Source organism: Schistocerca gregaria, chromosome 2 (genome assembly GCF_023897955.1).
Source record: "Schistocerca gregaria isolate iqSchGreg1 chromosome 2, iqSchGreg1.2, whole genome shotgun sequence".
NCBI lineage: Eukaryota > Metazoa > Arthropoda > Insecta > Orthoptera > Acrididae > Schistocerca > Schistocerca gregaria.
This window is the reverse complement of record NC_064921.1, coordinates 58746871-58818959: the sequence shown is the minus strand read 5'-3', so window position 1 is coordinate 58818959 and position 72089 is coordinate 58746871. Positions and strand designations below refer to the sequence as shown.

At 43.2% G+C, this 72089-nt stretch overlaps 1 protein-coding gene across 1 annotated transcript; it reads right to left on the bottom strand.

The window, feature by feature from the left end:
* Positions 1 to 36545: 36545 nt before the first annotated feature.
* LOC126335620 (hemolymph lipopolysaccharide-binding protein-like) lies at positions 36546 to 66555 on the bottom strand. The gene is made up of 5 exons (XM_049999074.1): positions 66444 to 66555; positions 57503 to 57636; positions 57291 to 57411; positions 42344 to 42640; positions 36546 to 36807 (listed from the first exon to the last, which is right to left on the bottom strand). Exons 1-5 carry the CDS (start codon positions 66454 to 66456, stop codon positions 36650 to 36652), a joined length of 723 nt encoding a protein of 240 aa, XP_049855031.1. The 5' UTR covers positions 66457 to 66555; the 3' UTR covers positions 36546 to 36649.
* Positions 66556 to 72089: the final 5534 nt, after the last annotated feature.

The window sequence follows — 72089 nt, the reverse complement described above, 5'->3', positions numbered from 1 at the left end:
CGGGAGTGGAATAGTAGAGAGATAGTATGATTGTGGTTCGATGAACCCTCTGCCAAGCACTTAAATGTGAATTGCAGAGTAGTCATGTAGATGTAGATGTAGATGTAGATGTAGATGTATATGTAATTCAGTGAACTGATGGAGGAACGCTCTGAAAAATCTTACAGAGGGATGTACATATTTCTTTGGAGCCTTTTCTTCCAATGTCTTTATGAGCTATATACACATCTGCAATACTTTTTGAATCTCATGAGTACAAAATATATGAGTTTTCAACTGCCCCATATAAAATGTATCATGGTCAGCAATATGTGGAACACGGACATATTGCATTGTAGTGAATACTAATAGAAAATACATGGAGCTCGTCTGTCATTTTAGCTTCTTCTTTAAACTAAGAAAAAAATTAGCTCTGCAGTGGCACATGACTTGGCAACACATTTAAGGTCAGGGCTTCACTTTCTCATTTTCATTTCTTCACATATACAACAGCGGTCTAATTCAGAGGATCCGAAATAAAAACTAAATTTTTCTTGAAAAATATTGCACAAAGTGACATTTACCTGACGATGTTTCTCCTTAAACAACTTATATATTGCTAGAAAGTTAAGCCTGGCATCTAAATACTTCAAATGCTTGCCAGTATAACTTCATTTTAGTGGAAAACTTTCGATGTGTTGCCCGATAGATTCTCTTGTTTCTGCTGGAGAGGCTTTCGTGACTTGCTTAAGAGCTTCAGTCGCTGAGTGAAGGCCTTGTACCGTGATTTCTGTAGCATCTTTCCTACTGTAACCAAGCACCTGAGTGACTGCCGCCTAACTTGATTTTGGAATCATCATAAGACCCTCTTAGCATCTGTCTTCAGTGAAGGTTTATTACACTTGTGATGCGTACAGAATATAAATAGTGCATTATCTACATCTTCTTTTCTCATTGAAATTTTTCTCAGAGACATTTACGAAATTATGTAGTCCTTTCGAAAATTCAATCTGGCAGAAAGCTGCCAAAACAAACCTTATCATGTCCTTCCTGCGCGGTGAATCTGTTTGCATATGACATTTGCTTGAATTTCTTTCAATTCACCATTGTCTTTTTAATAGCTGGGAAAGTTAGAGAATGTAGCACAAGGGTCCAAACAGTAGCACAAAAACAAGGTACATTTCATTATTTCAATACACACTGAAATTTTCCATGAATGCTTGACATAAATGTGCGGCTCACATCTTACAGCCCTGTTCCTGAAGCTCCGTTTGTGCCTCATTGACGTCACATCGTCAGCCGATAGTGGCACAGACCGCCTACTGCCCAACCTTATTTCGTTTACAGAGCTTGATTTTATGTATTATGAAACAAAACGCGACGTCAGCTGGACATAGTTTCACCAAAAACAAGCTGTTGGACATTGTTGACTCAAGTTTTAGTATTCTACATTACTGAAGGCTTCTTACCTTGTGTTCGCAGCTAATGATGACAGTTGCTTTTACTCATTGTAAAACTGCCCTCACCTTTCAAGGGTCGATTTGGTTGGTAACTGGCAACCGGTGTGGTTCTGACTATAATCTGAAAGAAAATCTTCAAATGTCATTCATTTTTTATTGCATCCCCCAAAATTGATTTCAATATTAGGATGGACTGTTATTACGGGAACCTTGTCAATTAACTGGGAACTTGTAGAGAAGGATGATGCCCGCGCTGTAAGTTATATACCGTTCCAGTTAATCCATCGCCATTTGGCCACAGAACTGACTGTCTACCGAATAAATTGCGAAGGAGAAGCCATTCATTGTCCACCTACGGCTACCAAAAGAGGATGCGGTTTTCGTCTGCACATGAGAAGCCAAGGTCACTGCATCACCCTCTCTCCAATCACTCACAAAAATCCATAAATTAATCGCACAGCATTTCAGTAGCATCCGTTTATTTGCCCTGTTTCTTGGCAAATAATACTCTTCGAGTCACTTCACTGTTACTTTTTCACTCAAACCAACGGCTTTTCCTGTGTAGCCAGCCGCGGTGGTCTCGCGGTTCCAGGCGCGCAGTCCGGAACCGTGCGACTGCTACGGTCGCAGGTTCGAATCCTGCCTCGGGCATGGATGTGTGTGATGTCCTTAGGTTAGTTAGGTTTAAGTAGTTCTAAGTTCTAGGGGACTAATGACCACAGCAGTTGAGTCCCATAGTGCTCCGAGCCATTTGAACCTCTTTTTTTTTTTTCTTGAGTAGCTCCGCTCTGGAATGTTTGGTCGAGCGTGCGTCTGTTGGCTCCCACCTCCCAAACCGGGGCCCCGTTCGCCATCGTGTTGTCTCGATCGTAGACACGTTTCTTTCCTCTCTCGTGGCGTAGAAGCTTTTCACTGATTCCCCTCCCTAAGCCAGTTTCCAACAGATAATTTTGGACCGGGATGCTATTGTCAGAACATTTATATATCGTCACGTTACATCTAAGATCATTTCAAAAATCCTTTCTTTACACACCATTACGAATGTATATGAATTTAAATCTACGGTGTTGTCACGGCGGACGCTTCGACCAATCAGTTACCCCCGCGACCTGAAGCTTTGGCTTTGGCCTACGCCTTAAAGTCCACATATGTCCGCGGAAAAGTTGTGTAAGATTTATGGCGTATCACTACACATTATTCGGCCTCAATGCCACCTCGCCTTTGAGAATGACTACCAGCCAGATAACCATTACAAAGTCACGCCCCACATACTCCACTGGTAGCCCACGTATATTTAAAAAGGCCAAAATTCACGGCTCCACATCTGTTCCTGCTTACACCTCCGCCAAGCAATCATCACACGTCTTCGGCCGGGAATCTATTTACCTGGAGTATAACTGAGCCCCGATGACCAGAGAAGATGTGTCTGGAGACTTCCAGACAGTGGTGGGATACCAACCTGACTGTCGCCGCCACACGGCCAGACAACCAAGACTGTTGGTCTGGGGTCCTATTGCTCTGGTTGTCATCTGCAGCGTCCTTACAGCACAGCGGTGCGACGACGATATTCAGCGCCCCATTTTGTTGCCCTTAATGACAAGCCATCCTGCACTTACATTTCAACAAGAGGATGCCTGCCCGCACACTGCGAGAGTTCCTACTGCTTGTCTTCGTGCTTCTAAAACTCTACCTTATCCAGCGAGGTCGCCGGATCTCTCCCTAAATGGAAACTTTTGGAGCATACCAGGCAGTAGCCTCCAACCAGTTTGGGAGTTTTACGTCCTGACATGCCAATTGCACAGAATTTGGCACGATAGTCCTCTGGAGGACAGCCAAAAACTCTATCAGTTAGTGCCAAGCTGAATAACTGCTTGCACTTAACGCGTCATTTACTTTCTCGTTCTCCTTAATAAATCGTCCAGTTTTTCTCAAATTGTAATCATTTGTTTGTAAATGTAAATCACATCTTCCGATTTCCGTTACCCGTGGCACTGAATCGTTCTTTCGCTTAGTGTATTTGCAGATGAGACTAACATGTAAATTTTAACTACACTCCTGGAAATTGAAATAAGAACACCGTGAATTCATTGTCCCAGGAAGGGGAAACTTTATTGACACATTCCTGGGGTCAGATACATCACATGATCACACTGACAGAACCACAGGCACATAGACACATAGACACAGGCAACAGAGCATGCACAATGTCGGCACTAGTACAGTGTATATCCACCTTTCGCAGCAAATGCAGGCTGCTATTCTCCCATGGGGACGATCGTAGAGATGCTGGATGTAGTCCTGTGGAACGGCTTGCCATGCCATTTCCACTTGGCGCCTCGGTTGGACCAGCGTTCGTGCTGGACGTGAAGACCGCGTGAGACGACGCTTCATCCAGTCCCAAACATGCTCAATGGGGGACAGATCCGGAGATCTTGCTGGCCAGGGTAGTTGACTTACACCTTCTAGAGCACGTTGGGTGGCACGGGATACATGCGCACGTGCATTGTCCTGTTGGAACACAAGTTCCCTTGCCGGTCTAGGAATGGTAGAACGATGGGTTCGATGACGGTTTGGATGTTCCGTGCACTATTCAGTGTCCCCTCGACGATAACCAGAGGTGTACGGCCAGTGTAGGAGATCGCTCCCCACACCATGATGCCGGGTGTTGGCCCTGTGTGCCTCGGTCGTATGCAGTCCTGATTGTGGCGCTCACCTGCACGGTGCCAAACACGCATACGACCATCATTGGCACCAAGGCAGAAGCGACTCTCATCGCTGAAGACGACACGTCTCCATTCGTCCCTCCATTCACGCCTGTCGCGACACCACTGGAGGCGGGCTGCACGATGTTGGGGCGTGAGCGGAAGACGGCCTAACGGTGTGCGGGACCGTAGCCCAGCTTCATGGAGACGGTTGCGAATGGTCCTCGCCGATACCCCAGGAGGAACAGTGACCCTAATTTGCTGGGAAGTGGCGGTGCGGTCCCCTACGGCACTGCGTAGGATCCTACGGTCTTGGCGTGCATCCGTGCGTCGCTGCGGTCCGGTCCCAGGTCGACGGGCACGTGCACCTTCCGTCGACCACTGGCGACAACATTGATGTACTGTGGAGACCTCAGGCCCCACGTGTTGAGCAATTCGGCGGTACGTCCACCCGGCCTCCCGCATGCCCACTATACGCCCTCGCTCAAAGTCCGTCAACTGCACATACGGTGCACGTCCACGCTGTCGCGGCATGCTACCAGTGTTAAAGACTGCGATGGAGCTCCGTATGCCACGGCAAACTGGCTGACACTGACGGCGGCGGAGCACAAATGCTGCGCAGCTAGCGCCATTCGACGGCCAACACCGCGGTTCCTGGTGTGTCCGCTGTGCCGTGCGTGTGATCATTGCTTGTACAGCCCTCTCGCAGTGTCCGGAGCAAGTATGGTGGGTCTGACACACCGGTGTCAATGTGTTCTTTTTTCCATTTCCAGGAGTGTAGATCACACAGTGCCGCGCCTTAGCACGCCGCTTTCGGGATTCATGCAGGCGCGCCAACCGCAGATCGAATCCGCCCAGTGACGAGGTGCGGTTTACTTGCCAGCTTGGACGTTGTTTTTAGGTGGTTTGCCACATCTGATTAGGTAAATACCGGGCAGGTACCCACGTCCCGCTTCCATCATACAATTCAAAGAAATTTATAAAACGTTCTCATACTTTCATGGGAATAACACTACAAGTATCAGTTGGGATACACAAATTCTGTCCCGGGAAATAAAGGGATGGCTACTGAATATGTATTTGGCCACCTTCTAACGTTAACATTGCCAAATCCGGTAAAAACCCCTTGTAGATCCTGAATTAAGGGTATATAAAATGAAGAAAACAGAGGATGAATCATGTGATTACCTATATCGTTGAAGTTCTAAATAGTGAGTAGTGATCAGAGTGGAAAAATATATAGCTGTGTTTTAAAATATTTGGTTCTGGATCTCTCACAAAGTAGAAATTTAGTGATTCAAGGTAATAATGTAAAAAGAATGAATGATATTAACTCCGATTATCCGAAAATAAGTGTAAAGTATATTAACGTGGAAAACTTTTAATTTCAAATTGAACTGATAGCGCAAAACACAATGATTCACAGAGTTTAGTGGAGCATCAAATCAAATATCATTGTTGGTAGTTACGAATAGAATTAATATTGCGATGGTTTGTGGAGAAGACTGCTTAGAAAATACTTTCCTTTCACACCTGTTTATCAAATGAGGCGTACTTTTAAGGAATTAGCGATAAACATTAAAAGGAAAAATACCACACTAAGTTATGTTGAAAATGGGACAGCACACAGCCAATTCATAATTCGGATCTGATCGAATGGGTTCCGCTGCACCACAGAGTTACACTTCTCAAAGCTCATCCTTACCTTTCCAGACAATCGCTCCTCCGAAGGTGAGGTGGAGTGCATGCAGTTGAAATTTCAGCAGCAAGTGTTTAAAGCAGTGACATCGCACCTCCACAGCACTCACGCGCTCCCTGACCTCATGAAGGACCGCAGTATTACCATGCAGAGTTCGTCCATGGGAGAGAACGCCAACGTTCTTCCATCTGTTGGCACCACAATCTCAGGAACCCAGAACCAGTCACTTAGGTCTTTATACAACGCGATGTGGCGATATGGGTACACTTCCATACAGCACAAGACATGTGGACTTCAGTTAGACTAGTCCACACCTACAGACCAAACGTTAAAGGGGTTGGAGTGCACTCATACAAAACCAGCTCCGTGCACACTTACCAACGGCACTACCGACACCAGCACCAGTGGTACACCAAAAACCAAAACACCTGTCAAACAATTATTAAATAGTTCTCTGCAAATGGATTCTACCTTGGTTTTAAAAGACTCACTTCATCGCCAGCCGTCTTTGCCGAGAGGTTCTAGGCGCTTCAATCCGAAACCGTGCTTCTGCTACGGTCTCAGGTTCGAATCCTGCCTCGGGCATGTATGTGTGTGATGTCCTTAGGTTAGTTCGGATTAAGTAGTTCTAAGTCTAGGGGACTGATAACCTCAGATGTTAAGCCCCACAGTGCTTAGTGCCATTTGAACCATTTGAACACATTACATCCAGTTCTGTATCACAAATACAATTATACCAACATTTGATGTAGCAAACGAGCAGGAGTCAGTGGGAAAGAATGCTCAAAATTTTTGGGTGTGGATACTGATGAAAAGTGGAACTGGAAGAAACACTTCACTAAGCTTCTCAAACAGTCAAATTATAATTGCTAATCTTTGGAAAAAACATATCGTACTTGCGGGCTCCCAAACACATAATAATGATGTGGTGGTGGGCCTCAACTACTTACCCTCAGACTCAGAGTTGAAATATAAAAATTTTTGGCTGTTTTCATTGTCTAGAGGCGGGTCTACCTAGTTGCCACATTACAAGCCAAATACCGCTGAGTCTATAGTATAGAATATGAATATACACACGAATCGAATGGTCGAAGGTTCCTATCACTCGGCAATTGCGAATTTTTAATGCACCAAAGTAATTTATAAATGAAAGATGGCAATTAAATAAATTCTGCAGGTACTATTTTAACGATTTTAAATGATGATTACGATAGCAGAAGTACCTTTAAGAATGCCCTTTATTACTGTAAAACGCTTATTGGTGTCCATGGTCCAGCAATTAAATAAAATATAAGTTGAATAACAGGGAAACAATAGATTCCTACTTCAAGTAATTTGTTATGAGCAACAACATAGCTCGCCAGATATTCACTTCTAAACGCATACTACGTCTCCGCTGCAGAAGCCACGGAAATCTCACAAGTGCACAAGTCGGCACTACGAAATATTAACATCTTCCCGATCACACGCAACCTCCTCCACTCACCAAGTCTTTCCCGAAACTGTATATTGCTGCCCCAGGCCCAGCCTTCCCCGCGATCGTTTGTCCGTCTCCAGCGTCCTCTCTCGTACTCCTCCACTTCCGTACAGTGTGCCGATCAGCGAGCGCTGTGATTGGCTAAAGCGCTCGCACCATGTCTTCAAGCTAACGCACAATCACAAACATCTTGAAACACATTCGAAGTACTGGATTTACATTTAAATAATTTGAGATTAAATAAATATTCCTGGACCATAAACACGCTCTAACACACATTATTAAATATATAAACAAATCAAATAAACATATATCAAAGGAATAGAACAGAAGTAGCTTAATGTCTCTGTGCTTTCTGAAACACAGTAAATAATTGACCAATTTCATCATAAGTAGTATATATCGGATGTAAACAAAGAAACAGATGAATAAATATGTTTGTAAGCATGCTGCTACCGTTTTCTCGTGTAACTGTGGAGTACTTATGGCCTGACGTGATTGATAGTAATGGGTCACTTGGACCTCCAGTAACTCGTAATATTCAAGCTACATGCCTGTACTTTATGCCAATTTAGGTTTACACTAATAGCTTTCTAAAGACATGCCGATCGACAAAATCCGATGAACCGTTTAGATTTTGTAAATTCGTTCCTAGGTGTTAGTTGTACAATTTACAGTAGATACTAAACTTTAAACTAATAAAGATATTTAAAATCTGATTACACCATCAGAATCGCCGTGCAAATAATGATAATGTACATGTTTCTTTTTAAGGTATCATCATTCTTCTGGCTGTTATTAGTTTCTACGTGAGCTGTGAAATGACTGCCATTATGGTTTCACAAAGTCCGCCACCTTTGGCACTCCTGGCATACACATCTCCTTCATCGACACAAAGCACTGTCCTCGTCACAGCGTTAACATGGAATTCTCAGCAACACGCTCTGCCAGCAAACATGTGGTCGAGCTATTGTGTGGCACGACGTGGTTGCTAACGAGCCACGAGCGTCCTGTGCGGCCGCCTCAGCTCCGGACATAGAATATTTCCAGGGCGCCACAACTCTCCCATTACCTGACAAACTCCTGACATGTTTCGCATGTTTCCACTCAGTCATGTTGTACTGCATAATTTTCTCGGTTAACTCATCACTTATAAGGAAACTGTTGATTGTACAATGGCGAGCAGTAAGATTGATATGTGGTGTTCAGACACGGACGTCATGTAAGTACCTCTTCAAGAAGCTAGGCATTTAACTCCTCCTACACAATTCACATTTTCAGTCATGAAATTCGTCGTAAACGATCCATCACATTCTGAGAAGAACATACCCACATAACTAGAGGGAAAAATCATCTTAATTACCCACTACTTAAGCTGTCAGTGTCACAGAGAAGAGTTCCATACGCAGCGATAAAAATTTTTAATCATTCGTCCAATAACATAAAATGTCCGACAAGTAACGAAGCAAGTTTCAAATCTATTCTAAAATCATTTCTCCTGGACAACTCCTTCTACTCCACTGAGGAATTGCTGCTTAAAAACTGATAGCTAGTAAAGAAAAATATACTTGTTTTAAGTATAGTTACATGAGTAGGTATAAAACAATAATGTCTTCATTCATGTTAACTTTAATCTTGTATGCGTAACATGTAAACTGACTCGTTCCACATCATAAAACAACCTTTCGAATGATCTATGGAACATGTAACCAACCCACTAACTAACCAGTGCATCTCCCACAACTGCAGAGATACAATCCGCGCCCGAGAAAATTGTGGGAACACCAGCAGACACTGAGATGGAGATGTCCACACTGCCTATGCAGTCACGTCAAATAACGCCAACATTACCAAGAGCCAGCATGAGGATGTCTATTCCAAGCTCCACAAACCAATGGGCCAATACGTCAGACACTGTATCAGTCCACCTGTGAAAACATCTTTCCAGTGGTCCGGCCATATGAACTCAATTGAAGGGATGTGATTTCCCAATCCGGCGACTTTGTAAGCCACTTGGAAAATACGAAGATGGACTTCGGCTGCTAGATGGAGCATCCCTAGCCCTCAAGAGCGTCCGTCACAAGTCGCGGTGCCAGTGACCAACCAGCGTTCGCAATGACTACAAGTGCAACCGCCTCGTGATACAAAGGCCACTCGTGAAGTCGTTTTGCTATCGTCTCGCTTTACTGGTAGCGTACTTGGTCTCTGTTTCACTATGTCTCCAGCCTCCTCTCTAGTCGTTGGAATATATCAGTACGGGCGTCTCCACTTGCCTGTTTCCTCGTTGTTCTGTTTTGTCTTTTCACTTTTCGGAATCAACTGTCTGGAGGAGCTCGTCACTATATCCTCATCGAGCTCTCGTATCACTAATCTGATATGCTATCTTATGTCAGTCACAATAGTTTCCATCACAGGTTCCTCAAAGCATCGACTGCGTATAATCTGGGTTATATTACAATGTCCCTTACTTCTAAGCTATTGCTACTCTTTCATGTGCTGAGACACTTACAACTGCTGTCTATTGCCCCTAATATCTTGTCTCCGCTACATTGCGGATTTCAAGAGTGTATTCCAGTCAACATTACCAAAAGCTTTCACTAAATCTGCAAATGCTATAAATGTCGTCGAAGATAAGTCTTAGGGTCGTCATTACCTCGCCTGTTTCTACTTTTCTTTGAAACCCACACTGTTCTTCCCTGAGATCGGCTTCTACCACTTCTTTCTATCCTTCTGTAAGAAATTCGAGACATTATTTTGCAATTATGATTAATTAGACTGATTTTCGCTAATTTCGTGGCTGTCATCATATGCCTTCTTTGAAATAGGAATAATTACATTCTTCTTGAAGTCTGAGAATATATCACTTGTCTCATATATCTCGTTTACCAGGCCGTGTACCAGGTGGAATAGCACACTCAAGGTATGTTCTCCAAGAATCTTAATAATTCCGACGGAATGTCATCTACACCAGGGGCCTTGTTTCGACTTAAACCTGTAACTGCTTTATCAGATTCTTTTAGCAATATCGTATCTCCCATCTCATCCTCACCTATTACCTCTTCCCTTTCCCTAACATTGTCTTCACATTTCTTTCCTTTGTATAGCCCTTCCATGAACGCATTTCACATTTCAGACCTCTCTTCGTAGTTTAGTACTGTCGTGCCATCTCAGCTCTTGATACTCACAATCCTATTTTTCTGGTGTTCAAATATTTCTTTACATTTCATTTAGGTTGCAGAATATTTTTCATACTAACGCAAGCGTCAACAGCTTTCCACTTATGCTCCAGACGTTTCTGCTTTGCGATTTAATACTTTAAATCAATCTTATTTTTCAGACGTCTGCATTTCCTTTTGCACATTCATTTGCCACACCTTTACGTTTTACCCTTTGGTCAATTAAACTCAATAATTCGTGTGCAATGCAAGAACTTTTACAAGGCTTTCTGTTTTTATTTGTTTCGTCCTCTGGTGCCTTCCTTATTTAATATTTCAAAGCTATCAATTCGTGTGCTATTATATTTCTTTCCCTTATTTCATTGAAACTTTGCATCTCTGTGAAATTTCAATAAACTCTGAATCTTTCAGTACTACTTTGACTTATGTCCTTAATTTCTTATATTTCCGCATTTTCTTCAGTTGTAATTTGCAGTTCATGACCAGTAAATTGTGGTGAGTCCACATCTGCATCTGCAATTATTTTGCTGTATAAAACATGGTTTCTAAATTTGTATCTTACTATTATGTGATTAATGTGAAACATTCAAATGTTTACAGTTCCTTCATGAGGTAACATTCTTATAGTGCACTTATAGCAAGGGGTCTCGATAATTAAATTGTAGTGTCTGCAAAATTATTTTTATTTCAATTGAGTGCTGTTGGTAGATCCTGCATTAGAATGTCAGACAATTACTGAAAAATGTTGACAAGCTCTCCGGAAGCTAAAGCTTGAGGTTAACAACCAATACACTACATAATGCCCACGTATCTGCCAGGTCGTCCATTGGTGGCAGAAATTTGGATCATTGTGTGCTGAATATGTGGTGAAGATCAAACGCCAAGGTAGACAACGTTGACCCTAAGAGGGAAAGAAAAAGAGGGAGGCAAATTTATGTTTACCGTTGCGTCAACAACGATATCATTGGAGATAGAGCACAGTTTATTTCACAAAGGAACAAGCACGATAACTGCCTTAAGAGTTTAGCGAATCCACATAAAATCCAAAACAAGGTGGACAGACGGGAATTTGAGCCCTACTCTTTTCAAACACTGCTCCACTGTGCAAGATCCCCTCGCTTGTAAACTGATACTCAGTTTAGCCGCGAGTCCGTAGAGGGTGGTATATGTAACGTACAGTGTACCTTGTCAGCATTTCCACCCGGAATTTGCGAGTGTAAGTCGGACCTTCCTTGATCCGCCTCGGTGGGTCGTGTCGTCGGATTTCCTCCTACCAGTGCTCGGTGTAGCTCTCATAAATGTCGTCCCGTGCAGATTTTTCATTGGTGCATTGGATGTCTCTGTCGGTGGAAGATAATTATCTGAAATTGCTGTCGATCAACTTTGGGGTATGTGTTTACTCGAAATTAACATTTAGAATGACGTGATATCACTTTTATTCCTATTAGATCAATAATGAAACACTCATGTCACAAACTACCCGTAACCGAGAGCATGGCTACCATGGAACAAGACAGGAAGAGCTCTTAACGCAGACTGCCGACTTTGGCGCGTAGTCCGTATCTCTTACTAGTTTCGTCTCAGTTTGTGGATTTCCGATCAAGTTCGTACTTACTAAGATATGCATTTGTTAATGAACAGGTGTGAATTTTAACGAGGCAAAATTATGATATTTAGTTTTAAACATCAAGAGGTTCCTCCTAGTATTCCTGTTGTCATAAATAACTCTAATTATTAAATATAAATAAACAAAATTGGTGACTTTGGCGCCAAGATGGCGGTACCTCCCGTCATGTATATTTCCCAGGCTGACGCTTGTTGCTACGGTCCAGCGCCGAGCCCCACCCCACTACGCGCGACATATGGTCGCTTCGTCACCTAGCCAGCCGGCGTGGGAAATGCTCTCCGATTCATGGCCGGCTACGGACTACAGCACTCCCTAACTTTCGTGAATACATCAATAACAGACAATAATTTATTAAAACTGGTAAAAATGTCTTCCTCACGTAAGAGGCACCTTACAACTGGCACAGCTGCATCTGCACTGGGGGTTCACTATAATTATGCTTTTGGTTCCAATAGCACGAATTCTGCTCGTATTGATATGCATGCGGCAGCGTGTGCTACATAATACGTAACAAAACGCCGCACATGAAAATGGGATTTTACGTGTCTCATGTCTGGATTCCTAAGGATGTTAGAAAGACAGGGTCAAGTGTTTTGTCTAGCCCTTCGGCTGGGTACCATTTGTATACCAAACACAATGGTTGTCACCGAGCGAGGTGGTGCAGTGGTTAGCACACTGGACTCGCATTCGGGAGGACGACGGTTCAGTCCCGTCTCCAGCCATAGTGATTTAGGTTTTCCGTGATTTCCCTAAATCGTTTCAGGCAAATGCCCGGATGGTTCCTTTGCAAGGGCACATCCGCTTTCCTTCCAAATCCTTCCCTAACCCGAGCTTGCGCTCCGTCTCTAATGACCTCGCTGTCGACGGGACGTTAAACACTAACAACCACCACCACCACAAGGGTTGTCTTAGTGTAGCTATCCTACAGTATAGTGAAAAATTTTGAATAGTACACACCTCCTTCAATTTACAAATACGTAGGATATCGGTTGGTTCTTTTTGCATAACGTTTGGTCTATGCTGTGCTTTTAGGGGCTTCTGTTGGCGCCATTTACTTTATGGACGGTTCCTTAGAAGAACCCAAAAAAATATGGTTTTCCGTTACCAAAACCGGGTCAAGGATTACAACACGGCAAGGCAGAGCAAATAGCTTAATTTTTTTACCGTATGTTCCTAATATCTAGTTTTCAAACACTCTTGAAATTTTTCTTGATATCATTATCCGTTTCTGAGATGCAGAGGTTGAAAATTACCCTACTTTTAAAACACGCGTGTAATATCGGGTATGAGGAGAAAACATAGTTTCTGGAGTGTCGCAGCATGAAAAAATATGCTGTAAAGTATCTCCGTTATCCTTAGAAGTGTATTCGTAGCTTCATGTTATAGTACTAAAGCACATGCAGAATTTTTGTAGACATAAAATTCTTTTTGAAGTGTGAAATTAGTTTTGTGTTACTTCAGTTTCACGTAAGTAAACCTTAAAAATTTTACTGACTCATGAATTTCTTTTCATATGAGTCAAATGCCTTGCTGTAGAAGGGAAAAGAAAGAAAACAATGGAGAAATGCTCGTGCTGGAGCACAAAGAGGCTAATCAGCTCATACTAAGACAAAGAGCCGACAGTGGAAGTGGGACGTAGACGAAAAGTTATAAATACTGGAAAATGATAGACAGTGGGTGTGGTAAGGAAAGACTGAAGGAGAGAATGACAATGTGAGAAAAAGAGGGACGCAGTGGCAGTGGAATGTAGGTGACTGTTACAAAGCAGTGCTAGGCGAGTAGCGAAGGAGAGGGTGCCAGAGAAAGAGGAATAAAGAGAAAGACGAAGTGGAGGCAGGTGAAAATCGGTGATAATGCGAGACAAAGAGTTTGACAACGAGAATGAGGAAGAGAGACGGTGCAGTTAGAAGAGACAGCAGCAGTAGGAAGGAAAGTATATTACCAGTAAGAGAGAGAGAAAATGACAGAGTGATGCGAACTACAGCTGTGATACAGAAGACAACGACAGAGAGACACAAGTAATGAGGATGAGTTGGGCTGAATGAGTGAGTGAGAATGGGCAAGTATGAATGGGAGGGTATGAGGGACTTTTAGCAATGGAATAGTGGATGTGAGCGTTACCGTTTTGGGAGCTTGTTCGAGTGATAGGTGGATTACGAATGCGTTCACATGTCGTGAATTTTGAGAAAAATATTAAAGGCACTGAGGAAAGTGGAGTAATGCAGATGGTGCCCCACTTTTCAGTGTGTTTTTTTTTTTTTTTTGGAACAGGAACACGTTATCCTTTTCGTGCTTGGATAGCAGCATTTTCCATTGTTAGTGTTTTGTTTACCTGCAATCGACGGGGGACTTCTTTTGTTTCAGTCTTCGCTTGAAGAAACGTAAGTACGTCGCGTTTACAACTCATGTTTCGTTACCTTGGCACTTCTTTTCGAGATGTACAAAACTGAAGTTGTTAGAAACCACTGTAACTTTCTCTCCAGGGCACTCCAGATATGAAAGACATTGGCGTTGTTTGTTATTCGACATTCTTCTGGAATAAAAAGGACTAATTTTAAGAGTGCTACTCGGCAACTGGCATGCATAAAGACGATGGAATAAGATCGATACGAATGGATTTCTGCGGTGAGTTTTGCGAATGTTACGCAAACCGTATTCGGCACTTGTGGTCCACCTCACCGCTGCCTGGAGCCGCGCCGCGCGCTGGTCATTAGAGTAATGCGCAGTTCTTGTTTGCGCGGCCGATCTAATTAGGCAGAGTGATTTCTGCGCAAGCGGTCACGCGATGCGGCCTCGCGGTGGTTAGCGGCCCGCGAGGGCGGGGCTGGCCGGGCGGCAGGCTCACCCCCACACCCCCACACCACCTCATAGCCCCTACCTTACTCTACCCTACCCTACCCTAGCCTCTCCGCCGGGCGTACCGCTAGGACTGTCTGCAATGCGCGAGGCACTCGACGTACGAGAATTTCTGCCGTACTGCATAACGTACCTGTAGAGTGTAGCAAAATGGACCTTATAACTCTAAAAACGCATATTGATTTATTCTATTAAATTACACACATAGTTTTCGCCTCACTTCAAAGCATAATACATCAAGATTTTCTTATTCCTAACTACGTTCTACGTGACTTCCGTTGGTTACGAGGCACACATCCCATATGAAGACGACTTCTCACCAGACTCGCTGCACCATGTCAGGCTTGTCTCTTTCAGTTGCCATATTCCAGCTCTGAGCTATTCTAGAGAGGCCAGAAAGAGTGGAACAAACGTGATTTCCTTGACGAATCCCCAAAATAAAAAGTCAAGAGGCTCGAAGTCCGATGAGTGTGAGGGCGATGCAGCTAGTGCATCTCGGTCCATCAACCTATCTGGAAATTATTAGGAAACACTGGATGTCAGAGATGCAACTGTTTTCTTAAAACACACCAAACAGTAATATGTAAACGCCCGGCTGTCGGAAGCACGTGGGTCAGTTTTGTAGTGCTGTTCAGAAAGCTCCGTCTTACTTGCTCTCAGACGTCGTCAGACACACGGAGACTACCTGAGAATTTGCTATGTCTTAAAATGGTTCAAGTGGCTGTGAGCACTATGGGACTCAACTTCTGAGGTCATCAGTCCCCTAGAACATAAAACTACTTAAACCTAACTAACGTAAGGACATCACACACATCCAAGCCCGAGGCAGGATTCGAAACTGCGACCGTAGCGGTCGCGCGGTTCCAGACAGTAGCGCCTAGAACCGCTCGGCCACCGGGCCAGCTGCTATGTCTTACCAAAAGTCCAGTTTTAATAAAACACCTATAAAACTCATAAATAGTACGCCTCCTTGGGGAATCACTATGTGAAAATTACGTTGCGTAATTGTCGCCAACTTCGAAGACTGAAGTCAAAACACAGAGCGAGCATTATAGAGACCGGAAACGCAGCCATCTGTTTTGCTCCAACTATTGATAGCGCTCACGGTGGTGCTATTCTGTACAAGCACCCTACGTGAGTCAAACTTGATCTGCTTTTCTTAGAAATATGTCTGCAAGTCGTATGAAAAAGCTGGTAAGAATATTCAAAATTGAAATATTATTTTTGATACTTCATCGAAGGTTTGGAATAAATTTTCCCCTTCCTTCTTTGTTCCCTAAAAATCTGTAGGTCGTAAGTGGTGTACCTACGTATTTCCTTTTAAACGCGATTCTTCACTGATTTTGTACTTTGCTAACAAGATTTTTCAGAAATAACAGTTATGCATTCAAAGATTTCTAATAATTTTTCCACGTTACTATACAGTGTTTTGGATAGTGATTTATACTAAGGATGATTGTTCTTAGTTCAAACTAAATTCATTTTTTTATCTCAAAAAGTAGAAATCTGTAACCCTAAACAGTAGAAATCTATGAAAGAAGCAGGAAAGCTGTTTCCTGCTTGACAATTGCTGCAGAAAGAGTGACACTTGCTAAGGAGCGACCGTCAGTTGCTACGGAATAACCGACAATTGCTAAGGAGCATCCGACCAATGACACTGAAAGAACACGTAAATGCCGAGATGTGTTAGCGAAAGCTGTCACACGAACGCAGTGTATAAGTTCGACCTCTCAGACAGTAAGATCCTGGACTAAGGATCCTGCAGAACCGATTAGCACGACGTTGCGAGTGATACGGAAACATGTCTGTAAGACATCATTTGAGTCGTTACGATCTTGGACGAGCAGTTGGATGGATAGAAGCCGATAAAAGGGTCTCTACTCTGTTCACAGCAATGGGTGTTTCCGAAAGTGTCACCTCGCGATTAACCGTAAGAGGATCGGTACGTAGTCCTAGTGGCGAAAAACAAGAGTGTTTTCTCGCACTTGCTTCCGGGCACATCGCTGTAGGCCTTACAGCCATTACTGGTACAAGTGTCTCTGCCAGAATCATATCGCGGCAGGAAGTCAGGCTGGTTTCTGCGCCCCGAGGCCTGTTAAATGCACCCTACTGCAACCACGCCATTGTCGAGCAACAGTTCGTTGGTGTAGGGAGCATGCTAGTTGGGGTCAGCTACAGTGGTCCACAGTGATGTTCTCCGACAAATCCAGCTACACTGTGGCAAGTGATCCTGGCCTCTAGTTAGTGTGGAGGGAAAGGGGAACACGTTACACATCACAGAATGTTTATGAACGTTATTGGCACGGTCTAGGCGCTATGGCGTGGGCACTCATTATGCACAATGGCCCAACACCCGTGCATATCTTAGCGCACAGTGCTATTGTAAGAAGATTATTCAGGATCATATCTGTTTAGGACAGTGGTAGGGCCTGACTTTCTATTTATGGACGACAATGCCCACACAAACACGACCGTTGAGGTATCGGACGCAATGGAAAGTGAAGACACTGAAAGTATGGAATAGTCTACCTCTATAGTGTATAGACCTTATAGAGGTCATCCGGGATCCTCTTGGTAGACGTGTTTTTCTACGAACACCCTCTCCCCGAACCGCGCAGGAACCGAAAAGGGCTTTGAGATGGGAGTGGGGTAATGTCCCCAAGGATTCCTCAACAGTTTGATAGCCAGTATGAACAATAGGTGTGAAATATGTATTAGAGCCCGAAGAGGCATATTCCTTACTGAGGGTCCGATAGCAACCTTTACGTTGGAAGTCTGACCTGTGTCAAACATGAAAGTTATTTTTATCCGTTATTCTGCATTTCCATATGGTGAAATCTGTACCATGTTTCCATATAATAGAACCACTCCCCCTCTATTATGTCTGTACTGTGTTTCATACCTGTGATTATCGATCGACGAAATTTTATTTTTACGGTAGCATATAGAAGTGTACAGTATTCTTGTAATTGTATCGATACTGAAGTAAATGACGACAAGTAAGGTACAAGGGGATGCCCCTGAAGCCTTTTTCTGACGAGTAGGTTCTTTCACAGGCGTACCTGTTCGCCAAAGATACCGGCCGGAAGAAAAGGAGTGAGCTCCGCTGAGAGTGGTGCCCTAAGTTCACATGACACAAGTCGCTGATATAACACGAATGGTTTGAGACACCAGTAAACAGTGCCACATGAAGAGCACTCCAGTAAGTAGTATGCATAGCGTGAAGATGTGGCTTTGGCCTCATTCTCCAGCTCGATCCTACCACTGGACTGTCTCCACACTTGTGCTGCAGTCAGCACACGCTGCTGACGCCACGATCACGAATGAAACACTTCCGGCTGCAAGTGGTACGTATTTTATATTTAGCAAGTGAAATTACGATGTAGTAAGAATTCACTTTTCCTTCTATTAACTTGCATGTAATTTTTTGTGCACCTTCTAGAGGTAATTATTTAGGATCTGACCGTCCTGGACAGCTAGACTGCCACCTTGGCTTGGGCAGACATTGTGATACGAAGTCATTAATGGGCGCCTGGAACACCCCACCGCCTCTCTTAACAGCCGGCCGCAGTGGTCTCGCGGTTCTAGGCGCGCAGTCGGGAACCGTGCGACTGCTACGGTCGCAGGTTCGAATCCTGCCTCGGGCATGTATGTGTGTGATGTCCTTAGGTTAGTTAGGTTTAAGTAGTTCTAAGTTCTAGGGGACTAATGACCACAGCAGTTGAGTCCCATAGTGCTCAGAGCCATTTGAACCATTTGAACCTCTCTTAAGTTTTTGTTGTTGTGTTCTACAGTCCAAATACATGTCCGATGGAGCCATCCACACCAGTATGCGCATTGCAGATCTCTTTACCTCTTAATAACAACTGCAACCTATATTGATTTGAGCCTGACCACTGTATTCATGCCTATGCTTCATCTACAGTTTCCATCCTCCATCTCTGCCCCCCCTTCCACCCCCACCTACGGCACTTCTCTCCATTACTCTACTACCAAGCTGACCACCCGTTGAAGACGAAGAATATGTACTAACAAAAGATCTATTTTTCAGTCAAGATGTACTGCTACAAATTTATTTATTCCCCATTTAGATTTACTACTTTACTATTAGATATTCGATCTAGCATCGAATTTTCAGCAGTCTTCTATAGCCCCACAACTTCTGTTCTCTTCTTGTCTGAACTGATTATCTTCCACATTTCACCTTAGAACAAGGCTGCTCTGTAGACAAATACCTTCAAAAAAGACTTTCTGACACTTAAAGTTACATTATATCTTATCAAATTTATGTTTATCAGAAATACTTCTCTTTTGGAATAGCCAGTCTGTATTTGATACCCTCTCTACTTTACCGCCCGATAGCAAACATGCACTACTTATAGTGTTTCATTTCCTAGATTAACCATCTCAACATCGCCTAATTTGACTCTACAGCCCTTGTTTTACTTTTGTTGGTATTCGTCTTATCATCTGTTTCCTGCATTTTGTTGGTAGAATACTTCGAAGATGCAATACTTATGGTAGAGACACTGCCTACACTAACCTCGTGGGTCCTCTTTTGGAGTATTGCTTCACGGTATGGCTTCGGTATAAAACTGAGGACAACGGAAAAGGCCAAAGAGGGGCAGCTCCTTTCGTATTGTCGCAAAATATGGGATAAAATGCTCGACTTGGAGTGGCAATCATTACAACAAAGACATTTCTTCTTGTGACGAGAGATTTTCACAAAATTTCAGTCACCAACATTTTCCTCAGAATACGAAAATATTTTTTTGGAGCCAGCCTACATGGGGAGAAATCGTCGCCGTAGTAAAATAAGAAAAATCGGAGCTCGCACGGGAAGATTTAAGGGCTCGATTTTCTCGTGCGCTTTTCGAGAGTAGAACGGAGGAGAAATGCTCCGAGTGGTTCGACGAAACCTCAGCCAAGCATTTAATTGTGAATTGCCGATTAGTAAAGTAGATGTAGACTACAAACATTCCTTTTAACTGCCGTTCCAATCTCTTACCATCTCTGACAGAATTCTCATGTCATCGCGAAATCTGATAGTTTTTATTTCTTCTCCCTGAATTTTAATCGGCTTTCCACATTTTTCTTGGTTTCCACCACTGCCTGTTCAATATGCAGACAGGTTAACACAAGAGATGTGGTACATCATTCTCAACCACTGCTTCCCTTTCATACCATGCGATTCATATAACTACGGTCTGGTTTCTGTACAAGTTGTAAGTAGCCTTTGACACACAGTATTATATCCCTTTTACTTGCTAAATTTCAGAGAATGTAGGCTAGCTAATATTGTCACTAGCCTTCTCTAAACATGAAAATGCAATAAACGTAGGTTTGCCTTTCCTCAACTGCATTCTAAGATAAATATTGTCACGTGTGTGTCTACACTTCTCCGGAACCCAGGCCGATCCTCTAATACGTCGGAATCCACCAGCTTTTTCCAATATTTTGTAAATAACATATTTTGCAAACTGACTTATTAAACTAATGGTTCTATGTAATTCAAATTATTACATTCTTTTTCAAGTCAGAGGATATTCCTTCTGTCTGATATGATTTCCAAGCTGAGTTGTCATACTGATTCCCTCAGAGAAAGCAGTGTATACCATTAATCGATCTTTTTCGTTTTTGCAATTATTACGTATGTTGTATAATTGCCTCGCTTGTCGATTCCGTGAAACATTCGTGTTCGAAGATACTTTGATGCTTACTTTCACACAGAACACATTAACAGTGTATACAAATTCCTACATTTATGACCTGATTAGTCTGCTTTTCTCCCTTTTTTTTTTTTTTTAGCTGTTTACACCTTACGAACCTGTAACAGCTTGCAATTATGAAATTATTTTAAGAACGTCACACACGCTGCTGACTTTCTCTTGTTCTAATCTTCACTCAAAAGTCTTACTTGTAGGAGCTGTAGAGTGATGTCTCATACGAAAAGAAGATGTCGACGAGAAACGGTACCAAGTAGGACGGAAACTGTACAATTTCCACTCCAGTGCTTACACCGATGAGCCGCTGCCCACCTCAAGATTCAGTGCCGCCTCACGGCGCTGCCGACACCTGACCCGCCAGCTAAGGCTAACAGGCGGAACAGGAACTAACGACGAATCACTCTTGCGGTGATACGTCTCAACGCATCTCGGAAATAACGAAGCTGGTTGCCTGTTCGTGTGTTCCTCTCCTAAAGATCTACGGAAACTGGTTGATGGAGGGACACCATGTGTAGACGACAAGGTGCTGGACGACCACCCCTCATTGTGCAACGCGGAGTGCGGAGACGAGCCCGCTGTGTAAAGCGGGACAGGCGGCCATTTGTCGCGGATCTGGCGGCACAGTGCAATGTTGGTGCAGGCACAAGTGTTTTGGAGTACACTACCCAGCGGATGTTGTGGGACATGGGGCTCCGCAGTAGACAGCCATACGAGTTCCCAAGATGACTGAACGACATTGTCAGTTCTGATTGTAGGAGAGATGGGATCATCGAGGTTGTACCGTGGATCAATCGAAGCGCGTCACCTGATCGGGTGAATCACTTTTCTCGTCGCTGGTCGAACCCATATACGTCGTTATCCAGCCAACCGGCTGTTCTATAGACAAACCACGCCGCGGGCACAATGGGGAACATTCAGTTGGGCTTCAGGGTACATGTGGTAGTAATCCAAGGGACCATTACAGCTGTGGACTACGACAACGTGATCGCTGACAAATTGTATCTCACGAGTCTATCGACGCTTGTAATTCGAATGAGTCTTGATGTCTACCTCGGCGACGATGGAATTACACTGGTTTGGGGAACTCGTGAGTAAAGTCGGTTTTGTGTCTTGGCCACCAAATGCTCCTAATCGGGAGCTTGGTAAATATGTTAATGCATTAAGGTGGAACTGATTCACGCTATAGAAAATTAATTCCTATTGTGGGTGCAAATTTTGGCGCTGTACTGCACCTCATCGACGTCTCCGGTGCTCATATAGAACAAATAGTGTAATCGTCTGATAATAATAAAATAAACATTACGCCTTTTTTTGCTTCCTTGACCTTTCCTGCCCACGCCCCCTCCCTAATCCATTACGTATGGAAACATTTCTATACGTCTCTCTTGCATTCACAGTGCCGTGTCTGCGTCAGGTGGTCAAAATGGGAAGTAATTTTTTTGCAGCGTAAGTTGATTCCGCATTAACGTACTACAATAGCAATTCCTAAGTTTCGCTGCCGTGTGATAATTACAGCCCACAGAGAACATCTGTGAGTAACAGCACTTTATTTATAACCATCCAGTGTCAAGTAAAAGTAACAGTTCGCGTCCACGCGTAAATTACTGTCGACCCTCGAACAGTGACAACCACTATCCTGTCACATACATTGAAAATTCTACCTTGAGTATCAGTGGCAATCAGTTGTTTTCGGTGCTCGATCTCTTGCCATACAGAATTTTCCCCATAGAATATTTTAAAATCGCATATTGCGCAACATTAAGACCATTTTAAATTATCCATATTTAATTAGGACTTTATAACGACGTACAAATATTTCAGTGATTGAAACTTCCTGGGTACCGGACCGAGACTCGAACTAGAGGCCTCTGTCTTTCGTGAGTAAGTGCTGTACCATCTGAGCTACCCAAATATGACTCACGAGCCGTCTCCACAGCTCAACTTCCGCCAGTACCTCGTGTCCTACCTTCGAAACTTCACAGATATTCGCCTGCGAAACTTGCAAGACTGAGGGGACGGTTCGTGAGTCGTGCTTGGGTAGCTCAGTTGGTAGAGCACTTGCCGACTAAAGGCAAAGGTTCCGAGGTCGAGTCTCGGTCCGGTACACGGTTTTAATCTGCCTGGAAATTTCATATCAGCGCAGACTCCGCTGCAGAGTATACGTTTCATTCCGTATTTCAGCGTTTCGCAGGTGACACAAAGGTGATCTAGTGTTCTCCTACGTATAGACTGATGATATTCTCATGACTATACCGAACATCTGTACCACCTTCGTCTGATAATTACATGATTATGCCAACCCGGTCTGCTCGGTAATCCATCGTAACGTGCCTTTTTATAAACGCAGGACTAGTGCATCTTCTGGGCAACTCAATCAGCGGGAAAAGAAAGAATCACAAGTATTACCACGTTTTTAAGTCCCCGAACGATCCGCAGTATCCAGTGATTCTTGGTTTGGTTCACTCTTACTGACGGATTAGTCCGCAGTAATTGCTCCTCCACGCAGTGAATCATTTAAACGCTCTCAGAAGCCATGTGTCACATAACAGGGGGCAGCTGCAACAGACACTGCCTTTAACGGCCTCGTGACCACCACTCTGAGTGCTGCCCATCTCATGAGTCTACTCTCGCAACTCTATCTGTTCCAGCTGATGCGTCCTCAACTGCAGCAGCAGCCGCGTTACAACAGTTAACTGTAAGTTAATTGCACCTTCTCGCAGCACCAATTTATCACTTTCACATGCCTCTGGATCAGAACATGACAGAAATATACCTGCAAATTGATACCAGCGAAATATTCACAATATGCTTGAAGGAAGCCAGTTAACTCTTTACACAGACTGCAAACACCTCACATATGATTCTCGCTAGAAACTGTAGAAATCATCGACATCCAAACTATATTGTCCCATTCACTAAAGATACCAGGCACGTTAGTAGTGCACCGAATATACAAGCAGATGGTCATACCCGTATCCCACATCGACATAACAGCTAATTTATAGTGCTCTTACTACGGCGTAGAAGTACTACGAAAAATTAAAGTTTCTCCTGGTTACTTTATCCAGCTCTCAACTCCAGCCTGTCAGCATTCTAAAAGCAAACGCAAGGTTGTGCAGCAACGTCTCAACATAGAATTCACATTTGTTTGTTACGGCTGTGGTCGAGTGGCAGGCCATCTCCTCGCATCACGATTGTCGTGACACATTCATACTTAAGTAGTGCTACATCTATAACTAAATATCTTTACTGGTAAAAACATCCCATAATTACTGCACCCGCTACCGCGCGGGACCTATCACTCATTCCGTATTTTGTAGCCCCTGAGCCAAATCACGTTTCATCAAGTTACTGCCAAGGTTCAAATGGCTCTGAGCATTATGGGACTTAACATCTGTGGTCATCAGTCCCCTAGAACTTAGAACTACTTAAACCTAACTAACCTAAGGACAGCACACATCCATGCCCGAGGCAGGATTCGAACCTGCGACCGTAGCAGTCCCGCGGTTCCGGACTGAGCGCCTGAACCGCTAGACCACTTACTGCCAAGGGTGAAGCCCTGTCCCACAGTTTTTAGCAGGCTGACGTCTATATTGCACTCAGCTGCTCGATTACGATCTGAGTCAATAGGCGATCGCCAAATGCTGAACGACAATTTAGGCTTTTTCCTGTGATGCTAAATAACAATATTCTATAACTTTTAAATCGAAGTATACGTCTGCCTTTAATAGGAGTGCATTTCTTTAGTTTGTTTTCTTGAATAAGATTGCTCACCGTGCTAATTTCCTGTTCAAGAAACTAGTGGCTTTCCCAACACGGTTTGGCTGAATTTATTTGATCGTCTAAGTACACTGTGATCTTACTCTCCAGGCAGCGACCCGACACGTCTGGCAGAGCCCTTACAAACTCTGATCTAGAGGCTGAGCCCAAAAGGTAACCTCAGCACAGAAAAGCTGTGTATTACCGGTAATCCAGTGGTAACTTAATGTGCCAACACCCAGATGTAGGATCGAGGGTAGTGAACATCTATACCCACAGAATCACTGTAGCAATTAATGTATTAATTTTGGCCGATATCTCTCCTCCGCCACAATTTCATTCAACTTGTTAGAAATTAAAGCTAACAGCAGCATTCTTCCTTTATTGGAGACAGCCGCGTGGTGATATTCTAACGACTTACTGCTGGATTTGTAATACCACCACCCACCATTTGTTGAACTTACTTCTGTCTTTGCAAATGTAATTGTACACGGCTTACGTAGAGTGGCATGTTAGGATTCATTATTCAGACTGTGTAATTGCAACCGAATGGAGCGAAAACTCCCGTGAGCAACAGTACAGCATCTGACTTAACTGTTCTTTCACCTGAGGGGGTATCTCTGCCAGTTCCACAATATATGGTTCTGTTTCCCTGACTTTTTGAATGGTGGGACTATGAGTTAGTGCCTATGAAAATTGCTACCCTAAAGGTTGATTTCTCTTCCCTACAGAATCTACGATTCTGAAGCCAGGTGCTTGAAAGCGGAGAGATTGCTCCCCGAATCTGGAGCAGCAAGTAGTTCTCTATCTTGAGTCACCACTAGCGTCACTGGCAGGTATGTATCATTGGTATCTATATTATCTATACTTATTCAATTTCTTTGTCTGTTTATGTTTAGTGAGACTTCTGCTGAGATATGCTCTTTGAGGTGACATCTGTGTTAATTAAACTTTCATCCATTATGGATGAGGATTATAGTGACTGTGATGAATAAAGGTTTCTTGAAATTATTGCAACCAGCCGCCAATTGTTTTGTTATTTAGTTTTTATTATCTTATTACCGGTATCGAACCGTGTTACGAGTCATCATCAGATAGTACATATTTATTGATTGTTTCAAGCAGTGTGGGAGTTGTATAGCGTTATTAGTATCCGTTGGTTAGTTGTTGGTGCACACAGTATTCTGGAAAACGTTATGACTGTTTTCCAATAACGTTGCAATGAAACGATCGTATGGGATAGTTGGCCGGGATGTTTCACTAGAGTTCGGCCGCCAATTGTAGCCGATGATGATGGCAACGCAACACCCATTCCACATACGGAGAAAATCTCCGACCCGGCCAGGAATCGAACACGGGCTCAGTGCATGGGAGACAAGCACGTTACCACCCAGCTAAGCAGACGCACTCCAGTGACGTTAATTTTACTGCACTTCACACATTTAGCTACAGGCATCACGTTCTACATGATTTAGGTTTCGTAAAGCATTTCGAATGTGTTTCCTCTGGCCATCTACATCTACATCTACGTGATTACTCTGCTATCCACAAAAAAGTGAATGGTTGAGGGTTCAATGAACCACCTTCAAGCTGTCTCTCTATCGCTCCACTCTAGAACGGAGCGTGGGAAAAACAAGCACTTAAATTTTTCTGTGCGAGCCCTAATTTCTCTTATTTTATCGTGATGATCATTTTACAGAATGTTTTCGCAATCGGAGGAGAACACTGATGACTGAAATTTCATGAGATGATCCCGTCGTAACGAAAGACATCTTTGTTTTAATGATTGCCACAGCAATTCACGTATAATGTCTGCGGCACTATCTCCCCTATTTCGCGATAATACAAAACCAGCTGCCCTTCTTTGTTTTTTTTTTTCGATGTCATCCGTTAGTCCCAGCTGATGCGGATCCCACACCACACAGCAGTACTCCAAAATAGAGAGCACAAGCGTGGTTTAAGCAGTCTCGTAACTAGACCTGTTGCACCTTCTAAGTGTTCTGACAATGAATCGCAGTCTTTTGTTGGCTCTACCAACGACATTATCTATGTGGTCGATCCAGTTTAGGGTATTTGTAATTGTAATCCCTAAGTATTAGTTGAATTTACAGTCTTCAGATTTGTGTGACTTATCACGTATTCCAAATTTAGCGTATTTCTTTTAGTGCTCATGTGAATAAATTCTCACTTTTCTTTATTCAGGGTCAGTTGCCACTTTTCGCACCATACAGATGTCTTATATAAATTATTTTGCAATTAGTTTTGGTCATCTGAGGACTTTACAAGACGGTAAATGACAGCTTCATCTTCAAACAATCTATGACGGTTTCTGAGATTGTCGCCTATGTCGTTAATATAGATCAAAAACAATAGAGGGCCTATAACGCTTCCTTGGGGAACACCGGATATCATTTGTGTTTTTCTCGATGACTTTCCGTCTATTAGTACGAACTGTTATCTTTGTGACAGGAAATCACGAATCCAGCCGCACAACTGCGGCGATATTCCATAGGTACAAGGTTGTAGCTCTGGTTCTTTCCCAACACAGCCACGACAATTTACAACTACAATACGGATCGTTTCTACAACTACCTTACTGTATTTTACCTGCCCCCTTTTAGGCGAATGTCCTTTCTGTGGGTCCCTGAGGCCCTCTAACCTAAAAACCACCCAGACCCTTCCACACAGGACCCGCTACCCGTGTAGCCGCTTCCTGCGTGTAGTGGACTCCTGACCTATTAAGCAGAACCCAGAAACCCACAACCCAATGACTCAAGTCAAGGAATCTGCAGCCTACGTGGTCACAGAACCGCCTGAGCCTCTGATTCAGACCCTCAGCTCTGCAGCAAAGGACTACAGTTGGTTCTATTGACGATGCTACAGATGGTGAGCTCTGCCTTAATATCTCAGGCAAGACTGCACTCTTTACCAATTTCGCTAACCACCCAGAGAGAATGCATAGCGACATACGTCATTGATACCGACATGAATCGCCACCTGCAGTGGGCTGCGTCCTGTACTCTTCATGGCATCCGGAAGCAGCCTTTCCACGTCCGGAATGATTCCCCTTGGTATGCACACGGAGTGAACACTGGCTTCCTTCCCCTCCTTGGCAGCCATTTCCCCAAGGAGACCCATTACGCGCCTAACGTTGGAGCTCTCAACTACCAGCAAACCCACCCTCTGTGAGCGCACAGAACTAACCGGCCGAGAAGCTTCCTTTGGGACAGGGTGGATGACTGCATCTGGCTCAGAAATATCGTCAGCCACAGATAACGCCCGAAACCAGTTCGTCAAACGAACCAAGGACGCCCTACAATCGTCCATTCGCAATGTTTTTCGCTGCCTGCTGGACTTTGGAATTATCACGCACTCCAGCACAGGTGAAGGGTCAACCTCAGTGCAGGCAGTACCCGGGGCGCCCACAGCAGTGGAGCGAACGGCGAACACGTGGGACGTGCTCGACGTCTCTCGCATCCCCGCGTCCGACCCCCCACAGTGATGCCTCAAGCTGTGTGACAGAAGCCCACGCAGCCTGGAGCTGTGTGCGAAGAGTCACCACATGTAGTTTGTGTTCTCTAAACTTTGTATTAAGCACCCATATTTTACACATAGTAATTTACCTACACAGTGCCTTATTACTAGCACTGCTATATTCCCGATTGTCCCATTTTATTGAACTGGAAGGAAGTTTATTTCTCTAACAACGGTTACTAATATTTGAGACTAGCAGATTTCGTTATCGTGCAGGAAATCTTGTTTCTGAAATACTCCACACGTTTTTCCTAGACGAATAGTTCAAGTTTCACTAAAGTATAACTGCCAAAGAAAGGTCTTCAGTGCTTTTCTTAAATGCCTTTGTTGTTGAAATCCCAGTACAGCATTAAAGTTATATGAATAAAAATGAGGTTATTCAGAATAATTACTCGATAGTAAAATTTAAGTGCAGGTTTGCAATAATGTTTATATTATCAAGCGTCAGTAGTTAAAAGTATTTTTATATTTTCTTGTAACATTACGAGACCGCCTTGATATGAGTATACTGCTAGATTGGTTTCTGGGTCTTCATGCTAGTTGTTCAGCCTATTTTGTAACATAGACTACAGCAGTGTACCAAAGAAGTACAGCTTTCATTCCTGTAACTTTGTGTGGTATAATAATATAATAATCTAAACACTATTTCTATGTAAATAAGCTCAATAATTAAACCGATAAAGAGATACTCATGTCAAAGTTGGTAGTGCTCATCTATTTGTGATCGATTTGCTATAATGGTAATTACCTTCCCTACTGTAATGTACAGATAGTAGATATATTGAGAGCCAGTTGTTGATAAAACGTTTGATATTATTTCTATGTTGTTCATGTCAAACCACTGGTGAATTGCAGTTTACTTCATTGTTTATAGAGCCTTCCATCGATTCTCGTTTCTTTTGCTACTATTTACTTTCAACATAAGTATTTCGGAAAAATTAGTACTATACCTTCTCTATTACACACAGACGCGGTCATCTTCAAGTCGTTTCACAGGAGTAACATTGTCGGTATGTTGGTAGTTTAATAGTAGCCGGCAGTGTTGTATCAGGCATTTCTCTTGACAGGACTAAACAGTATTGTTAGGGAGGAGTGCTATAGGTACATCTCAGATGCTCCCGCCTCTTTCCTGACAGTTTGCAGTGCTTCGCTCACCTCTTCATATTAACTCAGTATTTGTATTCCGTACGGAGCTTTTTGTCTTGTCAGTCCTGATGGGGCCCTTCCAGGAGCCAATCCCCGTTTCCCTTATAGTGTGATGCGTGTCCTTGCACGACTACGGACCCTCTGTCCTGCTTGCTGTATCCATCTGTGTCACCCAATTCGGTAACCGAACACGTTCGTTATCCGTTTCGTTTTGTCCCCTCGCCAACACTTGGGCTATTTGACATGGTGAAGGTGGTCCTCTTGAATGCTTCCTAAGCTCTAGAATTCGTTGCCTGCATGTGTTCAGAAAGTTCGGTGCAACGTCCTCTGACCTCAGCAAGATGCTCTGCGTCCAAGAGCACTGAAAGAGATTATTGCACTCTCCCGACTTTCCCTAGCTCGTATGGGTATCGTTATCAAACGCTCCTGCACACCTTCAGGCAACTTTATTACGATAAAGTAGCCCGTTCCTTAGGTCGAAATGGCTCACGTAAATTGCTGATTTTTGGTCGCTGCATTTCTTACGAAAGCCGCGAATATTCATTTCACTGACTCGCTTGAATGGTTTGTCTGATATGCCATTTATTACTCCGCCTTGCGTAGCAATAGATAGGAATTTTCCTAGGAACGCAGCATCAAATTCTGCGAAGGGCTATCGAAACTCTGATATTCTTAACTCCCACTCTTAAGTTCACACTTGTAATCAATGGCAGCATCTTCCGTCGCTCACTCCACTTTTTTTTGCAGCGTCTCCAAAATCAGTTTGATAAAGACAACCAGATGCACCTTCTCTGTTGGATAGAAAGGATCAAGTTCACAGATAGATAAAAATATCTCGCTGCCTGCTCGTCCTCTTGCCTCGTTCCTTCCTCGCTGCCCAGTCGCCTCGACTGATTCGACTTTCAGGTGGGTGGGATAGTACCGAGATACCTGATGGAGGAAGTAGTTTCACCTGGTTCGTAGTGTCTATCATCTGTCTTTGCAGACGTGAGATACTATTCGACCAAATGACTCATTTTCCCACTATGGCGATGACTCACGCTGGTACTCTAGTCGCTACCACGACGTCTGGTTGCTTTGGGTGATAATCTAGTGGTCCTCGTATTTTAGTCGTGTGTGTCAACACTTCGGCGTTGAACGAGACTATTCCTGCCGCATTTCTGAGGGTACTCCTGCAACTATCCGTTCAACATTTTCTGCGAACCGACTTATATCTCTCATCCGGTCCTCACTCTGCTACTCAGTGTCATTAAGCAACCTTTCCCACGGTATGCAACTTCTCTGCCAGTATCGGAATTTCGTCAGAGGTTCAGTCTGATTTTGCAGCGGATTGTTGCCTGCTGCTTTGCACCTATCTCTTTGCTTACCGCCTCGAGTGTTTCATCCATAGATTCCTGTTTCTTGGCTACGTTTTTCATGCTAGCTGCTTCATGTTTAATTACGAAATGTATATAAAGCCGCATCGGTTGCATAAAATATTTGTCAATTGGCCAGAATAAAAAACTTACATGGAATACATGTAGTCACACCATCGTTAAAAACGTCTGAGCAAAGATACTCTTGTCAAACAGAAATGTCTCAGGAACAAAAACTGAAATGTAAAACATGATTGTCAACTAGATGAAATACTCAATGGAAAACAAATGACTGCCGCAGATCGCTTAGGGCCAAGAGCGGCATAGCACAGCCGGTACCGCCAGACTTACATATTTCCCCCATATTGTACTAAACGCACATAATCTCAAGAATCGCTACTTCCTGTTTCCTCAATTGGTGCAACACTCGCAGAATCGAATCTAACCTGTTCAAATCAGCGAGAGTCAAGTTGGGTTTCTGCACTCGGCTGTTTGATTAGTTCTGTTTCCTAACAGATGCACTTCTCCGTTTTCCGAATAACCATCCGTACTTGTTAACTATTTAGCGGCTGAATGAACGAAACGAAATTTTTGGCACAGGATAAATTACACACGTTCATTTTATGTCTTGCGTAAATCTAATCCAAATTACACAAATTAAACCCCCTACACGTAGACATAACACGCATGTTCCCCTTCTAGCCCAACGCTGAGGGTGCACTGTCCGATGACAAGTCTCCGGACACCTGTTAGTGGTTATTAATATGGTGTGTATCCATCCTTCGCTTTTACGACGGCTTGTCGTCCGCCGTAGGGCACGACAGCCAGGAGTGATGGTCTAGGGTGCCATTGTTGTTCAGAGCAGAACCCCTTTGCTTGCCATCCACTGCATCCATAGAGCACGGCGGTGCGTCGACGATATTTTACGCTCCATTCCGATGCCCTGTATGTGGGAACAGAAGCCGAAACCAGAGAAGCAGAGATGTGTAATGTTGGAGTCTGGAGCAAAACCGACGTTCCAGCTGAATAGTGTTTCGTTCAGTTCAGGTCAGAACTCTGAGTAGACAACTTCATTTCAGGAACGTTATTGTCCACAGTCATCTACATCTACATCTACATCTACATCCATACTCCGCAGGCCACCTGACGATGTGTGGCGCAGGGTACCCTGAGTACCTCTATCGGTTCTCCCTTCTATTCCAGTCTCGTATTGTACGTGGAAAGAAGGATTGTCGGTATGCCTCCGTGTGGGCTCCAATCTCTCTGATTTTATCCTCATGGTCTCTTCGCGAGATATACGTAGGAGGGAGCAATATACTGCTTGACTCTTCGGTGAAGGTATGTTCTCGAAACTTTAACAAAATCCCGTACCGAGCTACCGAACGTCTCTCCTGCAGAGTCTTCCACTGGAGTTTATCTATCATCTCCGTAACGCTTTCGCAATTACTAAATGATCCTGTAACGAAGCGCGTTGCTCTCCGTTGGATCTTCTCTCTCTCTTCTATCAACCCTACCTGGTGCGGATCTCACACTGCTGAGCAGTATTCAAGCATTGGGCGAACAAGCGTACTGTAACCTACTTCCTTTGTTGTCGGATTGCATTTCCTTAGGATTCTTCCAATGAATCTCAGTCTGGCATCTGCTTTACCGACGATCAACTTTATATGATCATTCCATTTTAAATCACTCCTAACGCGTACTCCCAGGTAATTTATGGAATTAACTGCTTCCAGTTGCTGACCTGCTATTTCGTAGCTAAATGATAAGGGACCTATCTTTCTATGTATTCGCATCACATTACACTTCTCTACATTGAGATTCAATTGCCATTCCGTGCACCATGCGTCAATTCGCTGCAGATCCTTCTGCATTTCAGTACAATTTTACATTGTTGCAACCTCTCGATACACCACAGCATCATCTGCAAAAAGCCTCAGTGAACTTCCGATGTCATCCACCAGGTCATTTATGTATATTGTGAATAGCAACGGTCCTATGACACTCCCCTGCGGCACACCTGAAGTCACTCTTACTTCGGAAGACTTCTCTCCATTGAGAATGACATGCTGCGTTCTGTTATCTAGGAACTCCTCAATCCAATCACACAATTGATCTGATAGTCCGTATGCTCTTACTTTGTTCATTAAACGACTATGGGGAACTGTGTCAAACGCCTTGCGGAAGTCAAGAAACACGGCATCTACCTGTGAACGCGTGTCTATGGCCCTCTGAGTCTCGTGGACGAATAGCGCGAGCTGGGTTTCACACGACCGTCTTTTTCGAAACCCATGCTGATTCCTACAGAGTAGATTTCTAGTCTCCAGAAAAGACATTATACTCGAACATAATACGTGTTCCAAAATTCTACAACTGATCGACGTTAGAGATATAGGTCTATAGTTCTGCACATCTGTTCGACGTCCCTTCTTGAAAACGGGGAAGACCTGTGCCCTTTTCCAATCCTTTGGAACGCTTCGCTCTTCTAGAGACCTACGGTACACCGCTGCAAGAAGGGGGGCAAGTTCCTTCGCGTTGCGTCACACATGCTGCTTTACGCAAGGGTGTGCTCCCACGCTGCTAAAACGGTCATCTTTTTCGAAAAGCTCTTCTACTGTACACAGTACACAATATTGCAGTATGGGTCCATATCCTTTCGCAATAATCGGTTTATTAAGTGCAAAAAAGGGACGACAACGTAACCAAGAACAGTAGCCTCTTACACCACCACCCACGTAGTTCACTGTGGGCACTGAAGGCAACTAATTTCCTCCAGGCATTCGCCGAACACAACCCCTCCCTCCGGACTGCCACAGGGAACAGCATGAAGCACTCGCTTCTAATCAGCCATGGTCCAGAGACGACGCTCAGTACACGACCTCAAGGTACGGCAATTTCTAACTACAATACCGATCATTCCTACCACTACTTGACTGTGTTTTACCGCCCCCTTTTAGACGGACGTCCTTTCTGTGGTTCCCTGAGACCCTCTAACCTAAAAAACCGTCCAGTCCCTTTCACACAGCCCCCGCTACCCGTGTATTCTGCAGCCTACACGGTCACAGAACCGCCTGAGCCTGTGATTCAGACACTCCGCTCGGCTCTGCACCAAAGGACAGTGGGTTCTATCGAGGATGCTGCAGATGGTGAGCTCCGCCTTAATCTCGGAAGCAAGACAGGCAGTCTTTACCATTTCCTCTAACCGTCCAAAACCAGAGAGAATCTTCTTTGATCCAAAACGACATACGTCATTAGTACCGACATGAGCCACCACCTGTAGCTTTTCGACTCTTTCTACTCTCCTAAGCACAGTCATTGTGCTATCTGAACTGCTGGCAGCAATTTGGAACTCGCAAGTGACTCCTTCCGCTGATTCCGTGTGATTTTTGCCAGCCACCCTCCGCAGTGCTCCACCGTCCCTGTCCGTCAGTATGTGAGGTATTTCTGGTCTTGGTTTAGCTGTCGTTGTTTCTTTGTGTTTCCGCTTCGCAGTCGCATCCCTGCACTACTGTGTCTACAGGCACACCGTGCCTTGTTGCATCTGCTGACTTGTACTAACGTTCCGCATTGCCCCTCGTCAGTAAGAGCATACTCGGGTAGCTTCGCGGTATTCTCTTCTACAGTGTGAATTTTTATTATTACCTGAGGATCTCCTTTTCATTTCCATGTGATTTCAAACCTTGTAGCCGGCCGCTGTGGCCGAGCGGTTCTAGGCCCGTGAGTCCGGAACCCCGCTGCTGCTACGGTCGCAGGTTCGAATCCTGCCTCGGGTATGGATGTGTGTGGTGTCCTCAGGGTAGTTAGGTTTAAGTAGTGCTACGTTCTAGGGGACTGATGACCTCAGAAGTTTAAGTAGTGCTACGTTCTAGGGGACTGATGACCTCAGAAGTTAAGTCCCATAGTGTTCAGAGCCATTTGAACTATTTTTTTCAAACCTTGTACATACTAATAATGAAGTAGGTCTTTCATACGATGTAACTGTTAACGGTGGAATATCATATATTTATATTAATTATTCAATAAGAACTTCGTCACTTGGCTTCTTCACCTAGAAAAGACTACATTAAAATTTTACTACATTAGGCAACACAGCCACTAGAGGAGTATTTTGCTGAATGTTCTCAACTACTGCTTGGAAGATTTCTTCAATTTATGGTGAATGTGGGGAGGACATCAAACAGTGAGTTACGTGAGAAAGGGGAAGGAAACAACAGTGTCCTTTCAAAGGAATCATCCCGGCATTTCCCTGAAGTGATAGAGTATAAAGTCGAAAGATACGACGCAAGTTTCGTCACTGTATACTTGCTAAGGGCTGCACACTTTATTTCCGCGCTAAAGCACTCATCGAACTCAGAAACGATTCACTTATATTTGATTTTGGCTTTGACTACCGTGTTCACCCTTCATGGAAACGATTCCAGTGTTCTTGTAGTTCGCCACTCGTGGTTACAATATTAATTCATTTTACTTCGTCACACTGGCTGTAAAGGCCACTAAAAATAGAACAAAAAACATAAATGTAGATGGAAAAGGCTTTGCAGAAGAAATAAAATGTTGCAAGAACATCTGTTATGGCATCCACGACTATTTAGCTGTTGAAATTGGAAGCTGAGGCTGAATATGCAGGCTGAGTCAAAGAATAGTGTATGCATGAATAAAACGTTCTCGGTTTTCAAGGTGCCGCAATTCGAATAAAATCCTCGAGCTTTCGATGTCTTTCTCCGCCATCGTCAACAATAGTTCACTGACTGCCGGGGCTGCTACGGTTTCTCGCTTATATAGGCATGCTGACATCATCAGCAGCCAATCATATATGCCGTCGCGAAAGACTCTGTGGACAGTAGTATACTCAGATTGTAGAAAATATTGACGAGCGTAAGGTGCGAAATGAAAACACATCAGAGAAAGATTTATGGGTGTCCTCTGTTTTGATTCTGCAGACAGTGTCCGTACCGAGTTTAGAGGTGAGCAGTATTGGCAACATTTATTCTAGCGCACATTTATTCTGAATGGAGTCGGAGTTTTGGTCTGCGGGAAGGTGGACGGATATATTGATAGTCTGTAGCACATGTTGAGCACACTGTGTCGGCGGTGTGTTTCTCCGTTAAACAGTGGTTTGTGGAACATTCCCACACGTGCAGACCAGGCTCTGGACTCAACGTATTACAAACGGACGTTAAGACTAACTCGTTGTGGGGGCAGCAGTGGTCGACCGAGCATAATCCACGGAAGAACTTTGGGCTCATATTGGATCTGTTGTGTCACAGAGAACAGTTGGAAACCATCTGCTTACAGCAGGACTGAGAGCACGTGCGCCTCTGTCCAGACCACCACTGACACAAGACACAGCTGAACTTGGCTACTCTGGTGCCGTGAAAGAATCGAATGGAGTGTGGAATGGCGCTCTGTTGTCGTGAGTGATAACAGTGGGTTCTGTCTGTACACGAGTAGCGTATGGCGTACATCCGATGAGCTGCCTAGTCCGGAGTGCACTGGCCCAGTTCCATGTTTCATAGTGCGAGGGTCCATCAGTTGCCACTCGCGTTCACATTTGATTTATCTACATTGCGCATACCATTATCCCCGTGCTTCACCAATCAGTACAGTGCACGTACACATAAGACTGCAGCGATGCAATTTGCTTTCTGTGGTGTACGACAACTGGCCTTGCCAACAAGATCACCATATCTCCTGCCAGCTGAACATCCGTAGAACATGGTGAAGTGGGGGCTCATTCGTTCTTCAGAAGAAACATTTCACAATTTCATCAAAGGGAGTAAGAGACTTGGGCTATTCTCATCTTTATGACCGTTTGTATGCGGGAATACACTCCTGCATTGCCACCAGAGGACGAGGACTGTGTGTTGACCTGACTGTTTATTTACCTTTTACTGTGACCTATGCGATTCATTTGGTCTGAATTTGTTGTCGTCTGCTCCTACAACATGGTGAATAAAATGACCTTGTCCTTGATGGTGTTGCATTTTCACCAGTCTAAGTCTTTTATTGGGTACTTACTCAAGGCTTTTTTTTCAGTAGACATATATCCACGTACTCAGAAATATGCACGAAAGAGTACTTTCTGTTTATTTGACAAAAGAGATTACATCAACAGTAGCACAAGAGCCCCGAAGCACCTGACAAGAAAGGTCTTTGCTAGGCTGGCAGCTCACAGACGAACGGGAGCGGCACTTTGCAGCGGATGTTCCTGACTTTGCCCGTTGCCTCCCACACCGCACCGCATTCACCTTCCATGGACGGTGGACCAGCGCTCTCGTCCCAGTGGATGTAACCAACGGAGTCGAGTGGTTCACCTGCAGGCACAGAAGAAGAGCAGTCAGCAAACGGAACACCAGGAAGCTCATGCTGAATCCATTTGAGAGACACTCGTTACCCAAACATGATGTACACTGCCGATCGTGGGACTGAATGCTCTTTGGTGATGTTATGGGCATGTAAGTCAATATAGGTGATGTAATACACTGGCGTCGAAAGCTAAAGCAACATACGGAAATTTTGCAGACTTACGATCATTTTGCCACATTTGCAACATTTAATCTAGGAGGTAGTGAGCTGGAAACAATGTAAAGGAAGGAAACGATGTCTCACGCTTCTTGACAGGGAACGATGCGAGAGACCCGCACCGCCTTACTATCCAAGGTCCTAATGGAGGCGGTTTTCCGTTGCCTTCCTCCGACCGTAATGAGGATGAATGATGATGATGAAGACGACACAGCAACACCCAGTCATCTCGGGGCAGGTGATAATTCCTGACCCCGCACGGAATCGAACACGGGACTCCGTGCCCGGGAAGCGAGAACGCTACCGCGTGTGTATTGCTCGACGCATTTGTAGCAATTCTGAAGCGAACGCCATGAAGTGTTTCCTTCCGTTTAGAAATCGAGTTGAACTCACGAGGGCTTAAGTCAGTGGAGTGCACTCCCATAAGTCAAACAAATCAGTAAGAGCTTGCACTGTACGTGCTTGAGCATTGTCCTGCAAAATGTTGGTTAGGTCCTGCAGAAAGTGTCATCACCTCTAAGCTCGTCGTAGGTTGTGTTCCAGAAATGAACAACTGCTACAAATTCGTCGAGCAATATACTGCGCCGCATGAACTCTCAACACAACTGGCACTGCGAAGAGTATCCTATGACTTCCACATCGCTGGCAACGGGTTATACACAATGCTGGTGACTACTTTGAAGGTCAGTGAAACTATTAAGGTATACCGAAGGTAAAAGAGTCCCCCATTCTGATCTTCGAGCAGGGACTACTCAGGAGGACGCCGTTATCAGGAGAAAGAAAACTGGCGTTCTACGGATCGGAGCGTGGAATGTCAGATCCCTTAATTGGGTAGTTAGGTTAGAAAATTAAAAAGGGAAACGGATAGGTTGAAGCTGGATACAGTGGGAATTACAGATGTTCGGTGGCAGGAGTAGCAAGACCTCTGATCAGATGAATACAGGGTTATAAGTACAAAATCAAATAGGGATAACGCAGGTGTAATTTTAGTAATGAATAAAAAATTAGGAGCGCGGGTGAAATTATTCAGATAGTGAAGGAAGACTGAAGTTTAATAGTCATGGAGGACTGGAATTCGATAGTAGGAAACGGAAGAGAAGGGCAAGTAAGTGAATATGGAATGGTGGTGAGTAATGAAAGAGGAAGCCACCTGGTAGAATTTTCCACGGAGCATAACTTAATCACAGCAAACACTTGGTTTAAAAATCATGAAAGAAGGTTGTATTCGTGGAATATGCCTGGAGACACTGGAAGGTTTCAGATAGATTATATAATGGTAAGACAGAGATTTAGGAACCAGGTTTTGAATTTTAAGAGATTTCCACTGAAAGAACCAGAGGTTGGAGAGAGTTTGAGAGAGCACTAGGGTACGACTGACAAGAACGGGGGAACGAAATACAGTAGAAGAAGTATGGGTAGTAGCTATGGGGAATGAAATACTAAAGGCAGCAGAGCATCAAGCAGGTAAAAAGATGAGGGCTAATAGAAATCCTTGGGTAACAGAAGAAATATTGAACTTAATTGAAGAAAGGAGAAAATACAATAAAAATGCAATAAAGCAGGCAAAAAGGAATACAATCGTCTCAAAATGAGATCGACAGGAAGTGCAAAGTGGCTAAGCAAGGATGGCTAGAGGACAAATGTAAGGAAGTAGAAGCATATATCACTAGGGGTTTAAAGAAAGCTTTGGATAAAAGAGAACCACTTGTACGAATATCAGATTAAAAACCAGTACGCAGCAAAGAAGAGAAAGCAGAAAGATGGAAGGAGTGTGTAGAGGGTCTATACAAGGGCGATGCTATGGAAATGGAAGAGGACGTAGAGGAAGATGAAATGGGAGTTAGGCTACTGCGTGAAGAATTTACAAAGCATTGGAAGACCTAAGTCGAAACAAGGCCCCACAGTAGACAACATTCCATTAGAATTACTGCAGCCTTGGGAGAGTCATCAATGACAAAACACTACCATTGGGTGAGGAAGATGTATGAGACAAGCGAAATACCCTCAGACTTCAAGAAGAATATAATAATCCCAAACCCTAACAAAGGGTTGACAGAAGTGAAAATTACCGAACTATCAGTTTAATAAGTCACGGCTGCAAAATACTAACACGAATTCTTTACACACGAAAGGAAAATCTGGTAGCAGCTGACCTCTGGAAATATCAGTTTGGATTCCGTAGCAATGTTGGAACACGTGAGGCAATACTCGCCCTACGACTTATCTTAGAAGATAGATTTAGGAAAGGCAAACCTACGTTTGTTGCATTTGTAGACTAGTAGAAGGCTTTTGACAGTCTTGAGTGGAATACTCTCTTTCAAGTCCTGAATGCAGCAGGGGTTAAATACAGGGAACGAAAGGCTCTTTACAATTTGTGCAGCATCCTGATGACAGTTATAAGAGTCGAGGGGCACGAAAGGGAAAAGGTGGAGGAAACAAAAGAAAAATTTGGAGTAGGAATAAAAATCCATGGAGAAAAAATAAGATCTTTGATGTTTATCGATGACATTGTAATTCTGTCAGAGACAGCAAAGGACTTGGGAGAGCAGTTGAACGGAATGTACAGTGTCTTGAAAGGAGGACATAAAATGAACATCAACAAAAGCAAAACCAGGATAGTGGAATATAGTCAAATTAAATCAGGTGGTGGTGAGTCAATCAGCTTAGGAAGTGAGACACTTACAGTAGAAGATGAGATTTGCTATTTGGGGAGCAAAATAACTGATGATGGTCGAAGTAGAGAGGATATTAAATTTGGGCTTGCAGTATCCTCCTTTCAAGACACTATCCATTCCGTTCAACTGCTCTTCCAAGTCCTTTACTGTCTCCAACAGAATTACAAGTCATCGACGAACCTTAAATTTTTTATGTCTTCTCCATGGATTTTAATACCTAGTCCGAATTTTTCTTTTTCTTCCTTTACTGCTTGCTCAATATACAGATTGAATAACATCGAGGAGAGGCTACAACCCTGTCCCGCTCCCTTCCCAACCACAGCTTCCCTTTCATGCTCCTCGACTCTTATAACTGCCATCTGGTTTCTGTACAAATTGTAAATAAGTTCCCGCTCTCTGTATTTTACCCCTGGCACCTTCAGAATTTGAAAGAGAGTATTCCAGTCAACATTGTAAAAGCTTTCTCTAAGTCTACAAATGCTAGAAACGTAGGTTTGCCTTTTCTTAATCTAGGTTCTAAAATTAGTCTTAGGGTCAGTATTGCCTCACGTGTTCCCATATTTCTACGGAATCCAAACTGGTCGTCGCCGAGGTCAGCTTCTACCAGTTATTCCATTCGTCTGTAAAGAATTCGCGTTAGTATTTTGCAGCTGATAGTTCGATAATTTCACATTTGTCAACACCTTCTTTCTTTGGGATTGGAATTATTATATTATTCTTGAAATCTGAGGGTATTTCGCCTGTCTCATACATTTTGCTCACCAGATGGTAGAGCTTCGTTAGGACTGGCTCTCCCAAGGCTGTCAGTAGTTCTAAGGGACGGTTGTCTACTCCTGGGGCCTTGTTTCGACTTAGGTCTTTCAGTGCTCTATCAAACTCTTCACGCAGTATCATATATCCCATTTCATCTTCATTTACATCCTCTTCCATTTCTATAACATTGCCCTTGTATAGACCCTGTATATACTCCTTCCACTTTTCTGCTTTCCCTTCTTGGCTTAGAACTGGGTTTCCATTTGAGCCCTTGATATTCATACAAGTGGTTCTCTTTCCTGCAAAGGTCTCCTTAATATTCCTGTAGGCAGTATCTATCTCACCCCTAGTGAGAGAAACCTTTACATCCTTACATTTGTCCTCTACCCATGCCTGTTTAGCCATTTTGCACTTCCTGTCGATCTAATTTTTGAGACGTTTGTATTCCTTTTTGCCTGCTTTATTTACTGCATTTTTATATTTTCTCCTTTCGTCAATAAAATTCAATACTTCTTCTGTCACCCAAGGATTTCTACTAGCCCTCGTCTTTTTACCCATTTGATCCTCTGCTGCCATCACTACTTCATCCCTCAAAGCCACCCATTCTTCTTCTACTGTATTTCTTTCCCCCATTATTGTCAATTGTTCCATTATGCTCTCCATGAAACTGTGTACAACCTCTGGTTTAGCCAGTTTGTCCAGGTCCCATCTCCTTAAATTCCCACCTTCATGCAGTTTCTTCAGTTTTAATCTCGTTCATAACCAATATATTGTGGTCAGAATCCACATCTGCCCCTGTAAATGTCTTACAATTTAAAACCTGGTTCCTGAATCTCTGTCTTACCATTATGTAATCTATCTGAAACCTGTCAGTATCTCCAGGCTTCTTTCATGTATACAACCTTCTTTTATGATTCGTGAACCAAGTATTAGCTATGATTAAGTTGTGCTTTGTGCAGAATTCCACCAGGCGGCTTCCTCTGATCAGTTTGATTACTCAGATTCCGTCATTTTGATGTGCATTGACTTCCATTAACGTTATAATCGTTGTAGACATTACATTCAGCTTCATATTTCCCGAAACTCTGTGCCCTTTGTTCCATAGATTTCGCCTAATCACTCATCTTTGGCCACCACTGACAGTATGATTTACTGCTGCAGGCACCGATCAAAGCTCTGTGATTATTGGTTCTCTTAAGTCATCAACATTGGCGATAAGCATAAACCACCCCCTGTTATTGATCTCCTGAATTCCATTAAGCTGATGGCACTGTTTGATCGTAAACTAACGTACGGACCCCGCATACCAAAACATATTCATCAACAGGCTGAACACACTCTCGTCAGCCATGCCATGGCCTCCATCCTGTTTATCCATATCCCCTGCCTCTTCCTGCAAACTCTCCCACTCCACACATCCAAATATACCAACACATTAGCGCCCCTCACATTGCCACACCCCACACGCAACACCAACATCCCCTCCCACTGCTAATTATGGTTCAGGTCCTAAGGCTTTCAGCTCTTCATCCTCAATATGAAGATCGCCTTTAGCTCATGATTTTTGTACTTTAAAACTTTATATACGTTTCTAAACACTTCTGATGAAGTGACAAGAGTACAACCCACCCACCCCCCCATCCATTGGAATGCAGTTACAACAATAATAAGAGATATATGAACAACAAGGTACAACTAGGTAATGGACACGTCGTATTCAATAGACATCTCTTTAAAATTTAATCTGTGGACAACGCTCAAAGCTAGAAAACAATTTATGAAGAAGTGGTAGGCTTTTATAAATGTGACAATAGCTGTTTGTGTGGTTAGTTTCAAGGGCATAATCTTCATACTAACATAAAAATAAAATTCCTATTTACTGAAGGCCGTTGCAACTTACCGAGAACTGTCTCGTAGTAGCCTTTCTGCGGCTCGTAGCGGAATCCAACCCTCGCCAGAATCTGGCCGCAAATCACTTTTCTAATGACTTCTTCCTCCTCCTTGGAATTAATAATCACCATGTGGCCACCGTCTTCTTCACAAATACTTTTTGCCTCAGACCAAGTCGCACGTAACTGGGGCACTTTGTAATAACCCACGCCATCATATTTCGTATATCCAGCACGAACGTCCCTAGGTGTTCCAGTCGTTGCCACGGTGTCGTTATTGCAGGCGTTGGAGCGAGTAGTAGGAACATCTGTAAACACAACTATTTTACTACAGAACACAGATAAAATGCTTATGCTTTCTGTAAAAATCAATAGTTGCTTTCTGTTATATATATTTTATCTGTCAGTTTGAAGTTTTGTGTAGTTGCTATCTACCTTCAATTTGTTTATATTATTTTCCCCAGGCCCTGTGAATTTTATCACCAACTAAAAGACAATTACTGTCGATTTTGCACTTTCACTAGACAATTTTTTTATTCGTTCCTAGCAAATGACACTTACAAAAGAAGCAACAGACCACTGCTGAAAAGTTTTGAAAATTGATCGTCCAGCAGCCTGATTCTGGATCCATAGTAGGCAGCAAACACACAGTCTACTCCCGGACTTACAGCGTTCTCTAAACTCAGCTCTTTTGTGCTAATGTCATGACCTAATACAAACACCGTTTTATTCGTGCCTGTTCGCTGTACATTTCAAACCATCAGCACGGATCCAGCCGCATAGCCATGTACAATACGTCTGACGTGTGCATATCACTTCGCCTCACGGAATTTATGAGAATGTTCTGTTCCAATACCCTCTGACGCACACCTTCATTTTACACAAGTTTTCGTATCTTGCAGTTTACGCAACCACCTATATGAATTAATAAAGCCGTCGGGTTTCATATTTGACTGTCGGGGTTACCCATTAATTACTTTTGATTCTAAACCTCTGACGCAGGCTGCTCTGAAATTTATAAAGTTGCGCTTCAGTATCAGCACTGTAAGTTTATCCCCAATTCTCTGGCACACGGCGTACCGTATATGAAACTTCGGGTAGTTTTGGATGCAAACCGGAAGAGCTTCCGACGGCGCTAAGTGTGGTGCGATGTGCATACATTTTTTACAGTAGCAATTTTCTATCTGTCCCAGTTGCTACGCTCCGGGTCAAAAAGGTGGTAACGAGCAGTTCACGACGTTAGTTTCAGGGCAACCTTCATAAGCGTGGACCACACAATATATTTTACCCACGTGCACGTAGGTGGAAGAGCAGATATTGCTAGGCAACTGGTGTGTCTGGAGACTCGTGTCACGTGCAGAGCGAGGCATAATGGCGACGCAGCGTATGTAAAAACTTGTAATTTTTCTGTTGGTCACAACATGTACGATGGTGCACATTTTCACATGGTTTTTGGAAGGCTGATGCCTAGAAGATGACACCGGAATCTAAACAGTGGAATTTTAATGATTGCGAAGTACTTTTGTAGCTCGTTGGTCATGGAACGGGTACCTCCTTACAACGTTAGTCACCAGGTACGGCATGTGGTTGAACTGCCACGAACCAAAGAATCTGCAAACACAAGCACCAGAATGACGAGGTCAGATTTGAAATACACACACCGCGACGGAATACTGTCAGTGCCTTGTCACACTAGGACCACGTAAGAAATTCATCATTGTGTTTGCAGTTGTTCTCATGATAATGTATGACTCCAATCACACAGCTTTGCAGCTACGACAATAACAGCCCTTACAGTCTTCTTCTCCGTCTATCGAGATTGACAGATCATTCCATACAGTTTGGAATTTTACGCTGGTCCATGTTCAGACGTAGCTCCATTTAAACTCGGATGTCCATCCTTGCCCATACGCTAGTCGTGTTGTTCTGTCTGTAGTACACATAAATCCTCGATATCCTTCAACATGTAATAAGACAAAAATGGAAGACACATGTTGTAATGGTACTTGAATTACGTAACCATTACGCCACCTCATCTGAACCTCTCGATACCAGTAATATTCTACTGCATTTCTGTAGTTAACATATTTCTGAGACAACATTCAGATTTGATTTCATTTGTGATACATCGATATGTTTATATTGCAATGATATTATTCTTATATGTATTCTTTCTTTTGCCACTATGATCTTTGACGTACTTGCAACTCTGATTTTTAGGCGCGTAAGCGATTGTTAGTTAGTTGTTGAGTTGTTAGAGAGTCGGACGTCTTGGAAGTAATGTAGGAAAGACGCATATTGTAGTCAACTTATAAAATGTGAACTTTAACAGTGACTGTGAGGAAGGTGTTTTCAAGTATGTTTTGTATTGTGAAGTGATGTTTTGTGTTTTACGTGATATTGCAATAAAAGCAATTAAAAGGAAGTGTAACTTAAATTAGGAGTGCTGATTTTTTTTTACATCACTATTGTGCTAACTTTGAAAAGTTTAACCTCCAAGAATGGTTTGTGAAGCGCATCTACAAAATTTATTAAATATAGCAGGATAAAACCTAGGCCTTTTTGCATCCGAGCTTTGAATCATAACCACCTAGATTTTCAACGATTGAGCCATGATTTTCTGACGAGACCAGCGAGGGAAACACAAAAAGATAAGTGCCTAGTGTTTTCATTATTACATGAAATGACTATTAACTACGCTCTAATGACTCCTACCACATAATATGACTGTTGTTGCCAGATAATGCAGTATTTAGCAGCGTGAGCAACACCACAATCGTTATTAAAATTTTGACCTTTGTTGTGGTAGGGTTGTTAGATTGTTCAGTCAATAGCGATATCAAATTATTAAAGTTCACAGTATGGAACAAACTCAGTCCTGACAGTTGACTTATACTTGCATAACATTAAATAACACAAAAACTATTTCTAATATCACAACCTTTTAGAAATCTGAAGATAAAGATGTGTAAACAATATTTGGATAGAGCGGGATGTGAACCCGCTACACTCTACTTTGCAACTTATGGCCTTCCAACTACGCCACACTGAAGTTCTGCAAAGAACGACCTTGAATTTTATGTTACGGTCCTGCGAAGAAAAATTTAAACGCCTGTATGCCATTAACTGGCATGTAATTATAAAAAATCCGACCAAGAACGACATTTATTTTATGAATCTTCAATGTGACATTGCATTAAAACGGCTTAGTTTCATAACAAGCGGGGTATAACACGAAAATAACAATACGAAAATTCTTTAGCCAATGATACGACGTTTACCGTCGCTTTATTACAAAATATTGTACAAATAACAGTGCGTTCTCGAGAGGTTAAATGTGCAGGTGCTGGTGCTTGGAGAGACTGAAAGTTTGTAACATAAAACCCAAATAGTATTCATTTCGGCTGAACTCGACAAATGCAATATGGCTACTCAAAAGATCTGCTTTCGATATAGAGATCGTTCTTGCATCTTTTTGCTTCCACTTTAGGTGACACGCAGAACCTATTTGTGTTCCACGTGGCGAAGTGACTTCTCAGCCTGATATAGCATGAAGTGACGTCACAAAATTCGTAGAGCGCCACGTCAGTCTTAGCTAACAGCCCGAGGTGGCGACAATTTAATGCTTTGGTAGCGCCCAAGACGCAGAGTCAATGTGCAAGCAGACTGTCTGGCCCCGCCCATTCACCCTGTGAGTGGACAGGTGACGTCTTCTTCGGCAGCATCCGAACAGGTGCACCAGAGGAAGAGTTTGCTGGTTACCGGGCGCTTTAATGTTGGGCCCATTGTGCAGCATTTTAGGGAAATAGCGTCCAGGACCATAAAGAAATCCAACGTACACTCGGTATGACCACAGGAGGAGGCCGGTTTTGGGGCCGTCCACAGTTCGTGCATGCGGCTCGTGGAAGTTGTGCACTGCTATGATCGCTCGTAGGGTGAAAGCACAGCTCACAATTTGGAGCATCGTTCCCAAGACTGATTGGGGTCCTTCGGTTTTGAGGAAAGTGAAGGAACTCAATCAGAGGCCCCTTCTGTTACGGCATTGGCTGCAGATTTCCTGACCTAGTATAGGGGTAGAGAACTTCAGAACTCTTCTTAATAGGTCAGGGGTGCACTATAGGAAGGAAGCATCTACTTGGGTATCAGACTACTTGTGGAGCGTACACGGATGTTTCTCAAGCTAGATACTAATATGAGGTTGTTTGATGAACTTTCAGTTGTCGATACGCAGAGAGCGAAATAGAATGCATACACAATAAAGACACTTCGGCTGTCAAAGTCTTAACAGTAAATCGACTAACTTTTCATAGAAAAGTCTCTACATTTCCTTTCCTCCAGGAAAATTATTGCATTCAAATTATTCTCGGAACCGATAGTTGGATGAAAAAATGGTTCAAATGGCTCTGAGCACTATGAGACTTAACTTTTGAGGTCATCAGTCCCCTAGACTTAGAACTACTTAAACCTAACTCACTTAACTACAGCACACACATCTATGCCCCAGGCAGGATTCGAACCAGCGATCGTAGCAGTAGCTGGGTTCCGGAATGAAGCGCCTAAAACCGCTCGACCCCAACGGCCGGCGATAGTTGGAAGAAAACCGAGGTTCTGAAATATTTACCATACCATGGACTGTATATCAAAAAGACAAATTAAATGCTACAGTAGGGGAAGCGTACAGTGGTGTCGTCAAAAATATTGTCTATATAGAGGTAGAAACTGAGCCTGACTGTGAAATTAACCCGACACGGGAACAGTTATAGGTGAACTCTAGTTAATCATACGATGTTTTTAGCGGACGCCGGCCGGAGTGGCCGAGCGGTTCTAGGCGCTACAGTCTGGAACCGCGCGCCCGCTACGGTCGCTGGTTCGAATCCTGCGTCGGCCATGGATATGTGTGATGTCCTTAAGTTAGTTAGGTTTAAGTAGTTCTAAGTTCTAGGAGACTGATGACCTCAGAAGTTAAGTTCCATAGTGCTCAGAGAATGTTTCTTTATTATTATTTTTTTTACAGGAAACCCTATTCCGTCAAGACAATTTTAGAATCATTCAAAGAAAGTCTACACTCGATAGCGCGGAATGAAACAGATCGTGCAATATTAATTGGAGGCGACTTAATAACCGCGTGTAGATTGGTACGTCAAGGGATTCATTGCAGGTGTTAGAGACAGGCTGTTTTGTGACGTGCCTTTGGACACGTTTCTCAAAAACTGTCTGGAGCAGCTAGTTCGACAGCCAATACGCGATAAAAATGTTTTAGAACTTGTAGCTAATACTATGCCCGACCTTATCGACGGCGTCAGTATAGAGACAGGGATTAGTGACCACGATGTCATCGTAGCGACTATGGATGCTACAGCCAATAAATCAGTCGAAGAGGCTAGGAGAATAGCGAGTTAGGGAACTGTGTCTGGTCATTCAGTACTAAGCTTGGGAAGATGGATATATATTAATTAATTTTCATGAGTCTCGTAACAAATAAATACCCCACTCATACGGTTATAGTTGGTGGGGACTTCAACCTACCCTCGGTATGTTGGCAAAAATACTTGTTCAAAACCGGTGGTAGGTAGAAAACGTCTTCCGAGATTGTCCTAAATGCTTTCTCCGAAAATTATTTCGAGCTGTTAGTCCACGAACCCACGCGAATTGTAAATGGTTGCGAAAACACACTTGACCTCTTAGCCACAAACATTCCAGAGCTGATAGAGATCATCATGACTGATACAGGGATTAGTGATCACAAGGTCGTTGTAGCTAGGCTCAATACCATTTCTTCCAAATCCATCAGAAACAAACGCAAAATAATTTTATTTAAAAAAGCGGATAAAGTGTCACTAGAAGCCTCCCTAAAAGATAATTTCCATTCCTTCCGAACTGACTATGCGAACATAGACGAGATGTGGCTCAAATTCAAAGATATAGTAGCAACAGAAATTGAGATATTCATACCTCATAAATTGGTAAGAGATGGAACGGATCCCCCGTGGTACACAAAAAAGGTCCGAACGCTGTTGCAGAGGCAACGGAAAAAGCATGCGAAGTTCAGAAGAACGCGAAATCCCGAAGATGGGCTAAAATTTACAGACGCGCGAAATTTGGCACGTACTTCGATGCGAGATGCCTTTAATAGGTTCCACAACGAAACATTGTCTCGAAATTTGGTAGAAAATCCGAAGAAATTCTGGTCGTATGTAAAGTACACAAGCGGCAAGACGCAGTCAATACCTCCGCTGCGCAGTGCCGATAGTACTGTTACCGACGACTGTGCCGCTAAAGCGGAGTTATTGAACGCAGTTTTCCGAAATTCTTTCACCAGGGAAGACGAATGGAATATTCCAGAATTTGAAAAACCAACATCTGCTAGCATGAGTTTCTTAGAAGTAGATACCTTAGGGGTTGCGAAGCAACTCAAATCGCTTGATACGGGCAAGTCTTCAGGTCCAGATTGTATACCGATTACGCTGATACTATAGCTCCCTACTTAGCACTCATATACAACCGCTCGCTCACCGATAGATCTGTACCTACAGATTGGAAAATTGCGCAGGTCGCACCAGTGTTCAAGAAGGGTAGTAGGAGTAATCCATTTAACTACTGACCTATATCATTGACGTCGGTTTGCAGTAGGGTTTTGGAGCATTTACTGTATTCAAACATTATGAATCACCTCGAAGGGAACGATCTATTGACACGTAATCAGCATGGCTTCAGAAAACATCGCTCTTGTGCAACGCAGCTAGCTCTTTATTCGCACGAAGTAATGGCCGCTATCGACAGGGGATCTCAAGTTGATTCCGTATTTCTAGATTTCCGGAAAGCTTTTGACACCGTTCCTCACAAGCGACTTCTAATCAAGCTGCGGAGCTATGGGGTATCGTCTCAGTTGTGCGACTGTATTCGTGATTTCCTGTCAGGAAGGTCGCAGTTCGTAGTAATAGACGGCAAATCATCGAGTAAAACTGAAGTGATATCCTGGGACCTCTGCTGTTCCTGATCTATATAAATGACCTGGGTAACAATCTGAGCAGTTCTCTTAGATTGTTCGCAGATGATCCTGTAATTTACCGTCTAGTAAGGTCATCCGAAGACCAGTATCAGTTGCAAAGCGATTTAGAAATGATTGCTGTATGGTGTGTCAGGTGGCAGTTGACGCTAAATAACGAAAAGTGTGAGATGATCCACATGAGTTCCAAAAGAAATCCACTGGAATTCGATTACTCGATAAATAGTACAATTCTCAAGGCTGTCAATTCAACTAAGTACCTGGGTGTTAAAATTACGAACAACTTCAGTTGGAAGGACCACATAGATAATATTGTCGGGAAGGCGAGCCAAAGGTTGCGTTTCATTGGCAGGACACTTAGAAGATGCAACAAGGCCACTAAAGAGACAGCTTACACTACACTCGTTTGTCCTCTGTTAGAATATTGCTGCGCGGTATGGGATCCTTACCAGGTGGGATTGACGGAGGACATCGAAAGGGTGCAAAAAAGGGCAGCTCGTTTTGTATTATCACGTTATAGGGGAGAGAGTGTGGCAGATATGATACACGAGTTGGGATGGAAGTCACTACAGCATAGACGTTTTTCGTCGCGACGAGACCTTTTTACGAAATTTCAGTCACCAACTTTCTCTTCCGAATGCGAAAATATTTTGTTGAGCCCAACCTACATAGGTAGGAATGATCACCAAAATAAAATAAGAGAAATCAGAGCTCGAACAGAAAAGTTTAGGTGTTCATTTTTCCCGCTCGCTGTTCGGGAGTGGAATAGTAGAGAGATAGTATGATTGTGGTTCGATGAACCCTCTGCCAAGCACTTAAATGTGAATTGCAGAGTAGTCATGTAGATGTAGAGGTAGATGTAGACAAAATAGTTAATCTTCCTTTCTCTAATCTAGCATTAAGATTTTTCATCTCCGGAAATGGAGGTACTCTTAAATGCACTACCTTTAATTCTTTGATCCTAAAATATATCACTGCACCATGTATTTATCTTTGTACCTAAAAATGGCGTAACAGCCATAAAACGGTTTGTAAAATGAATAATAAATGTTGTAGAACATTACACAAGTGTTGCGTGTGTTTTCATTCATTAAGTAAACTACATACGTTTAGAACGAACGTGAAAGGAGAGCTCCTATATGGGTGTGAAAGTAGGAAGGTTAACATGCTGCCACCAAGAGTTTGCGAGTCTTCCTCTGTCGATGTCTTAGGTTAATTTTTAAAAATCTTTCGACCAACTGTTGTATCCAACTAAGACCTTTGGAATCGAAATTGAGAAGAGCCTATCGCCATCCAAATTAAGAGAATAAAGTGGAGCCGGTATGACACACCCTCCGAAAAAGCCAGGATGCTCTATAGAGAGACTAGCTTTCTGCTGGGATCGACGGGGTAAAAGAGGACGAGGAAGGTCAGGGACAGCCAGGAGGTGGACTGTGTAGGAAGGGGCCTACAGGAGGGCCACACGTTTGCACATTTTCAAATAACTTCCGAGAATTCAGACAGGTAACACTTTTAGCGACCGCCGATATTTCGGTGGGAGAACACCCCGCCGTTTTCACGGCAAACTGCAACGGACAGGCGACGTACATGCAAATTTAAAACCTCGGTTCTCGGACTGAAGCAGGAAAGATAACTCACACACTGAACACTAGTGCCACCAAAGATGACCAAAGTCAGAGCTATCGATAGCGAGACTACGAATTCGCAAGTGAGGTAGCATTGACTCTGTCCCTCTGTTTCTAGACAAGGGAGAGAGCCGGACTCCAAACAGAGTTTAAACAAAAACCCCCATCCCTGTTAACGAAGTTGCTCGCTAATTTAATCTCAACTGCCTCCTTAATAACACTGTCCCAATAGCTGGACGTGCATACCAATATCTCGGTGATATTATATAACATGAGGTGACCAGTATCCAAGCAATGTTCGGTAATAGCAGATCTATTTGGCTGCTGTAATCGTGTGTGCCGTTTATGCTCAGTGCATCGGTCCTCTACTGTCCACATAGTTTGACCAATATATGCCATGCCGCAGCTACAAGGAATACGATATACACCCCCTTACGCAGACCAAGGTCATCCTTAACAAAACTCAAAAGCGTTCTAATTTTAGATGGAGGTCGGAAAAAAATTCACATCGTATTTACGTAAAACACGGCCGATCGTGTTGGAAGAGTTTCCTACGTATGGCAAAAAGGCAGTAGACTTTGGTGTCGACTCAGAATTGTCATCAATCACCCGATGTACAGATGGTCGATAGTGCAAAGCACGTTCAATCTGTGTATCACTATAACCATTCTGACGAAATATAACTTCAAGATGGGACAGCGCAGCTGGCAAAGTCTCAGCGTCAGAAACGACATGTGCCCTGTGTACCAAGGTACGAAGTACCCCTTCACGCTGAGCCGGATGGTGACAACTATTAGCCTGTAAGTACAAGTCGGTGTGAGTACGTTTCCTGTAGACTGCATGTCCCAATGATCAATCATCCTTCCTCCTAACCATCACGTCAAGAAAGGGAAGGCAACCATCCTCTTCCACCTCCATCGTGAAACGAATGTTCGTGTGGATCGAGTTCAGATGTTCTAGAAAGGAATTCAAATTCTTCCTACCATGATGCCAAACAACAAAGGTATCGTCAACATATCTAAAGAAACAGGCGGGTTTCAAAGACGCCGACTCCAATGCACGTTCCTCGACGTCTTCCTTAAACAAATCTTCGATCACAGGTAAGAACGGACTACCCATCACAACTCCATCTGTCTGCTCGTAATACTGGCCACTGAATAAAAAGTAAGTGGATGTCAACACATGCCGAAAGAGATTAGTTAATTCAGCACCAAACCTAGCCTCAATTAACCGCAACGAATTAGAGGAACACGAGTGAAGAGAGACTAGAACGAAACTCACTAAAATATCAGAGTCATTCAACCACAGTCCTTCCAAACGACGTAAAAAATCAGCGGGGTTCCTGATGTTCACACCGACCAACTTGTGGACTCAACACAGAAGCAAGATACTCGGCTACACGAAATGTCGGAGCGCCGATGTTACTCACTATAGGACGGAAAAGAACCCCTTCCTTGTGAATCTTCGGAAGACCATATAACCTAGGAGGAACAGCACTATAAGTGTTAATACTCTTGATAGTGTCCTGTGACAAACCATTTTTCTTCAGGAGGCTGTTGGTCTTCCTTTCAACACTTTCTGTGGGGTCAGCATCGATTCTGCGATACGCTGAGTCAGTAAACGTTTCAACTTTTGAACATAATCCTGTTTATTTAAAACAACGGTGGCATTGCCCATGTCTGCAGGTAAAATAACAATATCACTATCAACTTTTAGAGAGCGTAAAGCAGCCCTCTCTGCTGCTGTCACATTACTGTTGGGTGGACGAGCCCTAGTCAACACACGGCATGTCTCCCTCGTAACCTCCTCTGCAGCATCAGCAGGTAATTCGCAAATTGCCTTTTCAATTAAACTAATATAATCAACTACCGGCAAACTCTTCGCATTGGGTGCAAAATTTAAACACTTCCCTAGCACAGACAAGGCTGCGTCGTCAAAAGATTTCTCTGTGAGATTCATCACAGAACGTCGGGATATAACATCAGACTCTGCGCGATGAGAACGTTCAAACTTTTCCAAATGCTGAGAGGTAACGGAATTGTATTCCCACTCAGCCTGAGTCCATGAGGCACCGTCCAACCAATCCCAAGTGAAATCAGACAATTCCGATGCAACCATTAAATGAAAACGATACAATTCTTTGGAAACAGAATCCAAACGTCGACGAGTAAAACGAATCCTTTAACGAACTAGAGCCAAGCCAGCAAGTTGCTTGATGCGATTGTCGGCAGGAGAATTAATACGGTACACAACCTTGGCAAATGTTAGGACATGATTTTCGTCACGACACCCTAATAAAAACGACAAAGCACATTGCAATCTAACTCGACAGCTACGAAGTTTATCCAACTTACGTGAACACCGATACATTTCCTCCCTGTAGAGGTAAACAATGTGTGACATGAGTTTCTCCTGGCGTATACAACTTTCAGATAACTTCCGGGAATTCAGCCAGGTAACACTTTCAGCGATCGCCGATCGTTGTAGCTGCGGCATGGCATATATTGGTCAAACTATCAGGACCGTGAAGGACCGATGTACTGAACATAAACGGAACACATGATTACTGTAGCCAAGTAGATCTGCTATTGTCATACATTGCTTGGATAATGGTCACCCCATGATATATAATAACACCGAGATACTGGCATGCACGTCCAGCTATTGGGACAGTATTATTAAGGAGGCAGTTGAGATTAAATTAGTGGGCAACCTCGTTAACAGGGATGGGGTTTTTTGTTTAAACTCTGTTTGGAGTCCGGCTCTCTCCCTTGTCAAGAAACAGAGGGACTGAGGCACAGTCTCACTATCGACAGCTCTGACTTTGGTCATCTTTGGTGACACTAGTGTTCAATGTGTGTGTTATCTTTCCTGCTTCAGTCCGAGAACCTAGGTTTTAAACTTGCATGTACGCCCCCTGTCTGTTGCAGTTTGCCTTGAAAATGGCGGGGTGTTCTTCCGCCGAAATATCGGCGGTCACTGAAAATGTTACCTGGCTGAATTCCTGGAAGTTATTTGAAAGTTGTATACGCCAGGAGAAACTCAGGTCTCACACGTTTGCATAATTTGTGAACCTTGCCCGAAATCGAGTGTGCTCTCGCATTTCCATAAAAGTCCTATGCTCTGCTGCTATGGACTGCGACCGAAAATAGATCACTGTGGGGCATTCTGAAAAAAAAGATATCCATATTCTCGAGATGTCTGGAGACATACCTGTGCGATATTAGCTAAGTTCGAGAGCCATAACTACGAATCACAGAATGCTGTTGGCACAGATACTGTTTGCAATATTCGTGCTCATATGTACAATTTCTAGAGCTGCTTGACAAAATTTGAGCGCTCCCTAATGAGGGCTGTGAGCACTGTGAATATTAATATGCTTAATGAACGCAACAGTTCTGTTCAATATATGGCAATACACTCACTAAGACAGCGGTCGCAGATGTGAAATAAATTCATGTGCGACATTAGTCAGTAGTACTATAAAATAAGTTTCAGACAAGATACTGAAGTGAAAGATGGAATACTGTAAGAGACAAGCCAATAGTCAAAATAGTTTCGAAAAGCTCATATTTCCGAAAAATATATTTATTTAATTTTATAAATATCTGGTGTTTTTACAGTGTGCTTTATATGTAGCCTGACATTTATACAACTTGATATGTACGCTATAGCACAAAAATCACAATTAGGTTATTTATAAATTTTGTACCTCTTATTTTATTACTATGGAGCTCATAAATCAAGAAAATATTGTTCTTGAGGTAGGAATCTGTAATTCCAGAGTTTACTTACAATTGGAAATGTTAATTGTTTTTCATGTATTAGTAATTAAACAATTTCAGATCAAATCTAGTAATCTCAGTTTGTTTGAACATGTTTATCCTTCCTAAAAACTGATTATTGCACACACCTGTATTACTCAAAAATTTCTTAGACGACTGGTTGCTGTCGTTACCACACCTTTGACGACGTGTTCTATACTACTGGTTGCTTGTTAAGGCAGTTTTGTCATGTGGCTGGTCACTAAGTAGGAGGAGGTTTTGTTGACTATTACATTTACAAGAAAAAAAGAAAAAAAAGGTTCAAATGGCTCTGAGCACTATGGGATTTAACATCTTTGGTCATCAGACCCCTAGAACTTATAACTACTTAAACCTAACTAACCTAAGGACATCACATACATCCATGCCCAAGGCAGGATTCGAACCTGCGACCATAGCAGTTCCGCGGTTCCGGACTGCAGCGCCTAGAACCGCACGACCACCGCGGCCGGCTACTACATTTACAGTTTTCGTTTATGATGATGCGATGTACTTTATTTTGGTTTTCTGTTGTGCTGCAGAGAACAAAAGATGGTTTGTTAACAAATATAACCGGTTGTGTCGTAAATTTTTCAGTAATATAGCTGTGTACGTATCCTAAAAACTGTCAACCATCACCTCCTCAAAATAATGCATATTTTTCTTTACCAGATTGATATGTTTGTAATCAGAGGAAGGTCGTGGTAGATGAAGCTCTCTAAGCAGTTTGTTCAAGAAGCTTCACCCCTTACGCGTGTAATCAGTTGCGAGTGGCTGTCTGTTCTCCAATAGGCTTATGCTCTCGACCAGACCAAGAAATTTTATACAAACTATGTAAGAGCACTGGTATATTTACACGTGTGGCACAGAGCTGCAAAGTAATGGCTAAAGAAGTCAATAAATATGAGAATTGAATTGTAGGTCGTAACTACACTCCTGGAAATTGAAATAAGAACACCGTGAATTCATTGTCCCAGGAAGGGGAAACTTTATTGACACATTCCTGGGGTCAGATACATCACATGATCACACTGACAGAACCACAGGCACATATACACAGGCAACAGAGCATGCACAATGTCGGCACTAGTACAGTGTATATCAACCTTTCGCAGCAATGTAGGCTGCTATTCTCCCATGGAGACGATCGTAGAGATGCTGGATGTAGTCCTGTGGAACGGCTTGCCATGCCATTTCCACCTGGCACCTCAGTTGGACCAGCGTTCGTGCTGGACGTGCAGACCGCGTGAGACGACGCTTCATCCAGTCCCAAACATGCTCAATGGGGGACAGATGCGGAGATCTTGCTGGCCAGGGTAGTTGACTTACACCTTATAGAGCACATTGGGTGACACGGGAAACATGCGGTCGTGAATTGTCCTGTTGGAACAACAAGTTCCCTTGCCGGTCTAGGAATAGTAGGACGATGGGTTCGATGACCGTTTGGATGTACCGTCCACTATTCAGTGTCCCCTCGACGATCACCAGAGGTGTACGGCCAGTGTAGGAGATCGCTCCCCACACCATGATGCCGAGTGTTGGCCCTGTGTGCCTCGGTCGTATGCAGTCCTGATTGTGGCGCTCACCTGCACGGCACCAAACACGCATACGACCATCATTGGCACCAAGGCAGAAGCGACTCTCATCGCTGAAGACGACGCGTATCCATTCGTCCCACCATTCACCCCTGTCGCGACACCACTGGAGGCGTGCTGCACGATGTTGGGGCGTGAGCGGAAGACGGCCTAACGGTGTGCGGGACCGTAGCCCAGCTTCATGGAGACGGTTGCGAATGGTCCTCGCCGATACCCCAGGAGCAACAGTGTCCCTAATTTGCTGGGAAGTGGCGGTGCGGTCCCCTACGCCCCTCTTAGGATCCTACGGTCTTGGAGTGCATCCGTGCGTCGCTGCGGTCCGGTCCCAGGTCGACGGGCACGTGCACCTTCCGCCGACCACTGGCGACAACATCGATCTACTGTGGAGACCTCACGCCCCACGTGTTGAGCAATTCGGCGGTACGTCCACCCGGCCTCCCGCATGCCCACTATACGCCCTCGCTCAATGTCCGTCAGCTGCACATACGGTTCACGTCCACGCTGTCGCAGCATGCTACCAGTGTTAAAGACTGCGATGGAGCTCCGTATGTCACGGCAAACTGGCTGACACTGACGGCGGCGGTGCACAAATGCTGCGCAGCTAGCGCCATTCGACGGCCAACACCGCGGTTCCTGGTGTGTCCGCTGTGCCGTGCGGGTGATCATTGCTTGTACACCCCTCTCGCAGTGTCCGGAGCAAGTATGGTGGGTCTGACACACCGGTGTCAATGTGTTCTTTTTCCCAATTCCAGGAGTGTATAAGTAAGACGATAAGGGGAAACACATTTGTGTATGGATGTGCCATGTACTTCGTGCAGACAACTACACGCGGTAAATTAATTTAATGATAGTTATTTTTATTAAAAATGTCTATAATACCTTATTGTTTTAGGAGCGTTGGCGATCATAAACAGCTGAGTTTCTCTTACCTGTCGTCACCGCCTCTGTCTCCTGACTGTGATGTGCTATTGTAATATGATTCGTGACCTCCACGTCGTAATTCGAGCAGACGCCTGCTTTTTGGCCATCTGGACTGCATGTAACGGTCGTCTGTAAATGGAACAGATGAATTGGAATAGTCTAGAGCTATTAATTTCACCTCACTATTAACTTTAATCAGACTATACATTATATCACTTACTTTCACAATTACTGCTGAGTTCCCATAAGGATAAGATGTTTCTGTAGTACACGGTGTCTGATCTGCAAACGTTGGAAACATCGGAATCGCAACTGTTAGAGCTAATGCAATTACTCCAGCATTCAGCACAAGCGCTGAAAAAGAGAGTGATAGCAAGTGAAGGACTCTTAATTGTACCGCTAATTTGGGCAGAGTGCATTCAGAACTTATATATTTCAGTAAATATAGGGTCCTCAAAGTACAGAACCAGCAGGTGTGTGAACTGCTGGAAGAGCAGAAGAATCTCTGCAGCCAGTGCCTTGTTCCAGTTACTTCGACTACTGCAGCATCCATCAAGATGAGGAACGCATAATTAGTGATTTCTGTCCAGCTGTAGATGCCCCCAGCAAGATGTGGATAATCTCTCGCAGTCCCTACATCCTGTACATTCAATGTTCAATGCCATTAGGAGAATGAACTTCTTGTAGGTAAACGCTGTACATTTATATACAGAATACAAGCATCACCTCAATGTTAATCTCTTCAAACTCATGTGTTGCACTATATCATGTTTTGGCAGAGACCTCTACACGTACCATTACGACTGGCAGTGTAGAGACAGTACAGTCCGTCTTCAAATATAGCTATTATTGTTTGGCAGCCCAGGGGAAAGTGGTAATAATTTTAGTTGTTGAAACAGTTCTTAGATCCGATTTGATCTGGCATAGGTTGTCGAACGATAAACAAAAAATTCAAAACTATAGATATACTGCTCGCACAAGAACGAAAAATGCTCCTAACATAGCACACAAAAGACGAATGAGTCCCGGCCAGAATTAGGGGAGTAAAAAAAGAGGAACTAGCATCTCATCTTATCTGATAGTTGCAAAGATATTTAAATCAATACATTTGGACGTAGTCGCGCTTTTTTACTAGTTGATACGAATACCCATGTCATGCAATAATATGCATCATGTCAAGTAGTGTAACATATACGTTATGTCTTGTCGTATAACATAACACATTCCATCCTGTCTTCCAACATGGCTTTTGTCATGCAGTGCAATATGACAGGTGTCAATAATGCTTAGGGTGAATGTATCCTCATCCGGGATACCACCTATTGCAGATGCATTCCATTCCCTGCAAGCATATAAATTTTTGTCTCTTTGCTGCTACACACCTCACCATACATTGAACGGGGAAGAGAGTTCACTGCGGTGGGGAAGTAGGGTTAAAACGGAAAAAAGCGCGAATGTGTTAAAATTTTCTGATTTAAATGTCTTCGAAGCTGTCAGATAAGTCGAAGGACCAATTCCCTTCTTTTTCATTCCGAACTGTGACCCAGGACATATTCGCCTTTTTTCGCTACAATTTTTCATTCTAGTTTCCAATTTTCCAATTTTCCCAACGATATTTTTGACGTTAGGCTGCCATATCTTGGCAACCGAAGTAGATTTTTGTTGATTCGGGCGAAGACTGATCTGGTGTAGGTTTTTTTTATTGTCTTGCGAACAATGTTGCTTCTATCGTGGCAATGGATATAGCTTTCACAAAATAACGGAACGACCAAAAAATTATATGTATTTGTCTAGCTTCTTACAAAAGTTGAGCCGAATGGCAAAAGTCTGAAACGTTGATCTGTTTTTTGCACTTATAATCCGAATTAATCTAGCTATTTTAAAACGAGTTTGCAATTATATCGTAATAGTTCATTATTTATTTGATTCACTTTAAACTGTTTCTGTTCATTTAGTTCTACTTGAATTCATCGTATATCCACAACGGACAGAGATTATGCGATAAACGAAATAGTTTCGACTTTATCCATTTCTCTACCTTAGTGAAAAGTCAGAACTGACTTTTACAAGTTTCAAGTAGTCTATAGAAGTGGAACTCTTCAAAAAAACCCAAGAAAACTGTATTTTTGAACGTAATATCGAAACAACCAAGACACTTTCAAACGGATAAAACTTGTCTTAAAGCGAAAGTGGACCTAATTTTAACCATCACTCTCGCTCCAGTCCAGCGTTATTTATGGGTGACGGTTTTTAAACATAAAATTCGAAGGAGGATGGCTGTTCTTGCATTTAAAATCCGGACGGCGCACGTATAAATGGTACCATTAGCTGAGCATTAATTTCAGCCCAATTAAAATATTTTGCAACAGGAAGTAATCGCGCTTTAACGGTACTTTATGTTCTGCGTTGCTAAAATTAATTTCACAACAGCCATCAACAAGCAAAAGCTACAACGGAAACAGAAGCCATTCACGAAGTACAATTGGTAGTAAAACATTGTAACAGCATATACAAGGTGTTACAAAAAGGGACGGCCAAACTTTCATGAAACATTCCTCACACACAAAGAAAGAAAATATGTTAAGTGGACATGTGACCGAAAACGCTTACTTTCCATGTTACAGTTCATTTTATTACTTCTCTTCAAATCATATTAATCATGTAATGGAAACACACAGCAACAGAACGTACCAGCTTGACTTCAAACACTTTATTACAGGAAATGTTCAAAATCTCCTCCGTTAGCGAGGAGACATGCATCCACCCTCCGTCGCATGGAATCCCTGATGCGCTGATGCAGCCCTGGAGACGAGCACGAAGAGTCTCTACATTTGGTTCTGGGGTTGCGTAGACAAGAGCTTTCAAATGCCCCCATAAATGAAAGTCAAGAGGGCTGAGGTCAGGAGAGGGTGGAAGTCATGGAATTTGTCCGTCTCTACCAATCCATCGGTCACCGAATCTGTTGTTGAGAAGCGTATGAACACTTCGACTGAAATGTGCAGGAGCTCCATCGTGCATGAGCCACATGTTGTGTCGTACTTGTGAAGACACATGTTCTAGCAGCACAGGTAAAGTATTGCAGATGAAATCACGATAACGTGCTCCACTGAGCGTAGGTGGACGAACATTGGCCTCAATCAAGACATCGCCAACAATGCCTGCCCTAACGTTCACAGAAAATCTGTGTTGATGGCGTGATTGCAGAATTGCATGCTGATTCTCATCAGCCCACACATGTTGATTGTGAAAATTTACAATTTGATCACGTTGGAATGAAGCCTCATCCGTAACGAGAACATTTGCACTGAAATGAAGATTGACACATTGTTGGATGAACCATGCGCAGAAGTGTACCCGTGGAAGCCAATCTGCTGCTGATAGTGCCTGCACACGCTGTACATGGTACGGAAATAACTGGTTCTCCCGTAGCACTCTCCATACAGTGACGTGGTCAACGTTACCTTGTACAGCAGCAGCTTCTCTGACGCTGACATTAGGGTTATCGTGAACTGCACGGAGAATTACCTCGTCCGTTGCTGGTGACCTCGTCGTTCTAGGTCTTCCCCAGTCGCGAGTCATAGGCTGGAATGTTCCGTGCTCCCTAAGACGCCGATCAATTACTTCGAACGTCTTCCTGTCGGGACACATCCGTTCTGGAAATCTGTCTCGATACAAACGTGCAGCGCCACGGCTATTGCCCCGTGCAAATACTTACATCAAATGGGCAGCTGCCAACTCCGCATTTGTAAACATTGCACTGACTGTAAAACCACGTTCGTGATGAACACTAACCTGTTGATGCTACGTACTGATGTGCCTGCTGCTAGTACTGTAGAGAAATGAGTCGCATGTCAACACAAGCACCGAAGACCACATTACCTTCCTTCAATTGGGCCAACCGGAGGTGAATCGAGGAAGTATAGTAGATACTGATGAAACTAAAATGAGCTCTAACATGGAAGTTAAGCGTTCCGGACACATGTCCACATAACATCTTTTCTTTATTTGTGTGTGAGGAATGTTTCCTGAAAGTTTGGCCGTACCTTTTTGTAACACCCTGTATACTCATGGATAATAGCACCATGGCACAAACAATATAGGCTACCGACAAACAAGAAATAAAAAATGTTTAACATTATCCAAATGCATTCCAAAAACCAAACAAACACCCTAAGACCAGCCTTGAAGACCGAATGGTACCGACCGGCCGCCGTGTCATCCTCAACCCAAAGGCTCTCACTGGATAAGGAGGGGCCCGTAGCCAGCACCCTGCTCTCCCAGTCGCTATCAGTTTTCGTGACTGGTGCTGCTACTTCTCAGTCAAGGAGCTCCTCAACAGGCTGGCCTCAGAAGTTCTGAGTGGACCCCGTTTTCCCACAGCACTCGGCGGTGACCCATCCAAGTGCTAACCAATCCCGACAGCTCTTATTTCGTTGAGCCGACTGGAAACGGTGTTACCAATTTCAGTAATGGCGTCGGCTAATATGCATTCCAACCAACTCAAAAACGATTACAAATAAATATGTACCCAACTGACAATTGTAAAATAAAGTTTAAATAGCACAACAACATTCCTTTTGTAATAACCATAATCAACGTAACATACATAAGAATATAAACCTTCTCAATCGGATTTCTGGCACTCACCTCGCGAGAGAAGTGTTTCAACGATATGTCAAGTAAAAGATCCCACGTGGCCTGCCTTGCGTTTTCGAATTAGGTTCCCCGCCGATCAGTCGTTTCAATGTCTCCTCGTGACACAGCAGCATAAAATCATCACTGCCACGGGAATGAGACAGCTTACGCATTTTCATGGAGTTTTCGCGTTTAATATATTCCGGCAATAGACCGTACTTCGGAAAGAAAAGTTAATGTGCTCGGGTGTCACGCATCTCCTCCATTTCCATTTGGTAAGTACACCGCCCAAATATGACGTCAATACACAACGGGTCAAAGATGAACGCCCGATAGCGAACGCTTCGGTTGACTCGCAACGGTCTTACTCCCGGCTACGCATATTCCAGTCACTTGAGAGCTTCACAAGCCGTCTACACTCATTTCTCTGAATGCCCGGTCTCCTCCAGAAACAGGCACGTCTCTTGGAGCAGAATTCTCAGGAAAGCATCAAGAAAATCTTGACATCGTTCGGGATCAGACGAGACTGTAACAGTTCAGTGCGGCGAGTAAGTGGGCCCGCCCCGCCTGAAACACCCGACTCGCTGGCGAGTGCGGGGTCCCAGTGCGTATCTACAGGTCGTCTCTCCGTTTAGGTCCTCTGCCTGTAGCTCCCGTAAATAACACAACACATCTACGTTAGTAACTTAAAACCTTCACCCGATAACGGCGCAACGTACGGAAACGTATTAGGCACACTGACTAGTATACAAATAGGTCGCCCGCGGCTCCGACTAGCCATCGCAGACGAAACATAAAAAAATATGGAGCAAACAGATGCAACTGGTCGTTCTTAACATGCAGTGAAAAGCATTAAGCAAATAGCGAGGTTATAAGTCATTTGAGTTGATAAGTACAAATGGTCGTTTTAACTTTGTGATGCAAACCACTGGTTAAGTAAATAGGTAAGTTACAAAACATTTGAAAAAAGAGGAAATACAATAAAAAACAACCTGTTGACAAGAGAGTGCTGATTATTCAGCAGATCTTTGGAGACAGGACGGAAATGCTTATACGTTCCTATCTCTTGTAAAATATTCATTTTGCACCCTTTATCCACTATGTGAAAGATTTGTATATTGTGTAAGGAAAGCTGTGGATGTAAGAGCTTTTCAGCTTTAAAATGTTGTACAGAGTTGACTTGTAAGCACTCTCGTGTTCTTTACTCAATAAATGTTCACGGAACTGAGTCTTAAACGCCCTTCCTGTTTGTCCTACATAAAAGTTTAAAAAATTGCGACTTCAGTGTGGCGTTCACCACTAATAATCTCACTAATCTTTTTATGCGTAACGAGAGACATCGTATTGATAAATATATACAATCAGTGGTATACAAAGTTCAGCGCAGCGTATGCCCAAGCTTTTATATAAGACAAATAGCAAGAGCATTTAAGACTAGGTTCTGTGATTATTTATCAAATGCAGACGGCGAGAATGCTTATAATCAACGTCTGACGAAAATCTTAAAGTTGAAAAGCACTTACCCCACCGCTTTCGTTACTTAATATGTAAATCTTGCACATAATGGATCCAAGGTGCAAAATGAAGTTTTAGAAAAGAGAGAAATGTATAAGCAATCTCTTCCGGGCTACGAAGATCATTTAGCAAATGATCAGATTTCTCTTGGAGACAGATTGTCTTTTGATTGTATTTCCTCTCTTTTGATTTGTAGCTAGTTTGCTTAACCAATGGTTTATGTCACATAGTTAAAACGATCATTTGTACCGCTCGATTTAAATGACTTGTAACCTCGATATGCTTTTTACTGAGTGTTAAGAACGACCATTCATATCTGTTTCCTCATGATGTCTCAATGACTTCTAATGTAATTCATTTTTATGTATCTTTTAAATGAATTATGTGTGATGCCTAGTCGGAGCTGCGAGTCACCTATTTGCATAGTAGTCAGTGTGTCTAATACATTTTCGTACATTACGCTGTTATCTGTCTGAGGCTTTAAGTTACTAACGTAGAGGTGCTGTGTTGCAGCTATTGTTCATAGAAGCCCTAGGTAGATGCTCTAAGCGGAAAGACAACTAGTAAACACTAACATTTTCTAGGTTTTATAACGTTTTCTTTAGGTTTGGTGTACATTTTTTAAAGGTGTTCAGTGACTGACAGTTCTAAAACTAAATACACCAACTTCAGATTTTATTACCATTCGCTCAACGTATTTCATACTCTTTGTTATACGGGAAAGAAGAGTTCCCGTGCATGAGGTCTTACCTCAACATTATAAGCAAGAACTATGTAAGTGTGAATAGAATACGAATTCTCTTCTTCTCGACGGATATTAGGTTCACAATTAGGCAATCATCAGGTAAAATATCCTGATTTCCTTATGCGAATATCATTAGAGTAAACCGTAAGTTGGGCACTTTCACATTTAACTACTACGTTGTTGTACCACCAAGCGAAAGGAGAGCACATTGAAAAGGAATCGAAATTTTGGCTTTCACGAAGGTAGTTGCACCTCTAACAGAAGTCACGTTTTATGGTGTTGTCAAATGTATTTTATGGAGTGACTTAAAGATGTTACAAAGGACTTTACTTCTGCACAAAATTCATTCTGCATTGCCGAATAAATGCTTTGCGTTGACTACATGAGATATTAAACACATTGTTTAAAATATTTAAAAGGACTTCTAGAACAAGTTCTGTTTACTGAATAAAAATTTCAAGAAACTTGCTAATATAATTTCCTCTAATATGTTGCAAACAGTACAGCCTATAGACTGTTACTTGTAATACTTTTATTATCTTCACATTCTTGAGTGAATCTCCACAGATTACGATTTCAATAATATTGCCTTGAATACCGCAAAGAGGACGTAAGTGAAGACAGGAAGAGACGTACGATACTATGAGTAGGATATGATAGACTAGCGCAAGATCCAAGTGAAAACAAGGCCTATGGAATGGACTAAATTCCCTAAAAGTTACTGAGATGCTTGGGACGGTGAGCTATGACCAAATTTTTCCACCTGGTGTGTAAGATAACCGAGAAAACAAAACAGACACAGACTTCAAGAAGAATGTAATAAAATTGCTATTCCAAACAAGGCGGGTACTGACAGGTATGAATACACTGACGCGCTTTATTTACAGAAGAGTCTAAATACTATTAGAATCCGCCACCAATAGGATTTGTAGATACAGAGAAAAGTTTTGGCAGTGTTGACTGTTCTACATTACTTGGCATTCAGGAGACAGTAGGGACAAAATATAGTGAGTGAAAGTTTATCAGCAACTTGTGCAGTAACCAGACTGCAGTTATAAGAGATGAAAGGGAATCAGCAGTTGGGATATTGTGCGACAGTGTTCTAATCTATCCCCGGTGCTACTAGTCTGCACATTCAGCAGACTGTCAAAGAAAGTAAGGGGAATTTTCGAAAGGGACTTTAAGGTCATTGGGTGAAGTAAAACCTTCTTGGCTTGATGATGAAATCGTAATTATGTCAGAGACAATGAGGAACTTTTAAGACCAGTTGAACGGAATGGATTTTGTCCTGGAAATGGGTTAAAAGATTAGCAGGAAAAAAAAAGTAAGACAGGGACAATGAAATGTGATGAAATTGCATCAGTCGACACTGAGGAAATTAGCATATGAAACGCTGTAGGTAGTCTTGGAGTTTTGCTTTTTGGACAACAAAATAAGCTACATTAGTTTAGGCAGAGAGAATATAAAACGCGGACTGGAAATAACAATAAAAGCGTAGCTGGCAAGGATAAATTTGTCAAAATAGAATAGAAATGTAAATGTTAGGAAATATTTTCTGGAGGTATCTGTGTCGAGTGTAACATTGTACAGATGTGAAATATGGCCGATAAATAGTGCAGACAATATTAAAATATTTTGTAATGTGGTGCTGCAGAATAGTGCTGAAGATCAGATGGGCAGACTGAATAACTACTTATATACTGAATCCAACTGGGGAGAAAAGAAATTTATGGCATAGCCTTACTAAAAGAATGAACCAGTTGTAGGGCACATCATGAGACATCAAGGAATCATCAGTTTGGGAGCAGAGAGACGAGACGGGTACCGAGCGAGGTGGCGCAGTGGCTAGCACACTGGACTCGCATTCGGGAGGACGACGGTTCAATCCCGCGTCCGGCCGTCCTCATTTAGGTTTTCCGTGATTTTCCTAAATCACTCCAGGCGAATGCCGGGATGGTTCCTTTGAGAGGGGACGGCCTACTTCCTTTCCAGTTCTTCCTCAATCCGATGAGACCGATGACCTCCAACGAGAGGGGTGGGGAGAGGGTTGGTGTAGTAAAATGTGGAGACGGAGGCTGTGGGTCTAATACTGCAAGACTGTTAGTAGGTTGAGATGTGGGTAGGCTGCGGTTGTTATTCTGGAGTATAGAGAGTTGCAGAGGGTAGACTAGTTAAGATCTGCATCCAACAGTCTTTGAACAGAACAACACTAATACGAAAGCTCTATAAATTTACACCAACAAATACCGCCGGTAACGCACTGTACCTGTGGAGGCCATATCGTGGCGCTGGAGTCAGCGGAAGACTGGATACTGAATTGCAGAGACAGCTGTGGGGTCAGCTCTCGCCACTTTCGGCACTGCTGGTTGCTGTAACACTCTTTATGGCAGACGGGATAGCGTAATCTGAGCGACCCCGTCTCTTCCAAAGCCGGCACAGTTACATAATTTATCGCTGACACGTTCTACGAACAATTAGTTGATAATTGTTGATAATGCAGCCGGTTTGGGCGCAGAAAGGATGCCGCTGATGGCTTCGTAGAATACTAAACAAGTAAAAAAATTAATGGATTCCAAGACATCGCATCTCTGAAGCCACTACGGTGATTGATTCTGCAAATTGTAAAGCTCGTCACCGACAACAAAATAATTCCACTCAGCTCAAGATAATGAAGCGAGCACAGTTTCTCAGCGATCACTATGCCCTTAGAAACTGAAGAAACTATGATCCACTTCCTGATCAAATGCCTAAGATAACAGAAAAATTCGCGTCACTTCACGCACATGCAGACTGTCGAGAGAGTTAGGTGAAAGATCAGCGCCGAGGGAGCATTTAGCAAAGAGATTTTCTGTGCCCTACGAATTTTGCTCCGAACAGACTGCAAACTCCTGGAGTGTGAATTTTTTTGAGAGAAGGTGATGTACTGGTGCGCTCCTAACGGAACACGAGACTCACCTGAGGCACGAACATCGCAGCAAGTAACCTGTGGCAGAACATCTTCACTACTGCTGTGAGGCTAGAGGAGCGTACAGTAAGTAATACAACACTTTATTTCTGAAAGCGGGTTTGTTTTATTCAGGGCTCCAATACACCATATTACTCACGACTCTTACGGTTACATATCTCTGTTTTTCAACACCATCTCCGTTCAGTGTGACGGCCTTACGCTGGCTTCCTGGGAGAGCCTGTATACTCTCATGGTACCACCCTAAGGGTCGATGTCGGAGCGAACTTGCTGTATCAATTACCTCTCCAACATCCACGTACTGCTTCCCGCAGAGTGTGTCCTTCATTGGGCCAAACAGATGGAAGTCGGAAGGTGCGAGGTCCGGGCTTTAGGGTGAATGAGGGAAAACAGTCCAATGAAATTCTGTGAGCTCAGTCTGTGAGCACAGTCTTGTCTTAGGAGTTGCGTTGTGATGCAAAATTAGAAGTTCGTTTGCATTTTTATGGTGTCGAGCACGCTGAAATAGTTTCTTCAGTTTCCCGTGGATTGCGCCGTGAGGGAGGACATAAAACAGAGTGACGCCTTCGGATTCCCAGAAGATCATTGCCATGACTTTACCAGCTGAGAGTGCCGTTTCGAACTTTTTCTGCGCAGCAGAGGTGGTGTGACACCATTGCATGGATAAAACTTTTGTTACTGGACAAAGGTAATGAAACCGCGTTTCATTACCTGTGACGATGTTCGACAAAAAATTGACACTATCAGCCTCGTAACATGCTAGCAATTCCTCATCTATCGTTCCTCGTTAATTTTTATTGTCACCTGCTAGGGGGCGAGGAATCCAACGGGCACACACCTTAGAGAACCCCAAACAGTGGGGAAGTGCGTCAGCACTACCAATAGAGAAGTCCAGTTGTGCAGACATATATTTAAGTGTTATTGGTCTATCAGCTCAAACGAGAGTTCCCGAATGGTCGAAAACTGCAGAAGACGAAACTCTGTCTCGGGAAATGGCAGAAAACCCGAAGACATTCTGGTCATATATAAAGCACACCAATGGCAGAATGCAATCAATACTTTCACTGAGCGATAACTACAGTGAAGTCACTGATGATAGTGCTACCAAAGTAGAGATATTAAACACGGTTTTCCGAAACTCCTTAACCAAAGAAAAAGAAGTAAATATTTCTGAACTCCAATCAAGAACAACTGCCAAGATGAGAAACGTAGAAGTAGATATGCTCGGTGTAACAAAGCAGCTTAAATCACTTAATAAGGGCAAGGCTTCCGGTCCAGATAGTATACCAGTCAGGTACCTTTCAGAGTATGCAGATGCAATAGCTACATATTTAACAATATATAAAACCACTCGCTCACAGAAAGTTCCGTACCTAAAGACTGGAAAGTTGCTCAAGTCACACCAAAACCAAAAACTGGAAGCAGAAGTAATCCGCTGAATTACTGGCCCATTTCCCTAACGTCGATTTGCAGTAGGGTTTTGGAACATATACTGAATTCGAACATTATGAAGCATCTCGAAGAAAACGATTTACTGACACATAGACAGTACGGATTCAGAAAAAAATCGTTCTCGCGAAACACAACTAGCTTTTTATACTCATGAAGTAATGAGTGCTATCGACAGGGGATGTCAAAGTGCCTCCACATTTTTAGATTTTCAGAAGACTTTTGACACCGTTCGTCACAAGCGTCTTCTAACCAAACTGTGTGATTACGGAATATCGACTCAGTTGTGTGACTGTATTCGTGACTGCAAGTAAGAAGGGTCACAGTCCTTTGCAATAGACGGAAAATCAGCGAGTAAAACAGAAGTAAAATCCGGCGTCCGCCAAGGAGGTGTTATTGGCTCTCCATGGTTCCTGATCTATTTTACGACATTGGAGACAATGTAAGTAGCCCTCTTAGATTATTTGCAGATGATTTTGTCATTTACCGTCTTGTTAAGTCATTAGATGACCAAAACTAATTGCAAAATGATTTAGGTAAGATATCTGTGTGTTGCGAAATTTGAATATCGACCCTGAATAATCAAAAGAGTGAATTTATTCACAGGAGTACTAAAAGAAATCCGATAAATTTCGATTACGCGATAAGTCACACAAGTCTGAAGGCTGTATTTTCAACTAAATAGTTAGGGATTACGATTACAAATAACCTAAACTGGTGCGATCATATAGATAATGTTGTGGTCAGAGCAAACTAAAGACTGCGATTCATTGGCAGAATAGTTAGAACGTGCAACAAATCTGCCAAAGAGACTGCTAACACTACTCTTGTCCTCCCTATTCTGGAGTGTTGCTGTATGTTGTGGGATCCGTATGAGGTGGAACTGACGGATGATATTGAACAGGTTCAAAGAAGGGCGGGTCGTTTTGTATTATCGTGAACTAAAGGAGACAGAGCCACAGACATGATACGTAAATTCCAGTGGGAATCATTAAAACAAAGGCGGTTTTCATTGCGATCTTCTCATGAAATTTCAATCACCAGTTTTCTCTTCCGATTGCGAAAACATTCTGTTGGCACTCACCTACATAGGGAGAAATGATCATCACGATAAAATAAGAGGAATGAGGACTCGAACAGAAAAATTTAAGCGCTCGTTTTTCCCGCGTGCCGTTCGAGAGTGAAACGGTAGGACAGCTTTATTGTGAACAGTGGAATAATGACGTAGATGTAGATGTAGATGATACAGAGATGAGTGCGGCTCGCCGGCACACGGGAGAGCGGACGGTTTTGCGCGATCGTAGACAGTCTGCAAGTGCCAACGAAAATTTGAGATGCTCTTGTTTTCCGCCAAAACAAACTCACTGACATCTCTTTGCTTGAAACACACCTCCGTTACAGACAACATGAAACCAAAGCAGCTGAAGCAGGAATAATCCTTACAAAAAGGCCTCGAAGAGTTGACGATCCCTTTCGGACGAGGATATGCAACAGGTAGTAGGGACTTCTTCACGTAAAAGGACACACTGTTTCACCCAACAAACGGGTTTTCTTCTACCTGCTGCGTCCGCGGGGTGACTTCCTCAGTTCCTACGGCAGTTTTACCAGAGTGAGATACCGATTCTGGACTGTACAGTCTTCGACCAGAAACATTTTGATCGTCCCTTATGGCAAAAAAATGAACCAGCAATGGATACGAACCGCCTTCGCAGGTGTAGGACTACGCCGACTGCTGGCAGGGAAGAGGGACTGGCGCCTCACAACCGACGTTTATGGTCTTCCCCGTCATCATCAGCAACTCGCCACAAAGTCAGAATTCTGCACCGACGGATGGCGGATCAGCGGTCACGCTCCACGTCGCGTAGGCAGTGTAACTGAGCAGTTCACCTGGCGGTACGCGATGTAACCTGAACGAGTCCAATGGAAGGATGTGGGTTTGAGTTTGCCGACTGCGTGGAGAACGTTGACTGCCATCATTTGTAGTGCCCTCTGTGTAGTACAGGGAAGGTGGTGGTACGGAACGGAGGTGCATTGGTTAGAACGTTGTTTTCACTGCAGACCCCAGCTTCTTAGCAATACTGACGCAGCGAATGAGAAAGCTAATTACTTGACTTCAGCGTACCTAAAGCGAAACAATCAAACATATACAGTACATTGAGTGAAAGAACAGTCTCACCGCATTGTGATTTAAGAATGTCTTCTTTAGTTTACATCCACTTCAGGAATTTGAATTGTACGATTTTCGACAGGTACCTCTTCACTGATTGCGAAATCCCTGTAGATGGAACTCCCTTGATTATACAGTACATAGCCTCATTAATTGCTGGGAGGTCAGCGATTTTACGTCAATCTCCAAATCGAGCAATATTTAAGTTAAGGTTGAGGACACTCCCTTGCCCTTGACGCGGCAAAGTGCCCCTAAAAGTTGGAAGAATCACAAATGGTAAACTTCATGGTAGTGCAGAATGCAATGGAAGCACGTAATGTGTATCCACAGAAGTTCGAAAGTGAGAAGCTTCAAAATCTGTAAATGGAAATGCAGGGTCTCAGTGTAGATACAATGGGGATCAGTAAAGTGAAATGGGAAGAATTAAGGATTTATGGTCAGACGAGTAAACGATAACATCGATGGTTGCAGCAAATTGTGTAACAGGAATAGTATTCGTTGTGAATAGGAAGGTACGGCAGAGAGTGGGTCATTGTGAACAGTTCAATAATAGGCTGTTCTCATCAAAATAGACAGCAAACCAACACAGACTACAATAGTTCTGATATACATGCCGATGTCTCTAGCAAAGGACAAGAGATACAGCTTATGAGAATACTAATCGGATAATTCAGTATGGAAATGGAGATGTAAATGTAATAGTCATTGAGGGGTTCCAGCACGGTTGTGGAGGAAGGAACAGAAGGAAGCGTTAGGGGAGAATGCGGATTTTGTAGTAGGAACTAGAGACGAGGAAGGCTAATTGAGTTCTGCAGTAAATATTTGTGCGTAACAGCGAACATTCAGTGTAAGAATCACAATAGAGGGAGGTGTAGTTAAGAAAGGCTGTGAGATACGGGAGGATTCAAGTTATATTACATCGTGGTCAGGCAGAGATTATGAAATCAGATCTTGGATTTTAAACCATACTCAGGAGCAGATATAGACTCAGATCATGACAGTAGGGTAATATCAACAAAATAGTATAGTTGGTGTAGGATTCGTTATGATTGAGAAAGTAGAGCAGGGAGTAAGTTACTGCGTACAGTTTACTTTTGATGAAGAGTAGGCTGAAGTTTATGAGAGTAGTCAGGAAGAACGTTCTCTGAGGCTACAGGTACTGCGGTAATGAATAGGTCAACAGACAGTTCAGTTTATGAGAAGAGGACATCTCTGAAAAGGGCAGTCACTGAAATTGGAAAGGAAAACTTAGGTACAATGAAGGTAATTGCAAAAAAAACTATGGATAACAAAAGTAATCCTTCAGTTGATCGACGAAAGCACGAAATACA

Excerpts from the sequence above, each read along its gene's own strand:
- LOC126335620 (XM_049999074.1), bottom strand. Across the intron at positions 57,412-57,502 it reads ACTCAGCAGTAATTGTGAAA|ACGACCGTTACATGCAGTCC; the intron begins GTAAGTGATATA and ends TTCCATTTACAG. Across the intron at positions 42,641-57,290 it reads GACAGAGGCGGTGACGACAG|ATGTTCCTACTACTCGCTCC; the intron begins GTAAGAGAAACT and ends TTGTGTTTACAG.